Source organism: Heptranchias perlo, chromosome 27 (assembly GCF_035084215.1).
Source record: "Heptranchias perlo isolate sHepPer1 chromosome 27, sHepPer1.hap1, whole genome shotgun sequence".
In the NCBI taxonomy this organism is placed as follows: Eukaryota; Metazoa; Chordata; class Chondrichthyes; order Hexanchiformes; family Hexanchidae; genus Heptranchias; species Heptranchias perlo.
The window spans coordinates 32,989,258-33,060,853 of record NC_090351.1 but is presented as its reverse complement, the minus strand read 5'-3'; the positions used below and the strand labels follow the sequence as shown (position 1 = coordinate 33,060,853).

The window sequence follows — 71,596 nt, the reverse complement described above, 5'->3', positions numbered from 1 at the left end:
GTCAGCTCCGTGCGAACAGCTCTCCTCATTCTGGAATATGATTCAAGTGGCAAATTTACTTGTTTTACTAAAGTGTAATTGGCAAATTACATTGAACAAATGTTGGCCTCTCTGTTATGGACAGATGCCCTAGATCTGTTTCCACCATTAATTTGGAAATAGTGTCAAGGGGAGCGGACAGAGTTGCAAAAAGGAAAATGAGCTCAGCCTTGTGCACTTAACTTTGTGTGTGTGCGTGTTTTCATATCTGTGTTTGCTATGCAGTGGTAATATCCATGAAGAGGTTTTGTTAAACTAGCTTTAAAGACAAATGGACTATCAGGGCAACACACCCCATTACGCATGTGGGAAGTGTCATTAGGGCGAGTCTTTATTTACATTGTGAGCACACCCACTCACCCCGGATGGAGCTGCGATGATTAGACATTAAAACTATATCATTGAGAAATACTTTGTCCCTGGAGCTTCTCCCTGCTAGGACTTTATTTTTTTTAAAGAAACCTTTTTATTTGCCCTAACGTTTCTGCTTGCAAGGCTCCTGTGTCGAGCTCTACATCCATTTGCTGCAGCGTTACTTGAGGGGGAAGCAAGAGAGGCACAAGGATCCTCTGACCATGTATCCATGCCAAAATTTCTAAATCAGTGCTTAGAGCCTCTTTAGTTAGAGAAGGGCATTCAGGCTGGTTTTTTCAATCTCTACCGAGTATTAACAAATGAGTCTTTATGTAATGCATTCCTCCAACCCCGTATTTCATTCTTTGACTTACCCTTCAATTTAAAGAGAATTGGATATATACTTGAAAAATAAAAATTTGCAGGGCTATGTGGATAGAGCAGGGGAGTGGGACTAATTGGATAACTCTTTCAAAGAGCTGGCACAGGCACGATGGACTGAATGGCCTCCTTCCGTACTGTATGATTCTACAATTCTGCTGTTGGGAAACAAATTGTACAAAGTTGCCAGCTTTTCATGACATCCCATAACAGGATCTGGAGCTCAGCAACAACAACAACTTGCATTTATATAGTGCCTTTAACATAGCAAAACGTCCCAAGGCACTTCACAGGAGCGTTATCAGACAAAATTTGACAATGAGCCACATAAAGAGTTATTAAGGCAGGAAGAGGTGGGTTTTAAAAGGAGGAGAGGCAGAAAGGTTTAGGGAGGGAATTCCAGAGCTTAGGGTGTAGACAGCTGAAGGCACGGCCGCCAATGGAGGGAGAAGCTACAGTATAAACCCCTATCCTAACACTCAGTGGCACAATATGGTGGATCACAAATGCAATGCACCATCTCATCTCCTTACATTGGGGTTGTTTAGTTTCAATAAGAAAGTGAATGATATGTCTGTGACATTGATCATGAGTTCCAATAGTTCTCTGTCAGGCTGTTGAGTGAAGGGCTTCACTTTTTGGTTTGAGTAGGGGTAAAATCCTGGAGATATCTTTTAGCCAAGTCTGCCCTACCTCCCAACCAAGGAAGAAGGTGGGGTGAAATTGGTCTTTGACGATAGCACAAAGCAGGCAGCCCATTTCACAGCCCGTCTGATTTGTGCTATTGCAGAACACCAATCTCACCCCCCAGTGCATCTAGAAAGGAACTGGGGAAATCAGGTCTATAAACAAAATCAAATAAAACTGATATAATCTTGCACCTACTGCAGATGTACAGTGTTTGATTTTGATGTCAATGCCCATATATTGGGAGTTTACATAGTATTTTTACAGTGTAGAAACAGGCCATTCGGCCCAACAGCTCTATGCTGGTGTTTATGCTCCATATGAGCCTCCTCTCACCTTACTTCATCCCACCCAATCAGCATATAGAATTTATCTGATCGGGAAATATTGAAAACAGTAAAAAGCAATAAAAATGCCTTTCTTTCTTACCAAGCTCCAATCTTGTTTGACTTTAGTCCAAGATAAATACATTTCAACTCATCTGTCCAAAGAGAAAAACCTACAGCTCCCCCCCTCCACTGGCCCACATCGCGGCCTCCAACAGGCTCCAGACTGACACTCAGGTTTTTAATTGCACAATCCATAAGTCCATTTCCAGTATTGATTTCTCTTCGTGTAAAGAAATTCTTCCTGACATCAGTCCTCTGTTCCTTATAACCAATTTGAACCTGCGTTCCCTTCTACCACTCACTACTCTCACAGCTTACGTTGAAGTAATGCTCCACATCTACCTTTTCTACACTGTTTAGTATCTGACATATGTTTCAGCAAAGCCCCCGCTCTGCAACCTGGTTGGATAATAGTAATGGATTGGAAATGCAGTTGAAAGGTTATGCGGTATTCCATTAAAATAGGTTGGGTCACAAATGGGGGGTGGTGGATTTATTAATGAAAGATGATATGACTGTGATTGAGAGGGAGGATATTGGTCGGCAGGAAGAAGCTGAAATGCAGCTGGAGCCTGGAGTTAGTCCAGGAGTGCTCCTTGGCACATATTATAGGCCTCTGGGGCAACAGGTAGAGCAGGGCAGGGAATTTTGTAAACACATCAGAAGAACTGAGTAGCATTGTTATCATGGGAGTTTTTTTTGAACAATCCTTCTGTTAAGTGGTCTGCTACGGGACTGTCAAGTTTGCTCCTGATAATTGACTCCATCATTTTACCCGTTATTAAGTAGGCTTAATGGAATCTCCCCCTCCCCCTCACCACCACCTACCCCTCACCTTGCTCCCTCTGGACACACTTGAGGGAGTTGACATTGAAAAGATTAAACATTATGCACAGTGTAGCTCTGTGAACTTATAAAGACATTTCCTGATTGTAAAAACGTATTAAAGTAATTCCTCACCATGATATCCTCCAGTCTGCAGCTTATATTGTTTATGGCTTCCTCATTGATAAATAAGAGAGCCTGACTGAACAGCAAGGTAGTGTTCAGACTTGCTGTGTGGCAGGATAGTAGAATGTGCGTTCTCCTTGAACCCCTCGAGGCGAGTTCCTAATCTCAACTGAGCCAACTGCTGGGGGGGTTGAATTGGAGGGGGAGGGAAATACTTCTCCAAAGGTCAAATCACAACCTGCACTGAGGTCATCATATATCATCCAGTGGTTGCAGAACTGGGGGAGGGGCGGATACTACCCCAACTAGGAGAAGATTTTAAAAGAGAAGAAAAATGTACTTTTTTTAATAAAAGACGAAGCCAGATAAAATAATCCATCACCTGTCAGTATAACAGTGTTTTTTGTGCAGCTTCCAGACAGTCTTTGAGCAGCGTCTGGTGCAGTCAGAATTTTGGCTTGGGCAATGATTTAGATTGGTTCTGAACTTGAGGAGAATGGGCAGATGTACTATTCCAAATGCTGAAGATAGAACCTTAGAAACTGTACAAACGTAGGAAACGGCAAAACCCAGTCCGACTGTGGAGAGAAGATTCCAGGGCCTCACAAGCTGAAGGACGCAATCAATTCAACACTTACATCATATAATGTATGTATACACGAACGTACCAAATTGACGGGCAGGAAAAGACCAGCTGATCCATCGAGCCTGCCCCACAGAACCATGAGGCCTGGAGCCTCACGACTAGGCGTACACACCCACCTGCTCACATACCCACCAGCCCACAGACCCACCATCGGTCATGCAATCTCCTGGGAGAGGCATAAAAAGCAGAAAGAAAACCCAAGGCCAATCATAGAATCACACAACATAGGAGGCCTTTCGGCCCATGGTGTCTGTGCCGGCTCTTTGAAAGATCTATCCAATTTTTCAATCAGGGAAAAATAAATCTGGGAGTATATGTAGATCCTTGGACCTCTTTTTGTTGTTTGATAATCAGTTCAGATTACTGACACCTTAAGTGGACCCAGAAGTTTATTTTATTTTAAATGACACTACAATCAGTGTATTTTGAGGCTGTGGTCCAATGCATTCGTTTACCATACATATTAATAAATGGCACCTACATGGGGAAGGCAGTTTTATTGGTTATAACACACAGGTGGTTGACCTGAAAACCCAAGAAAATAAAAATCAGCTATAAAAATCTTTGAAAAAGATCTGCACATGAGCCATTGATTGATTCTGTAGGTTGTCTTCTGGTCTGGCCTTTTACAATGTTCTCTGTTTTCCCCTGTCCATCACTGAAAACAATCGTTTTTAAGTTGTTCCCCTCGTAGGGAAAAAAAATGGTGAAACTGGGGTCGGGAGGGGCAGGGAGAAGAGGATTTTTTTTTGCCAAGTTGTAAATACAAAGAGTATTAATACCTGTTTGTACAAGTCCATTTGCCTTGCATTCTGGCAAATGGTTTCAGGACGACAAAACATCCTGGTTGGTTGAGTGAGAGAGACAGATTAAAAAGAGATTTACAGGTAAATGGAATCTGATACCAATAACAGGATGTTTATGTCAATGTGCTTTGAATAAAACAAATCAGAAGGAGGTCCTCTATTCTTTTACACAGTTTTTGTGTTCATAGGCAGCCCACTAAGTGGCTTTGGCCTGCAGTAACAGGTGTGTTCTGGTGTTTCCATTATCAGATTAGACATGTCTTGTTTCATTTCATAGAGTACAAGTGTCTCATCTTGTATTCATTAACCATTTTTCTTGAAGTATTTTTCCCTCATGCTGGGGAATGGTTCCAGGACTGCCAAGAAACCTCTAGTACTTTACACGGGCAGCCAATCTTCATTTTTGAGTCTGGCAAGTGCTTGTTACCAGGCTATTCGACCACAGCGAGCATCACAACCAAACTCAAACCTGTCTTCATGTGATGCTTACACGTGCCGATTTTCCAACAGGATTCAGTGGTTAGTGATCAGGCGCAGGAATGCTGATAGATTTCCTCTCCTCGCTCAGGGATACTGAGAATACACGTAGTGTCCCATCCCCTCCCCAGTTGAGATCTGTTAACTCAGCATAAATCATGGATTGAACCTTCCAGATCTTTTATGGGCCAGTACAACCTGACATACAGCATCTCCCTACATTACAACAGTGACTGCACCTCAAAAGTACTTCATTGCCTGTGAAATGTTTTAGGAGTGAGCCTCTGGAATACATTGCTGGCTGGTGTGGTGGGTACCGACTCTCTGTATGCCTTCAAGAGGGAGCTGGATCGGTTTGTGACTGGGGCGGAGAGACTGATTTTGATTGCCTTAGGGGGCCGGAGTGGAATTTTCCAGAGTATTTTTTTCCCTTTTTGGCCCTGGGTTTTTTCTCTTTTTTTTGCCTTTCCCAGGAGATTACATGGCTATTGTTGGGTGGGGGGATGCAGGGAAGTGTTTGGTCATGATGCACTGGCCATCATGGTGTGGGGCCGGCTTGATGGACCAGCTGGCCTTTTCCTGCCCATCAATTAAAAAAAAGGACATCCTGAGGTTGCGAAAGGTCTCTAAGTGCAAATTCTTCCTTTACCCGCGGAACCATCAGGGAAATCTCCATTAACAGATTGCTGTTGAGTCAAAAATTAGATTGTATTGTTTTACAAAAATCAATGGCTTTGAAGTGCAGCCGATTTGTGCGCAGCAAAGTCCCACCAACAGCAAATGGGGATGGAATTTCCAAGGGAGTGCTCCTGCTTGTCCATTGTAACATGGATCGAAAAGCCACGGAAATGCCAGAAAAAAAAAAGGTATGGTGGACGAGCAGGAGAGCCCCTGCAGACATTCACCCCCAATCTGTTTTTTGGTGATCCGGATTGAGGGAAGAATGTTGGCCAAGGCACCGCCAACAAGGAGAGAACAAATACAAATATCAAGCAACCCGCTTGATTGGCACCCCATCCACCACCCTAAACATTGATGTGGAGATGCTGGTGATGGACTGGGATGGACAAATGTACAGAGTCGTACAACACCAGGTTATAGTCCAATAGCTGTACATTTGTCCACCCTAAACATTCACTCCCTTCACCACCACAGGATGCACTGTAGCAACTCGCCAAGGCTTCTTCGACAGCACCTCCCAAACCCGTGACCCTCCACCACCAAGGAGGACAAGAGCAGCAGGCACATGGGAACAACACCACCTGCACGTTCCCCTCCAAGTCTCACACCATCCCGACTTGGAAATATATCGCCGTTCCTTCATCGTCGCTGGGTCAAAATCCTGGAACTCCTTTCCTAACAGCACTGTGGGAGAACCTTCACCACACGGACTGCAGCGATTCAAGAAGGCGGCTCACCACCACCTTCTCAAGGGCAATTAGGGATGGGCAATAAATGCCAGCCTCGCCAGCGATGCCCACATCCCATGAACGAATTAAAAAAAACAAGCTGAATCTGTTGTTCAGAAACAGAGCTTTGTTCATCAAATTAACAAAGACTTTGGATATCAATTTGAAGCTGTTCCTACAAAGGGTAATTAACCCATTATGGACCTTCTCAGTCTATTTGTGTATATGGGTATTTTGTGCTTCATATTACTATTCATTTGCAAATAAAAATATTAGTTACTTTAATCTGTTAACTTCTGATCTGTCTGCTAATAACCACCATGTCAGAGAGTTTGGACTTTAAATCCAGTAAAAAGTGGAGTTGTTTTAGTGAACAGATACCGCCACTGCAAGAATTAGTATAGGAAAGGTACAGCTTTCATATCATAGGAGACATGGTTTGCTTATAGGAACTACAAGCTTTCCACCACTGGGGTTTTCCTCGTGTCATGTCGGTGTCTGTTCTAGACTAATTGATAGAGGTTGAGTGCTATGATTAGTCAACAACTCCATTATCGTTGTATCACGTGACAACCAGGATGGTAAAAGGCAAACTAGATGGACCTTGGTCTTCTTTGTCTCGCAATTCCTATGTTCCTAACTAATGTTATACCATTGTTACATAAGATAGTTACATAAAAATCCAAAATTGTAATTACATTCCCCTCTAGAATTGATCTTTGTACATGTTAGTCTAACTCCCACAACACTGTGTAGGAGGAGTCAAGACCAAGTGTGGTCATCAGGTGAAACGGAGTTAGAGGGCGCGGGATAATTGGGCCAGGGCACACGGACCTAATTGAGTCCTCATTTTAAAGTCACACATGCTGTTCTTATTTTTATGTAATAATTTATAGCTAAATAGTAAAACTTACAATGACTTAGGAAGCAATCTAGAGTTGCTTAGAATTCAAGAGTTTCTCTGCAGTACAGCCAGACATGTGTAACGGAGGCACTACAGGGCCATCACTGGTTGGAGGGTGTAATTACAGCATGGCAAGTTTTCATAGGCACGTTCCATTATAAATCTGGACATAGGAATGTATGAAGGAAAGGATCTAAATCAGGAAGTAAGATTTTGTAGACAGGAAGTGCAGACAGATGTAAGATTTTTAACATATTATAGACGTAATGACAAATATCTTATTGTTACTTGGCTTGGGTGGGGGGGGGGGGACATTGGGGGCATAAGCATTGTCATTACAAGAGGTCTGTACTAAGACAATTCCATTGTATGTGTGAAGATCCTCCATCATGATACACAGGGCTGGTTAAATAAGCTGTGGACTGAGTACCAGTTTTAGTCTCTAAACCAGTGATGCCATGTCACCGATCTGATAACGAGTCCATCAAACACCTGGGCTTGGTGCAACCTGAAGCATACCATTGCTTCTTTGGGAGGGATTGGAGCTGACTCATTGGCCTAAATTTTAACTCTGAGCCAGGAAGACGGCAGGGGTGGGGTGGGGTGGGACATTCCTGACGGGAAAACCCGGAAGTACGGGTTAAAACCGGAAATGGGCGGGGTTTAGATTTTTAAAATTTTTTACCGACCCTCCCCCCACCAATCCACCCGTTTTTCAGAGTTAAAATCATGCCCATTGTGACTGTTCTGCATATCAGGTAGCTGCTCAGGTCATTGGCTTAACCTAGTAAAGTATAACAAAAGACTTGCTATCAATGTAAAACAATTAAATAAATCGGTGAGAGCACCTGACCAAAATCACTTGACTGAGTCAGTCAGATAATGTGCGCAATACATAAACTAGGCATCAATAGCTTCCTTCAGTACATGTCAAGATGGAATATCGTAAATCTTGCTGGAGGGTTGTTGGAGAAAGGGAATGCTTTACCACAAAGAATGAGTGAGAACAAGGACATTGCATTTTTTTTTAAAAAGGAAAAATGGATAAATATTTGAAGCAGAGGAAGATACAGGGCTACGGGGGAGATGGGGGAGATGGGGGACAGTGGGATGAGTTTTGGATGGTCCAAGCAAAGAACTGGTACAGACACGATTGGCCAAGTGATCTCCTTTTGTAAAATTCTATGGTTCTAAGTCCGTTTACTGCAATGCATTAAGTTACAAGACATCAGATCCAGGTTTCCAGCCAGATTGTACTTTAGGTTTTCAGCTGTCACTCCTTTCCGTAGGAAAAGAAAGTGAATGAAGCAAAAGAAAGTATTTCTTTATTGCCTCTCCTGGAAACAGGAGAGGGGAGGAGGAAAGAAACAGCTGGAAGAGTTTGTGGCTGCCCATTTACATTATTTGCTTTATAAGGTCTTCACCTGGAACTTCTGCCGTTCGACATTTCTCTTAATACTTTTCTCAATTCCTCCCCTACCCTGTGACACGTGTCATTCTCAACTGAAAGAATGAAGCCGACCTGCTTCTAGGTCCTTCCGTTGTAAACCGCTAGGAGTTGTGCGGAACATGCCATTGTTATTCGCTCCCAGCCTGATTTTATGTGCGGCCAGGGGACACGGGCAGGGGGAGGCATCGGGCAGGTGCTGTGCACTTCCCTGTAGTGACAGAGCTTAAATCAACTGTTCTTGTGCACTTCCTCACTGCCATTGGCAGAAGGGGGTTGATTTGAGTTAGCTGCCCAGCTGCCATTTTGGCTGGGGATGGTTTGCGCAAGGAGAAAGAAGAGAAATACAATTTTTAAAAAGGCAGTGTCTGGGATGGTGTGACTCCACTGGTATACTGGTTTGGTTCCTTTATGCTGTTAATTTCTCAATCTCAGCTATGCTGCTCTGAGGAGATCAAGGAGGTAAACAATTGGGGTTCATGTTTGGAGAGAGAGAGAAGGCATTGAAGGATATGTGCGAAAGCAAGTAGGTGGGGTCAATCTATGAAAAAGACACATGTTTATTGGGCCTAATGGTCTTTTTCTGTGTCTAAAAATTCTCCCAGATCTTTCCCCATAAGGATGGAAGGGACACAGCAATAAGACTTAACCTAAACATCCTCTAGCTGCATTGCCTGACACGAGAGCCTTCCTGCTCTCAGCTGCTATTGGTGCACGGTCCAAGAAAACCAGGGAAATAGAGAGAGCGTTACCCTCAAACGAAAGAGAAATTCAACTGTGTGTTGCAGCATTGTTGGCCATTAAGTGTATGTTTCAAAGACTGTGGAAAATCATTTATAAACGGATGAGGTGTGTATTGCATGAAACAAAACATACGCCTCTATTTATAGCAAGACGTGAATACAAGTGACTTCCATCAATATATGTCAGTGTTATATTGTTGGAGTACTGCCCAGAACTTTGTGAGACAGCTGCTAAAGACAAGAGCCTTTTGTGAATTGTGATTTTGAATAGTGGTAATATTGTCCATGTTATTATTACACTTTCTACAAGGAGGCATAAGGAGCAGCAAAGTGGAGATGGGACTGTAAACTCTTGTGGGGCAAAGAGAAAGAAAAAAAATGCCATTTTATTGGCAAGGCCACTGACTGAAGATTCATAATTGGTTTACATCAGAAATTGTTGGCTTGCAAGCCATTCTCAATGACAATTTCCCTTTAAAAATATAGAAAAAGGTGACCTCACTGCTTCACATCCCTTCACAGCGGCCTTGGTTTCTCTTATTATCACAAGGTTGTTTGCTACTTCTTGAAAAGCCATTATCGCATAAGCATCAAAAGCAAAAAAATATATATAAGCCTAGAAATTAAATGGCACTGCGTCCGTTTTTTCTGGCGCTAAAGGGCGCCTCAGCCTCCAATATGGCGGGTAGGAAGAGCACGCTTATTGCGAGCAGGAACGTGCGCCGCCCGCCATATGAGTGAGGCAAAAAAATAGGTGTCCAGGGCCTGTGCCTGAAACAGGCATTGGGTCCTTTGCATATTCAAATAAGGGGCCCCGACGCCTGTTTGAAGCCCCCTCTGCAACATTAGGATGCCCTGAACACAGCTGGAACTGGGCCAGGGCTGGGTTCAGGAAAACCAGGTCTACTTGCGGCCTAACTAGCGGCTTTTAAAGGGCCGTTTCCGCGGGGACCCAGCGCCAGCCTCCTGCTGCCTGAATTCCCGCTCGCCGGCCAGACACCAATTCCTGCCGGGATCAGCCAGGAATCCGAGCCTGGATATTTAAATGAGGCCCAGGTGTTAAAATCTCTCTGGGCCTTGACATGCGAGTTTGTCGATCGCCCAGGACCCCTCGCTCGCGCCGACCCTGTCCCGATTTACAACTGAGGCCTGAGTGTCAGTCGGCTATTTGGTCACAGGGGATGTCACAGCCAAACAGCTGCTATTCCTCACCTGATGACTCCTGCTGCACACTATCGGTGGTAGGGTTGCCAACACTGGTTGGATGGATGGATTCTTGGAGGTTTCAGCCCATGACCTGCCACCCCGTCCAGTCAAATAGCCTTTTTCCCCCCATCTCCAATATTTTTATAACTAATAAATGAAAGAATATGAAAAGAAAACACCATTTAAAAAAAAATGCCTCTGATTTTTCTCCTGGATTCCTTGCAGCAGTGTCTAAAAGATTAATCTTTCATTCCTGGAGACTCCAGGACAATCCTGGAGGGTTGGCGACCCTACCCACAGGTGCTGAAGCCCACTGTATTTCCCACATTGCTATCCCAGCTAAGGTGAGCTAACTCATCATCAGATCGGGAATCAAAGCTCCCTGACCTGCGTGACTCAATTCCACACTAGTCTGTCTACTTACTACCTGAGCCTTTTGGAGGAACACAAAAGATCTTTCCAAGACCCCCTGGTACCTGAAGGAAAAAAATGATTTCCTCGGCGTTCAGAAATCTCACTGTTGCCGAGCCAATGCGATTGCAGCCTTCGTGGCTATTAATGTCTCATGGAAATTTTAAACCAACATGTGGCATCGCCCTCACATTCCTGACTGGACTAGGTTTCTACACTTGCCAAGTTATTACGTAGTGTTCAACTCAGCCTGTGACGATTATAGTTTTGTATTTTTACATACAAGAGGAAGAAATATTTTTCATCATACAACAGTTACAAGTGACTTCAGCCCAGCAGCAACTGAATGCAGGTACTACTGTGATCCTATCTACTCACAATTTTCCCTCTTCTGAAGAGGTAGAGTTCCGCTGATACCTCACCAGAGACCGGAGAGTGAAGTTGGGAGGCTTTTCGACGGGCCGTCACAGCCAACCTAATCTTGCCTTCCTCTGATGTCCACTTGTGCAAACTTTCCAGCAGCTGACACTGGATGGTGAACAGGGGAGGGAACACTAGCCAATTTCCTCCCTACCCACCCAAGGGAACTGAAGCCAAATCCGATGCCTTTGCTGCTCCCTCCCTCACCCCGCCCCACCCTTACCACCACCAACCTCCTGGTCAACTGATGGTGCAGAGCAGGAATTGAACCTGGGGTCTTTCCGGTCTGAAACTAGGGCCAATTATTAATGAAAGGGAAAAAAAGCATTTCATCTGAGATGCCAAACAGTCTGAAATTCTCTGAACACTTACCAGTGTCTCAGTGATGCCTGCTCGCTGTATCCGAAAGACCCTAGTCAGGGGCAACACGGCAACAGATATTTTGTGTAGAATTTTCCTTGCAGTTACCTCACGAACTACCACCCAGTGACATCATGAATGGAGGCGGGGCACTGCTCACAGCCCTCTGTCTCCATTCATGATGTCATTGCAGAGGGGAATTGTACAATGTCTGTTTACTGCAGCCTCAAAGCTAACAGCTTTAAAGCATAAAAAGATTAGGAGTCAAGTGGGGTTTCAATTTGTTACAGAGTTCCCTTCCAGCGCACAACATGGAGAAGCATCCGCAGAGGGATTTTACGGAGATATGCACAAGATACTTGGCAGAATAAGAAAGACTTGCATTTATATAGCGCCATTCGTGACCTCAAGACTTCAGCAGAGCCCTTTACCGCCAATGAAGTACATTTCTTTTGAAGTGTAGCCACTGTTATAATGCAGGAAACGCAGCAGCCAATTTGCGCACAGCAAGGTCCCACAAACAGCAATGTGATAACGACCAGATAATCTGTTTTCGAGTGTTGGTTGAAGGATAAATATTGGCCAGGACACCGGGGAGAACTCCCCTGTTCTTCTTCAAATAGTACCACGGGAACTTTCCGTCCACCTGAGGGGATAGTCAGGACCTCGGTTTAACGTTTCATCCGAAAGACGGCACCTCAGACAGCGCAGTGCTCCCTCCGCACTGAACTGGCGTGTCGTCCTAGATTTGGGATCTGAACCCACAACTCAGAGGCGAGAGAGCCATCACCGAGCCACGGCTGAACAGAGAAAGTAAACCAAAAACAATGCTTTCAGTTACATCCGAACAGCAGGACAAGAGGGCACAGGGTTAGACTTGTGAAGGGCAAAATTATGAACATACGAAATTGACGGGCAGGAAAAGGCCAGTTGGTCTATCAAGCCTGCCCCACCCCATGATGGCTGGAGCATCAGGACTAAACACTTCCTCCCTCCCTCGCCTTGCAGCCTTGTAATCTCCTGGGAAAGGTTAAAAAAAAAGGCAGGCCCAATAAGGGAAAAAGTACCCTGGAAAATTCGTCTCCGACCCTCTCAGGCGATCACCAGGAAGTATTTATTTACACAGAAGGTGATCACAGCCAGATTGGGTTGCCAGGAAGAAGACACTGGACTCATTTAAGAAACATCAAGGTACTGTAACGCAAAAGTAGTAGTTTACACCCGAGTAGATGATCCATCTTGGCCTCCTCCCGATATCCCCACCATCACAGAAGCCAGTCTTCAGCCAATTCGATTCACTCCACGTGATATCAAGAAACGGCTGAGTGCACTGGATACAGCAAAGGCTATGGACCCTGACAACATCCCGGCTGTAGTGCTGAAGGCTTGTGCTCCAGAACTAACCGCGCCTCTAGCCAAACCGTTCCAGTACAGCTACAACACTGGCATCTACCCGACAATGTGGAAAATTGCCCAGGTATGTCCTGTCCACAAAAAGCAGGACAAATCCAATCCGGCCAATTACCGCCCCATCAGTCTACTCTCAATCATCAGCTAAGTGACGGAAGGTGTCATCGACAGTTCTATCAAGCAGCACTTACTCACCAATTACCTGCTCACCGATGCTCAGTTTGGGTTCCGCCAGGATCACTCGGCTCCAGACCTCATTACAGCCTTGGTCCAAACATGGACAAAAGAGCTGAATTCCAGAGGTGAGATGAGAGTGACTGCCCTTGTCATCAAGGCAGCATTTGACCGAGTGTGGCATCAAGGAGCCCTAGTAAAATTGAAGTCAATGGGAATCAGGGGGAAAACTCTCCAGTGGCTGGAGTCATACCCAGCACAAAGGAAGATGGTAGTGGTTGTTGGAGGCCAATCATCTCAGCCCCAGGACATTGCTGCAGGAGTTCCTCAGGGCAGTGTCCTAGGCCCAACCATCTTCAGCTGCTTCATCTATGACCTTCCCTCCATCGTAAGGTCAGAAATGGGGATGTTCGCTGATGATTGCACAGTGTTCAGTACCATTCGCAACCCCTCAGATAATGAAGCAGTCCGAGCCCGCATGCAGCAAGACCTGGACAACATCCAGGCTTGGGCTGATAAGTGGCAAGTAACATTTGCGCCAGGCAAGTGCCAGGCAATGACCATCTCCAACAAGAGAGAGTTGAACCACCTCCCCATGACATTCAATGGCATTACCATCACCAAATCCCCCACCATCAACATCCTGGGGGTCACCATTGACCAGAAACTTAACTGGACCAGCCATATAAATACTATGGCTACAACAGCAGATCAGAAGCTGGGTATTCTGTGGCGAGTCACTCACCTCCTGATTCCCCAAAGCCTTTCCACCATCTACAAGGCACAAGTCAGGAGTGTGATGGAATACTCTCCACTTGCCTGGATGAGTGCAGCTCCAACAACACTCAAGAAGCTTGACACCATCCAGGACAAAGCAGCCCGCTTGATTGGCACCCTATCCACCACCCTAAACATTCACTCCCTTCATCACTGGTGCACTGTGGCTGCAGTGTGCACCATCCACAGGATGCACTGCAACAACTCGCCAAGGCTTCTTCGACAGCGCCTCCCAAACCCGCGACCTCTACCACCTAGAAGGACAAGAGCAGCAGGCACATGGGAACAACACCACCTGCACATTCCCCTCCAAGTCACACGTCGTCCCGACTTCAACATAGAAACATAGAAAATAGGAGCAAGAGTAGGCCATTCAGCCCTTTGGGCCTGCTCCGCCATTCAAAATGATCATGGCTGATCATCTAACTCAGTACCCTGTTCCCACTTTTTCCCCATATCCTTTGATCCCTTTAGCATTAAGACTTGGAAATATATTGCCATTCCTTCATCGTCGCTGGGTCAAAATTCTGGAACTCCCTTCCTAACAGCACTGAGGGAGAACCGTCACCACACGGACTGCAGCGGTTCAAGGCGGCGTCTCACCACCACCTTCTCAAGGGCAACTCGGGATGGGCAATAAATGCCGGCCTCGCCAGCGATGCCCAAATCCCATGAACGAATAAAAAAAAACCTGAGAGGGCAAACGGGGCCTCGGTTTAATATCTCATCTGAAATACGGCATTTCCAACAATGCAGCACACCCACAGTGCTGCACTGAATTTTCAACTTGGTTTATGTGCTCAAATCCTGGAGTGGGGCTTTAACCCACGACCTTCTGACTGAACAAGTACCAGGCTGACTGAACAAAGTGAAAAGACCTTCTGGTGGTCTGACCCTGTTAGAAGCAGCGAGTAGCACGTCTAGGACTGAAAAGGTGTTCATGAGTCAAACTCTCCAGCCTCTTCAGGTATCAGCTGCACCTTATAAATCTCAGTCGAAGTTACTGAATGCTTCGAGAGTGTAAAAACAGAAAACTGAGAACTGCGGCGCCATTGGCCCTCATTTGCATACATTGAAATGAGGGCCCTTGGAACCCGTCAGGCGAATCGCAGCGAGGGCCAAAAGCGCGAGGGAACTCGTGGGAAGCGCTTGAAACGGGCGGAAATGGCTTCCAGCCGCGAAAACTGTTCTTGTCCTATTTATATAAATGGTGAGGAAATTGACCCCCCCCCCACCCCACTTATCTCCTGACTTTTCCAGAAAACCAAAACTAATGAGATTTCCTTTTTAATTTTCCCCGCATTTTTGCCCCTCATGCTCTGAACAGGCACTCTCTCCAGCAGAGGTCACTGGATAATTTTCCCCACACCCCTCCTTTCCTGAACATGCTGGGGCATGGCTCCAGTGATATCGGGAGCCCTCCGGTAATGCGCCCAAGGGGACATTCTTCGAGGTACCATCAGGTCCCGCCCTTCCACCACAGAAACATGCACCCACACGAAAACTTCGAAAACAGATAATTTACCAAAAGAGACCTGTGTACAGCTGTATAAAAGGAACATCACACAGCTCCCAAGGTAGCACCATGCTTATGCAACTCACTGACTCAAATTCTCAAAGACTGCCGATCAATATGAAAACCACAAAGGCTCTTATGGAGTAAATACGATACTGGACACACACTGTGAATCTACAGGGGATTTTTTTTTTCCATTGGTGTTAAATCTTTGTAACAAATGTTTTTTGTTTGCCCTTCCTCTGAACATTAATTTTCTTTGTTATCCCACGATCCGACAAACTGCCCACTGGGCCACCGTGGGAGGAGCATTGAGCATTTTTCTGCTATATCCCAAAGGATTTGTCTATAATACTTCTCAAACTGTTAGCTACCATTTCATTTCTAATAAGAACACAAGAATTTTTAGGAACAGAAAAAAGCCTTTCAGCCAACGTGCTCATCCCTTTTTCACAGATCAACTCCACTTATCTATCCTCTCACCATATCCTTTGTTTGTCCAGAAACACATCTAATTGCCTTTTGAACGCATTTACATTAAATACGTCAATGTTCATCCTCGGTAACTTATTTCATGACTCCATTTGGATGAAGATGTTACACCTGACTTCCTTTTCCTACTTCTATCTCCCTAACTTTTGACTTGAGTGCCTTGACCATTAGGGTGAGGCACCAGAGGGCCAGCAGTGTACTGCACCCTTCTTCCACACAATGAATTCATTACAACTCAGACAAAAAACAATGCAGCTGGCAACTGCAGTATACGTGGTCCTCATGAGTGTCCCTTTTTTTTTAGAAAGTCTCAATTATGGCATCGGCCAAGATTTCCGGAAGCAGCTAGCTAGCTTAGTATAGCTCAGTTGAAAGTCAAACCTTTCAGCAACCCGTTACTTTACTAAAATACCAGGCAGCTGCACAATATATTCCACCCATTCATCATGGTTGTGGCTGCAGAATTTGGCCAAGCTAGTTCAGCAAAGTGCCTGCCTTCCACCTGCATTTCACTTTTGTTCAGTGATATTTGCTCAAGTCACTTCAAAGGATTTTCAGTTCTTGTTGTTTGCAAGTATTGCATGGTCGAAGAAGGCTTCAGGTAAACTGAGAGAGTGATCATCACCATTAATCTGTCAGTTATTTGAGGCTTAGGACAACGCAGTTTTGTCCAGGGACAAACTGCTTATAGAGTTTTGACTATCTACGAGTCAAGGCCACTTAACAAGACAAGACTACTGCTGTTATGGAGGATAAACAACAACATGGTTGGGCCAAATGGCCTGTTTTCAATGTAATTCTACATAAGTTCACTAATGCTAATTCTAAACCAGGATACAAATGAATACAGGGACAGTGTATATAGGTGCAGTGTATGGAACTTTCTCCTTTCAATCTTTTCTCATTCACTCTTCAACCCTGGTGACATTCTACACCATGGGCCTTTGCCCTTCACCTGGGTTTCTCAGTAACTAAGCTTTGCATCCAATGCGGACCAATGGCTGTAAGAGACCAAACTGAGCAACAGCGCAAACTGGCCATAAAGATAGCTAGTATAGAAAAATAGAAATAACCCTGGTAGTACTTATTAGGATCTTTCCTACAGTTGGAGTTAAGATACAAGAGTATCTTGGAAACAGAGAGTAGTGGTAAATGTTTTTTTTCAGACTGGGGGGAGGTGTACAGTGGTGTTCCCCAGGGGTCGGTGATGGGACCATTACTTTTCTTGATATATATTAATGACTTGGACTTGGGTGTACAGGGCACAATTTCAAAATTTGCAGATGACACAAAACTTGGAAGGGTCATGAACAGTGAGGAGGCTAGTGATCGATTTCAAAAGGATATAGACACGCTAGTGGCATGGGCGGACACGTGGCAGATAAAATTTAACGCAGAAAAATGCGAAGTGATACATTTCGGTAGGAAGAACGAGGAGAGGCAATATAACTAGAGGACACAACTCTAAAAGGGGTACAGGAACAGAGAGACCTGGGGGTATATGTACACAAATTGTTGAAGGTGGCAGGGCAGGTTGAGAAAGCGGTTAAAAAAGCATAAAGGATCCTGGGCTTTATAAATAGAGGCATAGAGTACAAAAGTTTGGAAGTCACGATGAACCTTTATAAAACACTGGTTCGGCCATAACTGGAGTACTGTGTCTAGTTCTTGGCACTGCATTTTAGGAAAGATGTGAAGGCTTTAGAGAGGGTGCAGAAGAGATTTACTTGAATGATTCCAGGGATGAGGGTCTTTAGTTACATGGATAGACTGGAGAAGCTGGGGTTGTTCTCCTTGGAACAGAGATAGTTGCGAGGAGTTTTGATAGAGGTATTCAAAATCATGAAGGGTCTAGATAGAGTAGAGAGAGAGAAACTGTTCCCACAGATGGAAGGGTCAAGGACCAGAGGACATAGATTTAAGGTGATTGGCAAAAGATCCAAAGGTGACATGAGGAAAAACTTATTTACACAGCGAGTGGTTAGGATCTGGAATGCACTGCCTGAGGGGGTGGTGGAGGCAGATTCAATCATGGCCTTCAAAAGGGAACTGGATAAGTACTTGAAAGGAAAACATTTTCAGGGGTACAGTGATAGGGCGGGGGAGTGGGACTAGCTATATTGCTCTTGCACAGAGCCAGCGCAGACTCGATGGGCCGAAAGGCCTCCTTCCGTGCTGTAACCTTTCTATGATTCTAAGTGCTAGCCTATGCTGGAAGTGTTCATCGCTGAGACTGGATTAAAAAAAAGTAGACAATTAATTAAATTCATCAGCTTGAAAAGCACTCCAAATCAGATTTCCCAATTTTATCAGTTGGAGAAAGTGATAAGTGGAGGTTTGATGCTGTTTTCTCCTGCACCTGCTCTTCTGAAGGCATTCATTATATTTTTGGTTGTGTTCTATGAGGGACAGCCATTCCCCAGTATCTAAACCAACCGAGCTTAGACAATCAGTGTTGGTGACCTGTTCAACCACAACACGCATCATGGCCAAAACAAATCCTGTGCTCACCTGACCCTCACAAACACACAGGGGAAAAACCAGAATACATTGTCACTACTGCTCAACTCAGGTCAGCTAAATGAATAATTGGCAAAAAAGGCCAGAGGGGAGATGAGGAGAATCCTTTTTACTTGACGAGCTGTTATGATCTGGAATGCACTGCCTTATAGGGTGGTGGAAGCATATTCAATAGTAACTTTCAAATGGGAATTGGATAAATATTTGAAAAGGAAAAATTTGCAGGGCTATGGAGAAAGAACAGGGGGAGTGGGACTAATTGGTAGCTCTTTCAGAGAGCCAGCACAGGCAGGATGGGCCGAATGACCTCTTTCTGTGCTGTATGATTCTATAAATTGGAGCTTGTGATTTTCCTTCTCTGCATGACCCAGTTCCACATCAGGCAGTGCCTTTAGTACTGAGCCAGCGGAACGCGTGGCTTGATAGTTCACATCAAGGAATGGAAGGGGTGGGTTTCCCCGGACTGCTGTTATGCAAAATGCTTTGGTAGAGGACTGGGAACAGGACACTTTAAAAATGGTTCGAGAGGGATCCGTATATTTTTAGACAGAGAACTGACAAATAGGAAAAGGGTGGTGGTGATGACTAAATGTAAAATAAGGTTGCATGATGTTAGCACTTAAAAGTTTAGGTAATCAAGAACAGAGCCACTTGAATGCACAATCCTCCTAAAGTGATTCTGGGTTTTAAGAAAACAGGATGCATGCTTCACACACACAAAACAAAATCTGTTTCTGATTCTAGTGTTTGTGGCTGTTCAAATTGCTGATGAACTACATCAGTTGCTAAATCAGCTTTCTCCACTGTAACAAGGAGACAGCTCATAACACAAGGGGAAGGTGGGTGGGGATAATCTGGGCTCCATTCACAATCTTAGTCTGCTGCATTTTGAACTAATCTAAGCCCACCCAACTCAGAGCGCAAATCAAATTGGTTAAACCGCTAAGTTCTCATTGATGGTAAAATGAAAATTCAGCTCAGCTCTTTGTTTGTACCCACCCCATCTTTTTTTTTTATATTAAAACAATTTCCTTCAATTTATCAATAGAATGCATTCCAAATTATATTCATTATCCATTAAATGAAATTATGCGACTCATTACCAATTAATGCTTATCAAAAGATAAAGATGGATATTGTCAAATATTATACTACTGTTGAAGAGTGTTCTGGCTATCTGTACGGACTACTAGTCACAAAGCCATTGTATTCAAATTAATTTCAAGAGTCATTGCACAGGAGGAGGCCATTTGGCCCATCATGCCTGTGCCAACTCTTTGAAAGAGCGATCCAATTAGTCCCACCCCTCCGCTCTTTCCCCATGGCCCTGCAAATTTTTCCTTTTCAAGTGTATATCCAATTCTCTTTTGAAATTTACTATTGAATCTGCTTCCTCCATCCTTTCAAGCAGTGCATTCCAGATCATCATAACTCTCTGTGTAAATAAATGTCTCCTCATTCCCCCTTAGGTTATTTTGCTAATTATCTTAAATCTATGCTTTTTAATTCTATCCCTCTAGAAATGAACCGCAGTGTTTGATTTGCCTTTTTAATGGCCTTATTGACCTGCGTCGCTACTTTTAGTGATTTGTGTATCTGCACCCCCAGATCCCTCTGCTTCTCTATCACATTTAGCCTCATTATCCAAGCAGTATGTGGCCTCCTTATTCTTCCTACCAAAATGTACCACCTCACACTTGTCTATATTGAAATCCATTTGCCAATTCCACACGCGTTCTGCAAGTTTATTCACCCCCGCGCTTGATTTGCCTTTTTTATGGCCTTATTAACCTAAATGTTATTGTATGAACAGTTAACATGCTTACATCAAATTGTTCATTTTGTTATCTTAATGGAGACATTTATCAGGGAGTAATTTGACATAAACATAATAAGCATTCGTACAGTAACATCATTCACAGTCATTCCCAGGCGATAGCATTCACACAGCAAGGATCCGTTAGGCACAATTTACGTCAAACATTTTTTTTCCCCCACTGGTACTTCCCCAATTAAATGCTATGATAATAAGTATTTCACATTTGCCCATTAAATATTCTTTGTATACTTTTTAACCACCGGAATCATTTTATAACCAATTAAGTGGATTCTTCATCTACACAGGGAGCTTTTAAAGTATTTTATGACTCTTTCCCTTCCTCCCACCCCCCCCTCCCCAACCTGTTCACCATCAATGGCTTAGTGGCAAATGCATTATATCATGTAATACCAAACTATACAGACCAGAAGACCCCAGGTTTGATTCCCAGTCTGTGCTCAGTTAGCTGACCCCACCTGGTGCTACAATTCATCTTATGCCCCCAGGGTGGCAAGTGGAAAATTATTTCAAGGTTCCCATTTCCCATAAAAACTATACAAAGAATATTTAATAGGTAAATGTGAAATACTTATTATCATGCCATTTATTTGAGGAAGTATCAGTGGGAAAAAAATGTTTGACGTAAATTGTGCCCGATGGATCCTTGCTGTGTGATCGCTATTGCCTGGAAATAACTGAGTAATGTTACTGTATGAGTGTTTAATGGGACTCCCTTCTTGAAAGTATATACATGCAGCGGTGGAATGAGGATGGCGTTGGGCCCAACTGTGGATACTGAAGGATTGTTGGCAGCCATGGAACTCTATAGAGCCTTTCAGGAGAGTGAGGAGGAAGATGGGCAAAATATAAAAAGTATTTGGAACTCTTCACTACCATTTCATGAAGAATGGGACTCGAGTGGTAATTAGGTATTTATTTTAAATATGAGAAGTGAGTATGTTAATTCATATATATTCGATCGCTCCTTTCATGATTTGACACCTTTCATCAGCCCTGCTCGTTGAACTGATGCTCATTTTTTTATAATCTCACTGGATCCTATTTGCCAACGATATATCTTGGTGTGGAAACACACTGATAGTAAACATACTTCTGGAGCCCTGAACTGCTAAAAAGCAAACATCACTCACTCCATAGAAAAGCCTCCTAGAGAATTTTTATTTAAACCAGATGTTGTTGATGCAAGTCAATGGTTTGCTAGTTATAGCAAACCTCATTTCAGTGGCAATGACTTCCCATTGAATATTATCATATTTAAAGTATGTGTGCATTTGCAGTGAGCACTCAAAAAAGTGGAAACTTGTGCAATCGTTTTATCACAAACACACTATCCTCGTGCAACAAACAGAATGATAAAGATCATCCAGGAGATGGACAGTGCTAACATTCTATACTATAGACTCAATGGGGGTAATTGTGACTTTGGGCGATAGTGTAAAATGGGCGATATCGGATCAGACTTCATTGGAAATGAAAATGGGGAGAGATGTATCGCGAGCGGCTGATCCCCGATCACCGGTTCTACACTACGGCCCAAAGTCAGGATTACTCCTATTGAGTTTCAAAACGCCAGTCTCTAATTAGATATGTAGGCAGGATGACCAGTGCAGATCTCAGCCAGGTCATCAGGAGCATGGTGAACCAGATAGAGAGGAGAAAGGGGAGGGAAGAATAACAACTGGAAGCCAACCAACATACACAGCTCCAGCACCTTCTAGTGGCTCAATTAGAAGTGATATTGGCAGCACCTGTGAAGGTAGGTCCTGTGTGCCCACATTTGTGGATGAGCGGAGTTTGTGGATTAAAACAAGATAAATGACATACAAATGATGCAAACTTCAAGTTAAATATCTCAGTGATTCATTAGGTTCCTCTTTAACTATCCCAATGGATGGAGCATAGATACAACCTGGTTTAGGGATGATGTCAGGAAGCACTTCTTCACCAAACAATGATTAATACCTAGAATGGTCTTCTGGGCAGGGCAGTGGAGGCAAAAGCTTTGGAGTCATTCAAGAGGCAGTTAAGCGCTGTGAGGGGGAAGTCGTAAGCAAGCGTCTATGGAAGGATGAGCTAGATGGGCCAAATGGCCTCCCTCACCTGTACTAAACCTTGTGATCATTGTGACCATGGGGTTGTTTTGAAGTTTTCAAGTCATTTTCAGCTTGTCTTTATTCTAGTTTTCCAGGGTTCCTTCCGTCTGGAGGGCAGTGCCAGTTGCTGGGGTGCAGTTCCACAGGCATGGCAGGCATTTGCTGGGGTACAGAAATTAAACCTGTAACCTACTGTCCACATGGCTGTTACTACCCCGGTCAGTGAATTTACACACTCAGCCATTAGGAGAAATCATAGCAGAATGTTTTGAATCAAATTATTTTGGACACCAGTCATGGTTCACCGTTATTTTGGAATTTCAAATCAATGCCATGTTGAAGGTCTCGGTCCAGGCATATAACCAATTAAAGGGTTAAACAGATGTGTCCAATGCCTTCTATGTAATGCTATTATAAATGATTAGCATTTCTCCTTATTTATTTCTATTTACAAGTCATGAGGCCATGAACACTACCAAATAATTTTAATGAAACTGCTATATTAAAACGATTGTTAAGATTTTGATGTCTCCCCTTCCAGCCCATTGCCCCCAACTGGCAAGGGAAAACATTTCAAGCCCAAAGCCATTTATTTCTTCATTACTGGCACAAATCCCTTTCCAGTTTGATGGCACGGGACTTACTTGAAGTTGGGCGGACGTGGCAAGGGCGTTTTTGCTACCATTCCCCTACCTCAAGCCCTCTGTTACTCTCTGCTTCTCCCACAGGCGCTTCGTGTGAGCTCGCCACCTTGTGGTCTTGTTGAGACGTGCTAAAGCCAATCCAACTGTATTCAAGACAAAAGAAAGATTTGCATTTATATAGAGCCTTTCATGACCGCAGGATGTCCCAAAGCGTTTTATAGCCAATTAAGTACTTTTTGAAGCGTAGTCACTGTTGTAAATGCAGGAAACACGGCAGCCAATTTGCGCACAGCAAGGTCCCACAGACAGCAATGTGGTAACGATCAGATAATTTGTTTTACTGATGTTGGTTGAGGGATGAATATTGGCCAAGAAACCGGGGAGAGCTCCCTTGCTCTTGTTCGAAATAGTGCCATGGGATCTTTTACATCCATATGAAAGGGCAGACGGGACCTCGGTTTAACGTCTCATCCAAAAGACGGCATCTGCGACAGTGCAGCACTCCCTCAGTAATGCACTAGAATGTCAGCCTAGATTATGTCAAGTCTCTGGAGTGGGACTTCAACCCACGACCTACTGACTCAGAGGAGAGTGCGCTACTAACTGAGCCATGACTGACGCGGGCGGGGTGTATAATGGGCGGACGATCTACTATCGCCCGTTTTGCGCGCCCCACGAAGTTGAATTTCACGTCCATAGTTCGCAAAATGCCAGTGTTCAAAGTAACATTTTCTGCATGTAGCAGTCCGCTGTGTACAATTCTTAGTGCAATTTTTAAATCCAATTTGACGCTACGTATAGTAAAAGAAGTTTAAAAAACAAATCATGAGGCTGCATCAACTGCTGCTCAGCAGCTCCACTGTATGGTATTACGCTGCATCACAGACTTTAAGAAATATCCTGGGCTGTAGCACTGCACAAACAGCAATATGTGGACTTTATAATAAATGGGTGACAGTTTTATTTTTGATCAAAGACTCTTGAGCCTAGATTTTTACTGATTACTATCATTTTAACAACATTCTTGCTACAAAATATCTTCAATCGAAGCATACAGTATAAATATGGTCAGTGATAGGGACTGATGATTTACTGGGACAAAGTGAGTTAAGCCTGTATAACTCATTCATGCTTGTGTGTTGCTCATGAGTAGCTGGGCCACAAATCATTCACTGCTCCCTGTTCAGAATACAATTTGTTCTTGGTCGGCACTGACTCAGACGACCATATATTACACAGACCTGGAGGACTGCTGGTCTGATCCCCCACCACCAAAACAATCGGACACTCATTTTCCGGGCTCACTTACGAAAAATGGCCCACTTTGGTTGAAGTTCTGACAAGAGTCAATGAAACCAATGATTCAAAGAAAGAGATACTTTAAGGGGAGAATACTGAGTTGGAGGAAAACTTACTTTCGTCGTCTCGAGAACAGAGATTTTGCCGCAGTCTTCACTGTGCAAAGTGTTTGGTATAACTGACCTATTAGTCTGGTAATAAAGAACAAGCCTTTTGTTTTTGACTAGATTTCCAGCAAAAGGTACTTTCCTGTCTGGATCAGGTGACTGAAAGCTGTTAATGATCTCTTCGTAGCAGTTAATCTGAAGTAAGTGGTAAAACTGCACCTTGAATCTTGTTTTTATTGGGTAAAAAGTAGGTGGAATAATAGCACATAGTGAATGCGGGGCTTCTGTTACATGTATAAGATGTAAGTTTGGTAGCTAGTATCAGGGGATTCGTTTACAGGCAAAGACTGGATAAAACTTAGGCTTCAAAGGAAGAGACTAATGGGACCCTTTTAGAGGTATAGAACCCAAAAGACAGTTTAGGAATGGTAAACCTGGAATAATACTTCAAATCATACCACAGCCAGAGGACAAAGGCATGCATAACTTCACCTTAGAAAACAGCAACTGTAAACAACGTTAGGAAGTTCTTTGTACACAAAATGAACACTTGGAATGAACTTCTGGGCAGTATAGTGCAGATAACATTCCTGGAATCATTTAAGGAACAGCTAGGAGCTGTCACAGGGTAGGATTGTGGAATCTTTCTGGATAGTTGAGTGAAGGTGGGCCAAATGGCTTCCTCGTCTGTACCTATTCTGCAAACCTGAGGTTTTTCTTTGACTTCAATAATAATATTAAATATGAATGTGCTGCTTTCCATGTTTCTACATTTAGAAATGTCAGCCTTGGCTTGGTGGTAGCACTCTCGCCTCTGAGTCAGAAGGTTGTGGGTTCAAGCCCCAGTCCAGAGACTTGAGCACAATCTAAGCTGACACTCCAGTGCAGTACTGAGGGAGTGCTGCACTGTCGGAGATGCTGTCTTTCGGATGAGATGTTAAACCAAGTCTACCGTCTCAGGTGGATGTAAAAAATACCATGGCACTATTTGAAGAAGAGCAGGGGAGTCCTCTAAGAATGCTGAGCAACATTTATCCCTCACCCAACATCACTTAAAAAAAAGATAGATTGATCAGTTATCTCATTGCTGATTGTGGGACCTTGCTGTGCACAAATTGTCTGCCGCGTTTCCCTACATTATGACATTGATGAGGTAGTATGCAGCAGCTGCATCGTAACTGCGATGGGTGCAAATTGAAATTTAAAAAGTTGTCAAGCGGTCCAACAGACCATCTGGGAACTTTTAAAATCTTAACTTCTAACCTTTTTAATGTTAAAGAACCACCAACATTCCATTAACACTTTGCTATCATTAAAATGTAATTGACATTGAGATATTAGTGAGTGCATCTTAACTTTCACTGACTGTAGATTGAGGCAGGGCTGGCAGTATAACTTGCTCGTCAGTTCTTTGTTCCTCTAAAGCAGGTATCAATCTCAAACTGGTACCTGTAGTATAATTGCATCTTTAAATATGATTTAATTAGTGATTGAGGGAGTATAAGTGGAATTTTTTAGAAAAAGGTACAGTAACTCCGAGCCAGACAATAAAAGTCTGCCAATTACTTCACACAAGCACTGCAAAACTTTACTGCTGAGATTGAATTAAAAATATGGAATTGTGCTCGGTACTAGATATTGCAGGAGTGTTCTCTACTTATAGCACATAAGCAGTTTAACTTCATTCAATTTTACATTAAGGGTAAACACTGTAATTAAAAACATGTTTTAAAAGGCCAGCTTTTTATCCCCCAAAGACATACTATACCAATTGAAACAGATTGTCATTAACCAGATGCTCACTGAGTAAATAATAGATTTTTTGTTTGGCAATAATAATGGTTGATTTAAAACACATTACGTACAGGATGCAGGATCTTGTGTTGTTGATCATTACAAGTTATTACCATTGTTCTTTCAGCAGAGTGAAAAATCAAGAGTTCATAACCGCCACTAGTACAAGGGTCACGAAGGCCTTTTAGACAAATGACCCATCCCAGTGCGATATTGCCATGGCAATCCAGTGAGAAATTCTGTAGCCATGGATATGCTGGTGATGCTTGATATTTCACAAATGTAATTTGGTTTTATAGTAAAGTACAAGGTACTACAAATAACTAACTGGAAAATAAAAAGTGTCCACATCACATGCTGTTTCACTTAAATACATCCTGCAGTATAGTAACTGCTGCACATTCAGGCTGTCAGCATTCTCGCAAACTGGTGCCATAAACAAAACAAAACTTTTAAAATGCACATGTAAGATATACTGTAATCATACCTCAAACTATATATATTCTTTCAAATAAGCTAGCCTATCTTCTGTGATGCTGCTCATGAGTAATCTAGGGTTGAGCAATTTAACCAAGATAGAGCCGTGTTTAATATGGTCTGTCCTTTTACAACAACTACTTGCATTTATAGAACGCCTTCAACATTGTGAAGCATCCCAAAGTGCTTCACAGGAGCTAATCAGGCAAAAAACTGACGCCAAGCCAAAGGATGAGATGTTAGGACAGGTTACCAAAAGCTTGGTCAAAGAGGTAAGTTTTAAGGAGGGTCTTAAAAGGAGGAAAGTGAGGCAGGGGGGGTTTAGGGAGGGAATTCCAAAGCTTAGGTCTTAGATGGCTGAAGGCACGGCCACCAATGGCAGGGTAAAGACCACTGCTCTGGGGAGGCGGTCCAATTGGTCTCTATTAGAGGCTTATTGCTGAAAGAAATTTCAGTAGGTTGGCAGCTGATTATAACTACTTGGCCTTGTGGAGAGCTAAGTTATCAAGATCAGAAAAACCTACAAGCTCACTTTGTTTCATTTTTTAAAAAAAACTTTGAAATGTGACATCTGAAGTGTGCAGACACATTTTGGGCACAAGACTTAGGTGGTATATTCACACGCCACAAGTTCACATCCTGTTCCAGGGAATCTCACTCTGCTTCATTCTGGTGACAGGACAGGCCCTAACTCTGGATTCAGGCTGCATTTACATGAAGAGACTGGTTTGGTTTGCCCCACACCCAACCCTGGCCAGGAACAGCACATCTAAAGTATGCCACACCTGTCAAAATCCAGGCGCGCCAGAATTTCCTGTCCCAGGCCATTAACATGGCCCAGGGGCGATCCTCCGGCTAGGCCTAGCGCTGGAAAACAGGGCAAACCGAAACGCTGCTGCAGTGCTGAGAGCTGCCCCTCAGGGCCAGGAAAATCTGCTCTCGCCTCTGTGAAAGCACTTACTGGTTTTCAGCACAGAAACAGGCCTTTTGGCCCAACTGGTCTATGCTGGTGTTTATACTCCACACAAGCCTCCTCCCACTCTAATTTTACAATTCAATACAGACTAATTGTGTAATATAATTGGCAGCATCTGCCATAGAGTGCCAATTAGAGTTGCGGGCCTATTGAACTGTTCTGGTAAAAGCTGGCTAGATATTTAATTCAGTTAAAGAATGTTCTGGTTAATTACAGTTGCGTGGTTTGTTATTTAATTGGCCACCTGGAAAAACTCACAGGGGTATAATTGTTTATGGGATGCATGTAATAGTTGTGATAATTGAGACTAACAATTGCTACCCTGGTCTAAGACAGCCTACTGTAGTTAATTCATTGAGGCAAGTGGAGCAGCAGAGTGTTGCTGGAACTTTTGAAAACCGTAATGGTGGTCTTGCTGAACCAGCCCCGTAAAATATAATGACTTCATCCCTTCTCCCCGTTTCTACTTAAGCCTCCTTGTGGAATACCCTACCCAAGAACAGTCCTGCTCCCAAGCCTGAATGTCTCACTTGTATCTTCCCCCAATTTATAAAATAAATTTGGCTTTTTAAAAAAAAAATGGACTTAGTTGCACTCTCACTTTCATGTTGAATACGAGTTTCATTTACAGCTTTCAAAAGGCGCAGGGCGTGGTGTATTAAGTTCACAGTGTGCCGTGAATGATTTTATGCCAGGGTACAAACAGAAAATGGCTTTATTTTGATCAGGCTGTTTATAGAAAGAATTATAGAACACAAAAACCAATGCAAAATGAAGATGTATTAGCTCCAGGATAATGCAGTATTGAACGGAAAGAAAAGTACTGAGGAAGACTGTTAAAAAATACAGGAAGACATTGATAAATTTGCAGAATGTGTGCGTAATTGGCAAATGAATTTCAATATTTGGATAAGTTAGAGGTGGTACATTTTAGTAGGAAGAATAAGGAGGCCATGTACTCTTTGGGAAATAAGAATCTAAATGGGGGTAGAGGAGCAGAGGGATCTGGGAGTGCAGATACACAAATCACTAAAAGTAGCAACACAGGTTAATAAGACCATAAAAAAAGCAAACCAAGCACTGGGATTCATTTCTAGAGGGATAGAATTGAAAAGCAGAGAGGTTATGTTAAACTTGTATAGAACCTTGGTTAGACCACACTTGGAGTACGGTGAACAGCTCTGGTCTCCACATTATGAAAAAGATAGAGGCACTGGAGAAGGTGCAAAAAAGATTTACTAGGATGATACCAGAACTGAGAGGTTATACCTATCAGGAAAGGTTAAGCAGGCTGGGGCTCTTTTCTCTAGAAAAAAGACTGAGGGGTGACCTGATAGAGGTCTTTAAGATTATGAAAGGGTTTGATAGGGTAGACATAGAGAAGACGTTTCCACTTGCAAGGGAGACCAGAACTAGGGGCCATAAATAAAAGGTAGTCACTAATAAATCCAATAGGGAATTCAGGAGAAACTTCTTTATCCAGAGAGTGGTTAGAACGTGGAACTCGCTACCACAAGGAGTAGTTGAGGCGACTAGCATGGATGTATTTAAGGGGAGGCTAGATAAACACGAGAGAAAGGAATAGAAGGATATGTTGATAGGGTTAGATGAAGAGGGGTGGGAGGAGGCTTGTGTGGAGCATGAACAGCGGCATGGACCTGTTGGGCCGAACGGCCTGTTTCTGTGCTGTACATTCTATGTAAGTGCAATGATTCAGGACCAATACGTGGTACTGTGCAGCGACAAAGAAATGAAGATTTACAGCCATGACCACCTACACCACCAAGCTATTGATTTCAACTGTGCTACTGTGGGGCAACACATTGAGCTGAGGGCAGGAACTTTCCAATGGAGCAAATATCAGACATTGCCATCTCCACTCAATGTTATTCTGTTTCGAACAGCGTAGATAGAGACCGAGCAACGGGTCTCTGAAATTACCAGAAGTGAGTGGAGGAAAGAACTTATGCAAAAGGGAGGATTTAAAAAAAAATGGGATATGTTCATTTGATTTAAAAAAGTGTACCCTACATTATTCTGTACTCAAAGGTGACCTGCAATCTCAGTGAGTCTCCAAAGATCTCATCACTCTTAATATCTATGGAGGAGAAAGGTTATTAATTAATTAGTGTCCAAAATTGAGCTTTGGTCCAAGTAGGTAATTTCAGGTAAACTATAATACTAAAGTGATAATACTCACATAATTACCCAATTTATTTTGAGGGGCCAAGAAAATACATATCCTTATTTATTTAGCTAGTTGGTGATAAAACCTACCCCAGATGAAAAGCACAATATTATTACTACTTTGAGTGCAGATTTTTGTAAATTGGAGAGACTTTGAAGACAAATAGCTAAACCACAGAAAGCACTACAATGACATACTATATAAATTATAACTTTATTCCTAGATGCACACATCAACACGAGCAATTACTAGATATGGACGATGTAAAATGAGCTATCCTCATCCAATTTGTCAATAAACTAGCAGTAAAATTACAAAATCCCACAAATAGTTTGTTTATTTCCCATGGGGAGGTAAGAAAATATTGTATTTTTTGAGTGACTATATAAGCTATCACTCAAATTCATCTTCAGATTGGCAGGAGCGAGGAAGCATTTTAAAACACATTTTAATTTGCCCTGGTTATTTAGGATGCTATACTCTTATACCCGAGGACACAGCACATGTATTGCAGGTACTCCAACGGGCAGGGGTTGCAATGAGAAAGGAATTGGGAAATTATAATTAATTCAGTATCAATATTCGGGAGACATTATCAAAAACTCAACCATGTGATATGGAAGACATAGAGGGAATATATTGGAATTCATTAAGGCAGTAACTAAATCAGTAGTTAGTAGAAACTCAATGGATACAACCAACCTGAATTCCCACATGACATTTGACGAATGTTCTGCACCAGCTGCTTTTAAAACAGACAAGACACATGAATTTCACGTTACCGTTAACTGGGTTGAAAATGATCTTGGCAGTAGAATACAGGAAGTGATGCGTACTGGAGAAAAACTCGGTCTTTGGGGGCCAATGAAGTTTCCTTGAGCTCTGCTCCTGGTCCTCGACATTATTAAGTGATATGAAGAGTGCTTTTTCTGACATTAATGTACTTGGTCAATTTAAGGGAAAGTGATAGCCTCCAATAGGCAGCTGTAAAGTTACTAACCTGAGAAGTAGCAGATGCAATATGTAAAAACGTACACAACTGGTGAATTCCCCAGTGGCAATTATGGCAAAGAATGTTGCCGCAATTAACCACTTGTTATTTAACGTAAAGTATCAAGTCCTGGAATGCATCCAAATTGAATTACGAACCAAAACAGGTTACTTTGAAATTAGCTCTCGTTGGAGAAAAGATATTTAAGAAATGATTCATGTCTTTTAAACATGGACAATGTGTGAAGTAGTTTAACTTCAGTCCTAAACACCAGTACAAAACTCGACAAATTTGAGTGCTCCCTCCTCAACACCTTGAATTCCAGACAGGTGGAACGGATTCTCATCAAATGGGTTAAATGTTATGTACATCAACTCCTTTAAAATGAACTAGGCGCTGAACCGTTATGGAAGGTTAGAGCAGTCCATTGGGAGCAGCCAACTCAGCTATTTCTCCAGCCTCACTTTAAGTTCTTAATGTAAAGGTATCTACACCAAGCAGCTGTGTAACCTTTTTGAAAGTGCAGGATTTTACTGTTGCCAAGAAAATCACAACATTAAGCGTCTACTTCCATTCGAGTCTGAGAGAAGTTTTAAAAGCTGAAATTTCCTTTCCATTTTCAGAAGTATTTCCATTGTAATAATTCTATAGCGACCACACTGGGGCAGATTAATAGGTGGGAGGATAATAAAATGACTAGGATTAAATAGGGAGAAGCACGACTGTTCCAGATGTAGTTAGTTCAAGAATCCACTTGAATACTCATACCACTTACAAAAGCACATCGGAGGCTAAAATTACAACTGAAAGCTCATCATATAGTCTTTCTTGCATGCACTTTGACTCGCCTGTATTTCTCCGATAGCTTCTTGGATGTTGAATTTGTTGTTTTTCCATTTACCCTCAATTGATTATGCTCATTTACTCCATTTCTCAATGTTTCTTGACTTCCATCTCTATTTACGTGTGTTATAAAGGCAACTGCAGCAGTGCTAGTAAATATTTCACTAAATAACTTGGGTCAAGCAGTTTTTCAGCTTTGGCATATCAAATACATAAGTCACCAAGGCCCACTTGTAAGTAACACAAGTGCGCTTTTTCCTATTGTCTATTTCTTAGTTACCCTTTAAAAAAAAACACTACTTCCAGCTCCACCTGTTCCAATGACCAGTTCCTAACTTATACCAAACTAAGTAACATCCCTTTGTTAAAAAAACGGGCCATAATTTGCTGTGGCAGGGCATTTAACGGCATCTGTCGTTAGTTACTCATGCCCTTGCACATTTAGGCTTTTACATTTTTTGCGTGGCAAGTTCCTACAACTTGTGTGGGAGGTGATTAACAGAGCAGCGAGGGAGACAGGGCATCTGGGACCCGTGTGAACAGGGCAACCAACTGTGTATCTCCTTAACCAGATTGAAGGATTGTGAAATTAACAGCGCAATGACTGAGAAGGAAGTGTAAATTAGAGTGGGTGAATTCAATGTCACATCAGATACAGAAAGAAAAATAGAGGGAGAGAAAAGAGACAAAAAGGAATAGTTGTTACATTTTTTTTCACGTTTTTAAAATCTCTAACCATTAAAACCCGAAAGAATGAGACTCCACACTTGCAATAGTTAATTTTCAGTGCCAGAGAGGTTAACTGGCAGTAATTAACACTTATCATAATAGATAGACTGAAATGGACAAGACTTAATTTTCTGTGGCGAGTTTAGTTCGTAGCTGTCGTGCAAATATGCCAACTTCACGCCATTCAATACATTTCAATGGTGAGGCAAGCGGTGAGATGCCATTTTCATGAAGCTAATGGCGGAGCATCTTTTGGATTTGAGTTTAACTGCCTGAAGTTGCTGTTCCATTCACGCGTAAAGGCGAACACCATTAGCCTCACTGTTATTTCGACAGCAAATGATGACCCGATAACTTTTGAGGTGGCAGATGCTAACTTTAGCAAGTTGAAACCCTACTCACCAAGTGACAAACTTTACATTTCCCAGCAACAAGCATAAACATTGCCATTTTACTAACACATACTTCAACAAAATAGAATTAAAAACAGGAAGGGAGAAAAACCCTTTTATAAAGCAGATTTTTAACAAAAACAATGCAAAAGAGATGAATGCACAAAAATGAACCCCATCACCACAACGATCTCATCTTCAAAGACACAAGTCCAATATGCTGAGTACATTGAGATTTATAAAACACAAAATAAAAACAGACAAGGCTACACATACAGAAATTAGCACTAAAATGCAAACATGTGTTCCATTTTAACCCTTTGAGCGAAAAACCCCCCAGTTTTAGCACATTTGTGAGCACCTGGGCGTGTAAGCCATAAAAAAGTATGGAACTCCTAAATGACTGTAAAATACAAAATGCTGTCATTCTTCTAGAATACTTAACAGGTGATTATATCCATGGATAGTAAAGTGTCCATATTTCTATGTGGTGATTATTTCTCCCTCCATCATCGACTTACATGACAAACCAGTACAAAGAAACAGGTTGCTTAGGATTTCATGTTAATTAAGGCAGGAAAGCAGTTGACAATACTTTCCTCACTAAAATCATATTCAAACATGCGCATATTACACAACACTGTTAGCAAGTGGAAGCCAGCTACATTATAGACCCAATCCCTCTATTGTATATAAACAAAACCATTCCTGGAGCTATTCAAACAGATAGTGACTTCAATAAATCACTGGTTGTTTTCAGATTACGTAAAGTAATGGCTTTGCACGCAGACATGTAACACAACAAATGTTAAGGATGAGAACAGATTGTTTGGCTCATTTCTTGTGAAAATAGGACATCTGAATAGTTAAAAGCCTGTTCATGGTGATGTTGAGCTGAAAATGAAACCATCTCTTAGCAGAAAGCCCTATTGAACAAAACTGTATGGGTATTAATTTAATTATAGATGTATTCACATCTCCAATAACAATGTTTTCATTAACCTTCAGCCAATTAACTGGCATCAGCTACATTTCATTCAGCAATTTTTACTCAAATGTGCAGCATCACTTTTTTTTTAAAAGCCGACAATTTAACTGATTGACATTTTGTCCTGATCCATTTTCTTTCAAGTGTTACATATAAATGTATTGCCGTTACCTACTTAGCAGGTCAAATCCCACTTTAAACAGGTTTTGCTCCTCTCAATACACGCATGTTAACAGCTGATTGTTTACAATCAGTACAACACACAAACTAAACAGTGAACGGCTGCCACACGTAAGATACACAGTTCTGTGGAGAATAGTTTTCTTAAAGCTGTAAGTTCCAAAGCATCTAAAACTGCAAGACCACAGAATTCTCTTTATAGGGATATTCCCTTTATCCAAACGTTCCCAGTGAGGAAATATCAGTATGGTACATGCAGAGATCTATTAGTAGCAACATATTTTGGATCTATTCCAGATCGAAAAAGTCTGAAACCCTCTAGCACATTTTCACATGGTGGATCGAATCATCTGTGCCATTGTTTCTCAAGAATGAATCCGCTTTGCAGAAGTTCTCAATATTTTTTTTAATTTTTATAAAGTTACCTAGAATTCAACCATTTATTTAGGAAAAACACAACCGGCCCTCATTACAATGGATTGCAGCATTTACTTTTTTCTTTTAAGAAAGACTATTGCTTTTGTCTGAACTATATAAGTCACCCAGCCAATAATGGACTGATTGTAGCACTGGCTCAAGGGCCATTTCTTCCACCACTTCACGAAAAGAAAATGTCAGCCATTCCTATAAAGCAGCAATGTTTCAATTCAGAAATACACAGGGTATATTACTCCCCTGTAATTTCAGTGAAATTAGACCCAGTATTATTTGTATTAGATTGTATATCAGCATTTCAGCTGAAATCATGTAAAAACTAAAACCCACAGAAGAAACTTGTGAAAATTGAACAAAACCACCCTCTCTCTATATTTTATATATGCAATAAAATACTTCTTCAGAATGTAATATAAAGATACATGTCTTGGTATTCAGATGATACCAACACCCCCCTTCACAAGTGAAGTACTCATTGTTGAGGACATCTGAATCTCAGTACACATTCAGGCCTATGGCCTATGGGGCTCTAGTAAGCAAATGGTCAATCTTTGGAGCAGGCTCTCTAGGGAGACGGCGGAAGCAGAAAGTATTGATTCATTCAAATGCAATTAAATAGGTTTCTTTCAGAAAATAATATTTTGGGATACAGTGTACGAGTAATTTGAGACATGACATGGCAAGTATAGCATGCTCGGGAGGAACAGGTGACTTTGGACCTGTACTTCCCAAAGCTTTCCGCCGATGCTATCCTCTCCTGTTATGTCTGGGTCCGCTATAGATATTGATTGCTAGGATTAGTCAACAACTCCATTATTGTATTGTGTGACTACCAGGATGGTCGACTGTGAACTAGATGAATCGTGGTCTTTTTTCGTCTAGCAGTTCCTATTTAAAGGGTTAAGTCAATAACACTTCTAAATTACGGCAGTTTGAAATTGCCCATGCCGTCCGCACTTTTTACAAAGTGTACAGCCAATTGTTTTCAACATGCTTAAAAACTACTGCATCACACAGGTGAACTGTACATAAACTTTAACTTGGGTTTATTTTGTCGTGAGCCCATTGCTCCAGAAATGCAGAGCTATGAATCACCCAAAAGCCTGTGATTTCAACAAATCTTACATTGTACTTCCACTCCACTCCGATATTGATTTTTAATTAATGGCAAAACTGAATCTTTGATAATCCATTGTAACGATATGAAGAAGAGCATGAATATGTGTGCTGCGGGGGGGGGGGGGGGGCGGAGAGAAGAGCAGGAGTATGTTGGCGAGACCAAATAAACAGGAGTAGCTGACTAAGGTATTGGATATCCAAATTTAACCCATTTTTTGGCATTTTTCCACAGGCAAGAAATTATAATGAAACACAGCTGAATTCAACCATAGGCATTTGCTATTTTCCTTTTTATCTTGCTGATATGAATGCAAATTTTCAAGTGTCTCAAAATGCCCCAAGGGATTACCAGTTTTGTTGTTTATATCAGTACAGTTCTGGTCCATTGTCATATGCAAGTAAATGGTTAGTATATTTTAAAACCGAGGCACAATAATCATCAATGCAAAAAAAGGGAAATACCCCCAAGGAGTGCTAGTGGAACTGATCTGAAGTTCACTTTTAAAGAGGTAAAAGTTCTTTTCCTGGGAGGACACGATATAGATATTGCATGGTTTCATTTACATTATAGGAATGTTAAGTATTTCCTTCACATTAGCTTCATCCAGATCATTAAAGGGATTAAATTATATTTACAGACTCCTCCAAGTCAACATATAATTGTGATTTTTTTTAAGTTTAAAAAAATTTTTACAACAAATATTCCACAAGAACATTTCAGATCAGAAGTACATTCAATATACTGGGCAATGATACATTTTTCCTAATAACTCTACTTTTGGCAAGATGCAACTTTTTAGTTGCTCACAATCTACTGCAAACAACAATGTTTTACCGTATATCTTATGAGTAGAGATGGGCTCAGTCGATTAGATGATACAATACCGTATTCATCTAAACTACAATAGATATCTTAAAAATTTATGAAAGTTGAGGTAATGAAATATTGACTGACCACTGTACGGTAAACTGGGTTAGAATATGACTTTTTAAAAAATGGGGATAATTACACAGTCAAAGCTAATTATAACAATTCCCCAGCTAACATATGTATTTTAATCTCTCCACAAAGTACTCCACAGGAGCACATCCCTTGCTGAAAAAAATCATGATCTCTGAAATGGAAACTGGGGGGGGGGGGGGGGTGAATATTTTCCAACATGTACTATGTAACAGAAAGCACCCAACAGCATTCCGGGGATGATACACGTCTAAAAATCAGTGATCATCAGACATTCTTTCTAATAAGTCTTAACGTGCACAAAGATTTTTATAAGCTGTTGCAAAAAGCTACACTTAGGTGCACTGCTCTGAACGCATCGTTATTTAAAAAACGCTCCTCTCTCCCACACCTTTAATTAATCCTTTTCACAGCCTCCAAAATAATTGCTCGAAGAAACCATTTTACACCAGCAGACATTTAATGTTCTGTAGCGAAAATAAAAACAAAAGAAATTGAAAGCCCATGTGAACTGGATGTTAACATCGTAAGAATTGGCTGTACAAGTTCTTTTTTTTGTAACTTACAAAGATATGGCTGCTTTGACAAAATGCTGATACAGAAACAATTGCGCAGTTTTTCAGGATTCGATCACATTCATTTTTAAACATTTCAATCTGCAAAAAAAAAAATACAATTCAGTTCACAAGATCAGACCTGATGACTCGGTGATTTTTGGTGGTGTGCAGCTTTTTTTTTTCTGGCTTTCTTTGTTTTTCAATATCGTACCTCTAAAGTATTGAAGGTAGAACTAGCAATGACAGTTTTGTGATAGCTTTTGAGGATTATAGCATCCCACATCACTCATTTACTAGGAACAGCTTGACCGTACCATTTCAGATACAATCAGTTGCAATGCAACATTTCCCATGTGTGAAACGGTTTGATTTGAACTACAAAATATCGTGCCCTTATAGATTCCAGTATTTTTTTTAAAAAAAAATCTAGGCTAACCCAAAAAGTTGAGATATCTTACAAATACAATACTCAGTTTTTAAAAAAAAACTTAACTTACAACACTAAAATAGTTGAAAGAGTGGACCAAATAAATCTTACATAAAACAGAAAATGCTGTATATACACAAATGCTGCCTGACTTGCTGAGGAGAAAGAAAGAGTTAACATTTCAGGTCAATGACCCTTTGTCAAAACTGCAAATTGAAGATTAAACAGTTTTTAAGCAAGTACAGAGCCAGGGAAAGAAAGAACAAAAGGCAAGGTCTCTGACGGGGTGGAGGGCAGGAGTGATTAAATGATAAAAGGGATGATGGTACAAGGCAAGGAGAGTGGTAATGGGACAGGTAAAGAAACAAAAGATGGTTCTAGAGAAGCTGTAAATGGCAACATTAGAACCATTACCAGCACCTGCTCTGAAAAAATAGCAGTGGTTATGATCTGAAGTTATTGAAATCAATGTTGAGTACAGAAAGTATACATTGATTTCGAGCTCCTCTAGACCCATCTTTTGTTTCTTTACTTGTCCCATTACCACCATCCCTTGTGTCATTTAATCACTCCAGCCCGCCACCCTGTCATAGACCTTCCTTTTTGTTCTTTCCTCCCCTCGCTCTGTACTTGCTTAAAAACTGTTTGATCTTCAACTTCTTCCAGTTCTGATGAAGGGTCAGTGACCTGAAACCTTAACACTCTTTCTTTCTCCACAGATGCTGCCTGACTTGCTGACTATTTCCAGCATTTTCTGTTTTTATTTCAGAGTTCCAGCATCTGCAGTATTTTGCTTTTGAAATAAATCTTACATTTGGACTGAAAAAGCAGTAGACTGGGAACTATTCATTTGTGACCACTTGATATTTACTCATGCTAGAAGAATTCAACAGGGGATCATATTTTCAATTAAAATGGATGGAATCATTTTAAGACGACGTCAATTTTATCTACTTAATCGACTCATGATTTGCATGTGAAAGACTACAATGCTATTGAGACAAATTCCGGGAACGGTTTAGATAATGTACTGGGAGACAGATGGTAATCAGTTAGCATTGTTGTAAATGGCAAATGCTTTTCCTTAAAAGACACCAGAAACACTTTCATTTACTTTGTTAAGGCTACGATTCAAAATGGTCATAAGTGAAATCTACACATATGTTTAATGAAGTTACAACTCAACGTTTAGGTCATTTGGCTACGTGTATTTACAGCACCTAAATTTTACACGGCTGAGACAGTTAAGCTGATGTTATATATATTCAGGAGTCTTTGATCTTGTCGTCATTTAAAAAAACAATTTTGCTTAACATTTCACAGACAAAGGAATCCACAGGATGGATTCATTTAACAGATGTTACAATGGAGACAAAGAAAATGATGTGCAGATTTTTTTTGCTAGTATGTAAAGATGAATGAATCTTTTGTTATATAAACTGTACTTTTGCATTGCAAGTTTGCATCGGGTTTGTCCTTTTTGCACATACTGACTAGATGCTGTAATGGGAAGACAGTAGGGTTAGCTTTCAGGAAGGATGAGATCAAATAGGCTGAAGGGTTTGCCTTCATCTGAACATATCGTGTGTGTATTTTTTTGCTGATAAACTATTATAGTGTTTGTCGTCAGGTTTTTCATAACTTCACTTGAAACTGACATTACAAAAAAAATGATTTGACAAAAATTCTAGCAATTCATGCTAGGTTTGCAGTTCCTAATTTTGAAAAGATCAAAGCAACTCCCATAAAATACCAAGCCAAATTTAAATGATTTGATTCTGTTAATAGCGTCTGCAGGACACAAAAAGGGACAATCTCTTCAAAAAAAACACACAAGTCGTGTGTCTAAACCTTGTGAACCGAGCTGTCAGTGAAGTCATATTCTAACTCTACTTATATAAAAAAATATCCCCTTGTATTGTTCAGTCATCCCCAGAATTAACTTCTTCCTCTTCCTCCTCCTCCTCTTCATCCTCCTCCTCTTCGTCTTCTGGTTCTTCTTCCTCATTTGTTTCTGGTGGAGGACTCTTCTCCTTCTTTGACTCTTTAGCAGGGCTTTCAGGTGGTTGCCCCTTAGAAGGTGGCGATGCCTTTGTGGCAGCAACCCGCCCCTTTCCTTTGCCTTTTACCGGACTAGGAGTTGCAGGGGTGACTTCAAAAGAAAGGTACATGAATCAGTAACTGTATTAAAACTTACTTCAGAATTTCACTATGTCAAATCATCTTATGTTACAAAAAAGGACTTTCAAAAACAATTCAAGATTCAAATACACACTTAAGTAAGATTAGCTGATTTTTCATACGAGTACAATTAAGTGGTCAGTCAACACATGGTGGCAGAGAATGTTAATAGCTGAGTTTGCATCGATGATTCCACACATGTCAAACTCAAACTTAACTGGGACATAGTCAGCGGAAGAGGACAAAAATTTGGCAAAAAGAAAAACTAAGGCAGAGTCACCTGTGCACCAACTAATTTGCAACTGCAAAGCAGCACTGCCATAAGCCCATTAGCAGGCTTCTTGGTTGAGTAATGGGCTAAGACAGTGTTTTGCATTAAACATTTACTGGGGGGCACGGAAAGGAGAGGAAGGGAGAAATCTGAACTGGAGCCAAAAAACTGCTCCCAAAAAAACCTCACTGGCACAGATGAAAATTTCAATGTTTAACCCTTTCACAAACAACAGAAAATTCTGAGGGTCTTAAAAAGTCAAAGGAATTAAATATTTAAGTATAAGATTACAACTCTTGAATACTGCATAAAAACTGTTAGAAATCCAGTTAAGTATAAAAAAAGCTTCTGAAAGGTTCGGACTAGTGAGACACTCCATTAGATACAGTAAGCAGCATGCTGGGCACTGAAAGATCATACATCAGCATTCTGAGCCTTCCTAGCTTTGGAAAACATTAGAAATTAAAACATCCACACATGATTGAATAAGCAGTCAAATGAAAGAAACACTTGGGAAAAAAATTGGTACTAAACTGCTGATACAGATCATCACATTGCAGTAGAGACCAAAGCATATAATAGGAAGCTCCATGTGTGCCAGGTCAGATAGAAGCACGAGGTAGGGAGGGAGGTTTATAACTGAATGTTGAATTACATCCAACAACGAAAGATAATCATATCTGCAGTTAAGTAATTAAAAATCTTCCTCATTTGTTAAACCTCCAAATAGAAATGAATGAAGACCAAACATTATAGAAAACAGAGGCATCAAGCGCGATGATATAAGGCCAGCTCGGAGCACGGCAATGCAAAGGCATTGGCTTGAGCCATCAAATGTCTCTGGTTGCAGCTAGATAGAATGGCATAAGCTTTGAACAAAATGGTACTTCCTTTCTGGGGGGGGGGGGGGAAGGAAGCATGCAATTGAAGTAAATATTGCAGCAGACTTCCTAAGACACATTAAACTCAAATTTTCAGTATAAACTTTAGATAGGCCAATTTTAAGTCCCCCACCCAAGTAAAAAATAATGTCCGCCCAAACCCAATGCTGCAATGGCCATCTGCAACCCACAATGAGCTATGAGATGATCGCTTAGCTTGAAGATAAGCTTATTCGTGCTGTGTTAACAGGAGATGTGCCTCCAGAACAAGACCTTGTAACAACAGGAGTGACGGAGGACTACATTATCAACACGGTTTTGTGATAAAAATTTAAAAAGGAACAGTGTCCCTGTTGCTTTCCATACAACTTGAATGGCAGCCCAATTATTTGTATTTGGAAGTTGAAAATGGAAAAGGAAAAGCCAATTGCATCATTTTTCAGAAACCTACATGTATAAAAACAACATAATTAAAATGCCACTAAGCTTTGCTAAAATCCAATGTTTTGTTCATTTCTTTTAAACTGTATAAATACACCTAGCTAAGCCGAGTAATACAGCTGGTCAAATGTTGAAAGGAACCAAGAATTAGGCCACAGGAAATTTGCTAATATTTGGAGGAAGTTCATTTAAAGCGGTTCAAAGATGACAATGTCTCAAATACTGAGGTGCTTCATCAATTCTTGGTCGTGTAACAGCATAGTTGAACATTATTTGGTACAACTATTTTTCCAAAGAAACCTAGCATCAAGACTTAAATTCTGTTGAAATCTGGAGAAGTATTACCAAGTAACATTTTATTATTAATAAATAGATAAGACTACTGCAAATCCACCCCAAATTCCAATCCAGCAGAACTGAGGGAAGAGAAAGGAAAAAGGTTTCTTGCATGTGACAACTGTGTTTATTTTGAAGCTTTGTTATGTGAATTCCTAGTTCATAAAAGCTTCGAACCTTTAAACACGCTTGAGCACACACCTGTGTAATATACAATCACATCAGAAATTGTCTCAGAATTTTTTCTCCTGTCCCGAATTTAGTTTTTGTAGCTTAACATCCTTTTTTATTTTTCAGAATGGGTAGTTTGGGAAGGTGTGCTAATGCTTGGGGAGGGGGAAGGGAAAGAGTGCAAATTGATGAAAAGTCCCCAGACTGCAGAAATGAAAAATGATAGCAAATGTAAATAAGAGCAGCAAAATAACTTTTTCCAGCAGAGCTGTCTGGCAAAAGAGTATTTTTAATCCCTGAGAATTATTTCAATTGTAACCATTCACAAACAAGCACCAATGCCCAAGCACATCTGAATTAACTTCCTACCACCTTCTTTGTTGCAACCTTTTACATCTCTCGCTGATCAATTTAATTGATACTTTGGTCAATCAATGCTCTTTTTAAACTTTCCTCCAAGCTCCAAATACACCATCTTACATGTGCAGAAATGAAAACTCATCGCAGTTTCCTACCCCAACTCATTTTTCCCTCAGAAACTAAAAACGGTGGAACTTTATGCCTCCCCCAGTCTTTCCTTCTTTCTCTTACCTTCATGATTTTAAAAGTCAAGCTTATAATCACCGAAGTACTTGATTTACTAGGCCTTCTCTTTTCCACCCAGTGGTGAACTACAGTATGGTCCTTTGCCTTTAACCTTGGTTTATCAAACAAATAACTTGAGATAGTCCCTTACATGGTAATCATTCCATGGTAACAGTGACATGCAGCTTACCTGTAGCACTAAGCCTGGGTTTGGGTGTCTTCTTTTCTTTTTTTTCAGGTACTGTTTTAGTCTTCCTTCCCTTTTTGCTTTTCTTCAAAGAGCTCTCATAGTCGCTGTCATCGTCATCTTCTACATAAAAGTCTGCATCACTTCCAGAATCCCCTTCTATAATAATTTTGAACAATTGTGAAATTCAGCCATACAACCATTGCGCATTTCATGTTAGTCCCAGTAAACATTACTCAGGATGCTTTAAACAACAGGGCTGTACTTTTAACTACGCTATTAATTTAGGATTTTAAAAACATTAAAAAATTTTGCACTCCTTCATAAACTAAACACCAACATGAAATTTGTGCTAGTGCTTATTAAGCGCGCACACACAGCGAGGGAAGATATTTTACATGGTGGAGCAGTTACTGGACTGAAACCAACAAATTGTGAATTCAAAGCCCACCATGGCAAGTCATGAAACTGAATTAATCTAGTAATGTATTGACCATCACCAGAAAAATTGACTAAAAAACTGAGACTATCTACAAGCACAACTAATGTCTTTCAGGGAAGGGAACCTGCCACCCCTACGTGGTCTGGCCTACACTTGATTCCGGTCCATGCTATGTGCTTGGTTCTTAATGCCCTCATGGCATTTAGGAATGGGCAACAAATGCAGCCTTGCCAGTATTACCCCACAACACAAGAGCAAATAAAGAAGGTGCCTCAGCTGAGAAGCTTCTACTGATTAAAACATTTTAAAATTTTAATTTCATAACATCTGGTACAAAATGTAGCTAAAAGATGTCCTTCCATTTACCACTGAATCAGTGAACTGGTTGCTTTCAAACATTAATTTAGGGCAAATAAGAACGTTGGCTCTCTAACAATAGAGACGTAACCGGACACCCTGGGCTTTTTAAACTTTTACACATTTCAAAGCTCTCTCAAGAAACTTCAACTGGGGAAGGTATTCACTCATCCATCAATCCAAACAAAATTTGTTAGCTGAAGCCCTGAGAATTGGGAGGGAGGGAAGAAGTAGTTCTCCTCGGATAAGGTGTCTCCTCCCCCTGAAAGCTCTTTCAGCGAAGGACAGACTCAATATTGATGCTCTGGTTACTGAAGAGGCACGGGTCTCTAATCCAGCATAAAACTGCCTCATGACTAAACCAGCGCTCGCTGTCATTAGAAGTATGGAGTAAATGCTGAAGGAGTTGGTGAGAATCAGAGAAAATAGACATCTCTGCATCCTTGTGAATTGGTATAGACTGTTATTAGTGCATTTAATGAAGTGCAGTCCTGTGATCAACTTTATTGATTCTATCTGATTCAGAGTGTTTCACAGAAGGAATGGATTCAGTAGCCTCACTAGTGTACAGCCCACATGGATTGTAAAATGGTTATCAGTGTGGCCATATAAGGTCTTTGTATCCATAGTTCGGGAGAAAGAGAGTTAATTCTCAAATCAGCAACAAACCTCTTAAGCTCTTGTTCCATCAATATTTTAATAAAATTGAGGGTATAGTAATAACAGCTGAACATGCAAAAACATATCAAAAAAGGATAGAACAGGGTACTTTTTAAATGGTAAAAAGTTAAAAACAGTGGATGTCCAAAGGGACCTAGGGGTTCAGGTACATAGATCACTGAAGTGTCACGAACAGGTGCAGAAAATAATCAATAAGGCTAATGGAATGCTGGCCTTTATATCGAGAGGATTAGAGTACAAGGGGGCAGAAGTTATGCTGCAGCTATACAAAACCCTGGTTAGACTGCACCTGGGGTACTGTGAGCAGTTCTGGGCATCACACCTTCGGAAGGACATATTGGCCTTGGAAGGAGTGCAGCGTAGGTTTACTAGAATGATACCCGGACTTCAAGGGTTAAGTTACGAGGAGAGATTACACAAATTGGGGTTGTATTCTCTAGAGTTTCGAAGGTTAAGGGGTGATCTGATCGAAGTTTATAAGATATTAAGGGGAACGGATGGGGTGGATAAAGAGAAACTATTTCCGCTGGTTGGGGATTTTAGGAGTCGGGGGCACAGTCTAAAAATTAGAGCCAGACCATTCAGGAGGGAGAGTAGAAAATATTTCTACACACAAAGGGTGGTAGAAGTTTGGAACTCTCTTCCGCAAACGGCAATTGATACTAGCTCAATTGCTAAATTTAAATCTGAGATAAATAGCTTTTTGGCAATCAAAGGTATTAAGGGATATGGGCCAAAGGCAGGTATATGGAGCTCGATCACAGATCAGCCATGATCTTATCAAATGGCGGAGCAGGCACGAGGGGCTGAATGGCCTACTCCTGTTCCTATGCATCTCACACAACCACATCAAACAAAAATGCCTAAAGAAGCATCCCTCAAAAATGCTTTTAAAACAATCAGTGCATGCTGCTTGATGAATTGCTCCGTGAAATTGAATGTCGACACACACTCAAACGCATGTACAACTCAAATCATTTTTATGGCTTCAACTCGTGTGTTATAAACTGGGTGGATTTTAACATAGAATGTTACAGCATAGAAACTGGGCCAAATGGCCCATTGAGTCGGCAATGGTACTTTTCTTTGAACCACCTACTCTAATCATCTCCTGCTTGCTCCCCAATGGCCTTTACTTTTCCTCTTTTATAAACAGTCTATAGATATTTGCTTCAACAGCATTTTGTGAATTCTAACCATCTTCTGTGTAAATAATTTTTTTCTAATCATCCTTTAAAATTCTTTTGATTATCTTACATTTGTGTCTTCCCATCAGGGGCTCGTTGATCAGTGAAAACGATTACTATTTACCTCATCATAACTGTTTATAATCTTAAAGACGTCCATCAGATTACCCCTTAACATTCTCAGCCCTGATGAAAAAAGCTCTTCCTCAAGTGTCCCTTCCGAACTATAACCCCTCATTCCTCGTAACATCCTAGTAAATCTATAGTGCAACTTTTCTATGGCTTTTATATCCTTCATATAATGCGGTGCCCAAAACATACTTAACTAAAATAAATGTTTTGCTACTCAACCTGAAGGTTTTCATGCAGTCAAGAGGAGGTAAACAAATTGACAGTGATCAGATTCCACAACAGGACATGTGCTTTCGATCAGGTACACTCTTCTCAGGCAGGAATCTCAGCTGCCACTGAGCAAATTATAGATTATAGTAATCTAAGCAACAAATGGGCTAGAGGTCGACTTTCCATAAATGCTTGTAAACAACATACTGGCCTGTTTTATCGTCCTTAACTTTTGCCTTCAGAATCAGTGGAGTCCAGATCAAGCATATTTAGCAAAATATACATGACATGATTTTCCAATACTAACCAGCCAGATTTATAAAGAAAGGATAAATGGCCACATTTATTTTTGCCACTCCCAGCTGTATCCCCTGAACTGCTTAAACTGCAACAAATGAAGCTATTTGGACTGCAGGTAAAAGGAGTACCCATATGCTCCCTTTTTAGTATCCAGCAATAAATCTGCACCCTTCTTAAATCGGGCCACCTGGGGATCTCCTGTCCTTTAATCATCTATCTACACAGGAACAGAAACAAATGAATACTTGAAATTATCCTGCAATTTACTTTTCGTGATGTCCACCAAATTTAAAACAAAAATTGTCTCATCAGCTTACCATGAGAAACAAAACACATTATGACAAAATAAAACACATAGTTTGATGAACATTTTAAGAAAAATGATATTAACATAATACTGTATGCTCACAAAAAAGCAGCTAAAATTACTTAAAACACCTGTTAACGCAAGCCCTAAATAAGCGCACATTGTACCTTCCAATCATAGAAAGGTTACAACATGGAAATAGGCCATTCGGCCCATCGAGTCCGCGCCAGCTCTATGCAAGAGCAATCCAGATAGTCCCACTCCCCCACCCTATCCCCGTTGCCCTGCAAATGCTTTTTACTTTCAAGTACTTAACCAGTTCCCTTTTGAAGGCCATGATTGAATCTGCCTCCACCACCCCCTCCAGCAGTGCATTCTGGATCCAAACCACTCGCTGTGTTAAAAAGCTTTTCCTCATGTCACCTTTGGTTCTTTTGCCAATCACCTTAAATCTACGTCCTCTGGTTCTTGACCCTTCCGTCAATTGTAACAGTTTCTCTCTATCTACTCTGTCTCGACCCTTCATTTTGAATACCTCTATCAAATCTCCTCGCAACTGTCTCTTTTCCAAGGAGAACAACCCCAGCTTCTCCAGTTTATCCATGTAACTAAAGTCCCTCATCCCTGGAATCATTTTGATAAATCTCTTCTGCCACCTCTCTAAGGCCTTCACATCTTTCCTAAAGTGCGGTGCCCAGAACTGGACACGATACTCCAGTTGTGGCCGAACCAGTGTTTTATAAAGGTTCATCATGACTTCCATACTTTTGTACTCTATGCCTCTATTTATGAAACCTAGGATCCCGTATGCTTTTTTAATCGCTTTCTCAACCTGCCCTGCCAGCTTCAATGACTTGAGCACATATGCCCCCAGATCTCTCTGTTCCTGTACCCTTTTAGAGTTGTGCCCTCTAGTTTATATTGCCTCTCCTCATTCTTCCTACTGAAATACTTCGCATTTTTCAGCATTAAATTTCATCAGCCACGTGTCCACCCATGCCACCAGCCTGTCTATATCCTCTCGAAGTCTACCACTTTCCACCACCCTTCCAAGTTTTGTGTCATCTGCAAACTTTGAAATTGTGCCCTGTACACCCAAGTCCAAGTCATTAATATATATCAAGAAAAGCAGTGGTCCCAGCACCGACCCCTGGGGAACACCACTGTACACCTCCCTCCAGTCCGAAAAACAACCGTTCAACGTAAGCTGTGCTGCTTAGAGTCTCAGACACCCAACATAAAATGTCACCGCTATGAGTTCAATGGCTTAGATCCATGTAATAGGTCTGCCATGAAGTTTTTCGTTAGCTGGCGTGTGATACCGTACCCAGTCATTGGGGAATATATAGCAAGCAGAAAATATTGCACATTTGCATTTGGCTTCATTAGACTGACTATATCTATGATGTACAATTTATTAAAATCATTCTTGCCTTTAAAAGAAATATTAACTGTGGGTTCCAAATTACCATCCACATATAAAATGATAGTGAGATCTAATCATTTTAATGAGGTCACTTACAGTATAACACGGAAGTAAGCTAGAGGCCCAGTAATTTAATGAAATTTATCGTTTACCCCATTCCACCCAGTCTCCTTCCCTTCTATTGCAAGTTATAATCCTATAGGCACCAATAGTACTCCCTCATCCAAATATCCGCTCGTCATGTGACTAGATGGTCAATGACAAAAGTTTTTCAACTTATTGAAGGAACCACAGCTGAGCTCAGTTCTACCCTCATCTGATGTCTACACACTGGCTAATTGTTCCTCTAAGCACCAATTGTAGCCACCCGACTGCTACCCTAGCTACAGTCAGCTAACTCAACAGAGACCAGGGACTTCTAGGTTTGACAGACACAGTACCACCCTTCATAGTATAACTACTTATTTAACCACTATTACAATCTTACCATTCAACCACCAGAGGTCACTATTACAATCTTACCATGCACACAAATGCTATAGAAGCCCTCTAAAAGGCACGAATCATATCACTCACTTTCCTGAACAGCCTCTTCATCTTCTTCATGCTCTTCTTCACTCCCTCCATCATCCAACAGGATTTCTCTCTGTTTGCTTGCAGCTTTAGAAGCAGCTTGTCTTTTCTGACGACCATCTTTGTGGCCTTTTTCATCTTCACTGTCATCATCCCCTGCTAAACGATGCAAATAGACACAGGATTTAATTTTAAAATCACTGAAATCCACAGTGCTTACACTGGAAGACATTATAGACACTTGCGATGGTTAGTGTGTTGACGCCGTTCTGAAGTCAAGACGGTAATCTAATTCAAACGTCGTAGGGGTGGTTGATGTCGGAAATGGAAAATAATTATACCAATTCAATCGGGAGTGCTACTCTGAAGTTGGGTCACATTAGTAGGGCAGAGTAAAAGGAACGTTCCTCGGCAGTTAGCTACGTTCTACACGACCTCTGGCATTGGCACAGCAGACAACCTTCACTCAAGACAGGCAAACAGTGATTATTTTCTTGTACCGTGTAAACCCATGGTACATACCACATGGTGATTTCTCCACCCCCACCACTTTTCTCCCCTCTTCAAAGCAAACTCTTGCAGGGATCCGGCTCCAGAAGCACTTGCCCAAGTGGCCATTCTTCAGGAGAAGATGCACAGTGAGTACCAGCAGGCTATTCAGCCACTGGAGCATCACAGCTGATCCTGATCTTTTCCTTGCCTGTATTTTCTAACAGCTTATCAGGGCCATAATACAAGGTTGCGGAGGCCAACTACAGCACATCCACCACCGCAGCTGAGATCACAAGCATCGGGGAGTTTATATTTTGTGCTTTTCTTATGTGCCCACTGGGCATTACCACAATCCTTTTGGTGGTAGTGACTAATTACTTGAAGCCATAATTTTTAGCATCATTGGCACTATAATATGAAGACGTCATCAGCAGTGTAATTATGAAGCAGTGAAACTGGTCAAAGTGCAAGCAATACATTTACAAATCCAATATGATCAGCATCTCAAGCAGCTGTATCTATCACAATGCACTGGTGGTTATGATATGGATTAACTGCAAACAAAGAGTGATTTTAAATGAGTATTGTTTTTGTGGGCAAAGATAAATAACATCAACTGGAACAGATTAATCACATTTTCATTTACATGATTGTTATAATTAGTGATATTGATCATATCCGTACTATCCATTTGTCAATCATGGTAATGTTCTAAACTTGCTTTCACAAAAAAAGCAGGCACTGAAAACTGAGGGTCCACAGTACATTGGGAAAATAACAATAATGATCTCATTGCCCAGAGTAATGACGTTCTAAAAAAATACTTCATACCATAAACAGCCTTTCCAGACAAATTAACAAGAACCGCTCAAAGGAACCAGTGCATTGAGCTGCTCTAGGCTCCAGAAAGTCACTATTCTTTATAATCTCTCAAAACATTCTCAAGTACATTATTTATTCATGTTTCACCATTTATTTTTCAGAAGAGTTAAAATCAAAAGTAGCATTAAAAGGAAGATTTTACAGCTGTTCACTCAAAAAGGCATATTTCTGCACCCCCCCCCCCAACCGAGGTAAATGGTTTTGATAAACAACTTTTATTATACAGAGCACTCCTCGAAAGTCATATCCAGATCCTAGCACCAATTCACTCATCTTTGTAGGTTTGCCCAATTTCAATTTGGAATTTTTCCTACTCAAAACTACACACAAAACTTCCAGAAATAAACAAGTGTTTTGTTGCCAGGTGGTATCATATTGATGGGTAGAGGGAATCTATGAACTCTGTTGATTTAAGATCTTCAATTCCACAAAAAATTTGATTTCAAGAAAATCACACATCATGTTGAAGGTCCTAGCTTCCTAGGTAGTTTAGAAAGGCATGGCAAACCACACCAGAAATTACCTGGCAACAAAATGCTGATCTCTGGAAACCAGCTAAAGGAAAACGTCAGGGTACAGCTGCCTCCTCAGTAAAGGCCACCTAAGTCAGACAACCAAAAGCAAGGAGGAAGGATATAAAGGGAATCTACGCACAGAAGCATTATGTTTCAAAACTTAACTACAGAAGCATCAAAGACGTAGAGGGCCAGCCATCACAGTGAACAAAAAAAATCTTTACGTGTTGAAACAATTACTAATTCATCTCATGTGCCACTGCTCATAGATAGTTCAGGATATGGAGCATGGTCACGGTGTTCAGTTGCTACGGTGAAGTGGTGCTTAACCCAACTTGTTCCTTTAATGCCAGTGCTCAGAAGTGTTCAAAGTAAGCACATAATGAGGTCAATTAGAGGTTATTTGCTGAATTGAGTTTTAGATCCGCAGCTGCTTATTAATCCCTGCGCCCTCTCCTCCCCGTCTTGGGGGAAGCCATGTAATGAAGGTCAGAAGAAATGCCTAGCTTGCTGCAGTTGTGATTTGCTGCTGTTTTATGGAGTTGATGTTGGAGCCAGTCAGTCAGGCACAAGTGTGATGGAGTGTGCTAAGACCCAAGGACAGACAAAAAATGAGTTATTTTCCAAACAAATATTTTGGGATTACAGCATCGTGGGATGTTATGCTGCAATTCCATTTTAACTCTAAGAACGAACAAACAGACAGAAAACCTGAGTATTTGTGAAATAACAGAGGTCTTCTAATTAGCAATGTACTTCAGCAATGGGACTCATTATATATCTACAGATTACATTTTGGAAGTAAAAATAGAAGAAATGTACTGTAAAATAGTAAGATTTTAAATGAAGCAGAGGAACCTTGGTGTGCAGATATACAGGTCATTAAAAAGGTAACAGCACAAGTAGATAAGGCCATAAAAAGGCAAACAGAATTACGATGATGTTTTTGCTTGTCGGCATTAACTAAAGGGCACGAATTTAAAATAATCATAAAAATGTTGAGCGGTTAGAACAACTTTCATTACAGAGAGGATGGCTTGAATGTTGAATTCTCTGCCTCAAACCAGTGCTGAAGCAGAGTCCATAAGTTCTCTTTAAAGTGAATGAAATGTTTCTCGAAAAAGAGGAATATTAAAGTTTACAGGGAACCAGCAACACAGTGAGATTAGACTCGGGGGCGCACATGCAGGAAAATATCATTGCAGACACGAGGGCCAAATCTTGTGCTGTAACGTTGTCAGAAGGGTAACACATAACTCAAACCATGAATGAAAATATCCCCCCACAAAGGGATATATACAAAGAAAACATTTTAATAAAAAGCCAACAGAAAACATTCCCCTTACAGCTGCGCTTACTGGCCACCAGTAGCAACAGGGCAGCGACAAGAGCTGGATCCATCAGCAACACCACGGGCATGCATAAAGAAACCTGGACGGATTTCGATCGCCTAGGGGGTCGGAGAGGAATTTTACAGCGTATATTTTCCCTTATTCGTCCTGGGATTTTCTCTTTTTTTGTCTCTTCCAGGAGATTACATGTTTGGTGGGTGGGTGGGTGGGTGGGGGGGGGGGGGAAAGAAGAGTGAGGGGATTGTCTAGTCATAATGCTCCAGCCATCACTGTGAGAGAGGCAGGCTTGATGGACCAGTTGGTCCGTTCCTGCCTATCAATTTTGATTCTTCGTACAGGTGATTCTGTTCCATTCCGAAAATGAACCCCATTATTATCCTTCAAATCACGGGTACATTTTGTTTGAGCTGCCAGTCACCTTATAATCCCAGACAGAGCAAAGTGCACAAAAACATGGGAGAAAATGAGACCCCCCTCCCGCCCCCCCCCCCCCCCAACTCCACCTCTATATATTAAAAGTAACAGTGGCTGAAATATGTATCAAGGAAGCAACATCTCAGGTGTTCAGAGAGACTTGGATGTCCTCGTACAAGAAACACTAAAAGTTAGTATGCAGGTACAGCAGGCAATTAGGAAAGCAAATGGCATGTTGGCCTTTATTGCAAGGGGGTTGGAGTTGTCTTACTACAGTTGTACAGGGCTTTAATGAGACCTCACCTGGAGTACTGCATAGTTTTGGTATCCTTATTTAAGGAAGGATATACTTGCCTTAGAGGCAGTGCAATGAAATTCACTAGATTAATTCCTGGGATGAGAGGGTTGTCCCATGAAGAGAGGTTGAGTAGAATAGGCCTATACTCTCTGGAGTTCAGAAGAATGAGAGGTGATCTCATTGAAACATACAAGATTATGAGGGGGCTTGACAGGGTTGAGGCTGAGAGATTGTTTTCCCTGGCTGGAGAGTCTAGAACTAGGGGGCATAGTCGCAAGATAAGGAGTCAGCCATTCAAGACAGAGATGAGGAGGAATTTCTTCAGGCAGAGAGTTGTGAATCTTTGGAATTCTCTACCCCAGAGGGCTAAGGATGCTGAGTCGTTGAATATATTCAAGGCTGAGATAGATAGATTTTATGACTCTAGAGGAATCAAGGGATATGGGTGGGAAAGTAGAGTTGAGGTCGAAGATCAGCCATGATCTGACTGAATGGTGGAGCAGGCTCGAGGGACTGTATGGCCTACTCATGCTCCTATTTCTTATGGGTCTGATGGCAACAAACTGTATTAGGTTTGCTCAGTTAATGGGACCACCCAACTTCTTGATGTGTTACAACCCTGTAACACATACTAGCCTGTACCCTGTTTATGATAAACATAAATATCACTATCACTGATAGCACAAAACTGTCTAGTGGCATGTAAATACTTATTAAAAACTGAGCTGAAGAAAAAGTAAGAGATGCACGATACAGCAAAAGCAATTATGTGAAGAAAACTGGTTTAAGAACAAGTGAAATTGCCAAAATTGTCAAAAAGTTATAAAGAATGGATGGGAGAAGCACTTTTAATAGAAGGATTATGTGGGGGAAAAAAAGCATTCACATGGAGGACATTTGTATTGTTTCATTATTTTTTTCTCTCCAACAGGCAAATCATTTCCAGCCTCCATCCTCTGATAAAGCTGCTCAACTATCAAGTGATCAGTGATTGTTTCTTCCCAAGATAATGTACAGGGAATCTCTCTGGTCCTTGATGCTAACCAGGAAGCATCTAAATTCAATAAAACATAGTGGGCATAACATCAAACTTATAATTATGCCCCACAAATCAAGAGTTTCCCTCCCAACATTATGTATGCAGGAGCGCATTATATGACTTGCTTCCCAACTGGTGAGGCGACTAATAGCACACACTCTAATACCGGAGGGAAAAAACAGGTTCAATCTCCTTTATTTAAAGTTTCAGATTTCAATCATGTTGGGAGATACCCAGCACAGTACATACTGTCCTAGGGATACTCTTGTGCACCACCTAGCTACTATTTTACATCAGCATTCATGGAAGCCTAGTAATGGGTCACCCATCTGCCCCTCAGCCACAGCTGACCATGAAGATCAGGAAACAATCTTTTCCTTAAAAACTGTAGCCGGAGCAGCAGTGAGGGCATGGCAGCTAGCTGCACAACCCCTGGGTTATGGAAAGGAAATTCTGCCAGGCCCTTGCTCAACGTTCTACGTCAACCCCTACTGAGGGTGCAGGTGAAGACAGCCGTGATGTCCCCACAGTCAGGCACCATGCCAGCATTCATCAAGACTCGTGTCTGAATAAAATATCACTTGTGCATGACTGCTACCTGTGGAATGTACCCCAGTGAGGACATTAACAACTTCAGTAAGACAAATAAAATGGGAGGAAAAAAAGCTAAGCAATACAGACCAGAAAGCTCTCAGATTCAATTCCCAATCTGTGCGAAGTTAGCTAATCTTATCTGGGGCAACAGTAGCGTGCTACAAATGGCATCAATACCCAGGAAAGGGGGGGGGGGGGGGAGAAGACCAGGGTTCCTACCCAATCACTAACCAGTGAGCCCTGCTGGAAGTGCACATTTGGATGTTGGCCGAAGATAGGAGGAAAGGCCTGAATGAGTGGAGCCATAACTTGTAAAATGTCAATGCTTTGAGAAGGGGAGGGGTGAAAAGGCAATTGGCAGAAACTGGGGGCAGAAGGAAAAAAAGGACACAAAGAAGTGAAAATCCAAATTTAAAAAAAATTGAGTTTCTAAAGCTGATGGTGTGCACAATATGCCCAGTGTACACAATATGCCCATAATGAAAAGTAAATATAAAAACACTAAATACAAGAGATAGGAATGAGGACGTCCATTCTAGCTTATCTAGAAAGCTGCAGTTCTCACACCCCCAATCATATCATCTGTTTCTTAAATGTATTCATGATTTTTATCTCCCCCATCTATCCAGAAGTCCCCAAGTGTTGGCCACTGTGTGCAAAGAATTGCATGATGTTAGTCCTAAAGTTCCCATTCGCTAGTTTGATCCCATGCTCCCACTGTTTAATTTAATTTGAAGTAATGTTCTGGGTTTACCTTTTCCATACCCTTCACTGTCATACAAAACGCTGAAATTCTATCACCTCCTGTGAAGGCTGAAAATCCCAATTTTGTTCTAGTCTTTCCTCATAACTCAGTCCCCTGATGCCAAGACTCAGTCTGGTGATTCTTCTCTGCACTGCCTCCAGTGCCTGAATGTCTCCCCATGTGTCTTGGTGACCAGAACTAGACAGTGTTGAAGGTCTGACCATAGAACTGTACAGTTTAAACATGTATATCTGCTGTGGCATTGATCAAGGGCAAAATCAGAAAGTGTATTTACTATTATTTTATGTATTGTACAATAAGCCTGCTATTCTATTTCTATATTCTATGAATATTGAACAAGTCCCTCCCAATTCATATAGAAAACATTTTTGAAGGTTTTTAAAAAAATATACCGTAGCCCAAGAAAGCAAGGACTATGACTACTGCTGGCCAAATAAGTCTGCTCACAACAGAACATCAAGGCTTCTGGATTCACTCTTCAAACCAGTTGTAAACAAAAACCACAAGAGAACTAACTTGGGATGCCCTCCATTATTTTGCCCCAAGTGATGAAAAGAATTTTTTTTGGAAGTTTCTATGTGCTTGTGACAGCAATCAATTAAAAAAAAGCAGGATCACAGGCATCAAATCTGCAGGCATTGCTAACAAGGTAGCAGTGTGCGGTACCAGGACATATGAATAGTGACAGATTCTTACAGACCGTTGGCCATTTCTAGCCAGATGAAGACTCAAATTGAAACTTTAAAAAACCACACACACACATATAGATAAAAATTTGAATTAATGCTAGGATCTAGTTACTGGTTGATAAATACTACTCTGATAATGTCCCAGGTATCAATCTTTTTCAACAGTTACAGAAATAAAAACACAAAATTAAAACTCAGTTCTTAAGTACTCCTTCACATGGTTTTCACGAAGAAAAGCAGATACTCCAGCTTAACCACCTCTGCTTCCTAGCACTGGGTTTATTTTCACACTTATCAGCAGTCAGCCAAAATGAATGTTTCTGCAGTTTTTGAACAATGTATTATTACAACTGCTCATAAATCAAGTCTGAAAATAAACTGAACAAATGGAGCCCAGTGTTAGGCTGTGAATGCACTTCAGGAAGATTCCAGGTTTGATTCTTTGTCTGCGGTGAGTTAATTAATCTCAACCAATAGGAGCACAATAACAGTCTTGGGTCTCCATAGTTTAGGAAGAGCGGGGGTGGGCGGAAAGAAATGAAATCAGTGAGGGGCTCCTGCCCCAATCACTATCCATTAACCATTACTGGAGAGTGCACGTGGACATTGGCTGATGACAGCATCAGGCTCGACTCTAACGTCCTTCACGACCAAACAGTCTGCAATACAAGTGCCTGAGCTTAGCTTAGACACAACAAATGAATTCTCAGCTAACGTATCAGTACCTGTAGAACCGTACCCAGCATAAGTCACCACCTTCAGAATAGGAAGGCAAGAAAGGAGATAAAGTTGAGGGCATGGCAGCAAGAGGTTGTGGGGGGGGGGGGGGGGGCGGGGGGGTGGGTGCGGGGAGGAGGAAAGAGAAGAACACTATAAAATTGGAAGTAGATACATACCTGGGACACATCTACAGATAAGTACTTACGATTCAGGAGTACTTACTATAATTACCTTCTTTAAAATAGAAGTTGTTTGGAGACTGGATTTATCCTTTAAGCAGCAATTCCAGGAACCCAGAAAGAAGAAAAAAATGCTGCGTTGCCAAAAATTATTATACACACACAAAGTTATGAGTATGAATGATTTTTGTCATTTGACTAACTTCTTTGAAAACATTACATTTAAATGCAATTATACTTGGGTACCTGTCCTGAAGGACACCCACATGGCTAGCTTTTAATTGCCACCTGCAGAAAATTGATTATATTCCTACCCAACGGTTACAAAACATTGTCTGAAGCAGCAATGTAAAATAAGGCCGATGATGCAGTATAGCTCTGGTATGGATTTTTCATAAACCACCAACAGTAAGCTGAAACGACAGCCTGCGACCTGCCCCCAATTACAGCCAACTGTTCCCCTGCATGTCTTCATCATTGTTCAATTACTGTGGACTATTACAGTTTTGAATAGGAACTCTGTGCAGCAGTGCAAATCGGTAGCATCAATGTGCACAATTACGGAACACACACTGGATCCCTGCTTAATTATCAAACTTAGCACTTAAAGAACATAAGTGCGGGCAAACGAAAAAGAGTCTCGTCACTAGATTGTTCTTAAACACCCCTACCAGCTAAAAGTGGCACTGGCAAAGACAATGGGAGCTCCACCCTCACAGTTACAGGTGTACGGCCATAAAAAGTCAGAATTAAGAGTATCTATCCATTTGATAGTCCTTATGATAGCTTAATGTAAATTATCTCCTTATACTCGCACTATCTTTTATAGTGGAATTGTTCCTTCTCTTCCTCCTCCGCCCACCTGATAGCTCTAGAAGGAGATTTATCTTATGGTGTTAGACTGAGTCAGAGACCAAGGAAGTCCCAGGTTAGATCAGTGGGACATGCTGAGTTAATGATCATCGGCCACGTCAACATATGGGCGCCGCAATAGCCCTCAGTATGGGAAAGGGATGAGGGATAGCTGCCAGAAGTTTTCCGCTCCATGACTGCCCAGACTGCACGTGCATGAGTGCAGGGCAAAGACGATGTTAAGCTTTGCTGTGGTGGACTCACGCAGGCTCCTGGCTCATGCATGAAGAATGGAATGGCTAACTGGGCAAAGGTGAAGAGAATCATAGAATCGTTACAGCACAGAAGGAGGTCATTCAGCCCATCAAGCCTGTGCCAGCTCTTTGTAAGAGCAATGCAGTTAGTCCCATTCCCCCGTAGCCCTGCAAATATTTTCCCTCAAGTATTTATCCAATTCCTTTTTGAAAGCCATGAATGAATCTGCTTCCACCATCCTTTCAGGCAGCGCATTCCAGATCATAACTACTCGCTGCATAAAAAAAGTTTTTCCTCATGTCGCCTTTGGTTCTTTTGCCAATCACCTTAAATCTATGACCTCTGGTTCTTGACCCTTCCATCAATGGCAACAGTTTCTCTTTATTTACTTTATCTAAACCAGTCATGATTTTGAACACTTCCAGCAAATCTCCTCTCAACCTTCTCTGCTCCAAGGAGAACAACCTCAGCTTCTTCAGTCTATCCATGTAATTGAAGTCCCTCATCCCTGGAAACATTCTAGTAAATCTTTTCTGCACCCTCTCTAAGGCCTTCACATTCTTCCTAAAGTGCAGTGCCCAGAATTGGGCACAATACTCCAGTTGTGGCCAAACCAGTGTTTTATAAAGGTTCAACATAACTTCCTTGCTTTTGTACTCTTACGCCTCTATTTGTAAAGCCCAGGATCCCGTATGCTTTTTTAACCACTTTCTCAACCTGTCCTGCCACCTTCAAGCAAAATTAAAAAGATAGTGAAACTGTAGTTCTGAGACTAGAGTTTTTAAACTGCCCAGATGTCTTGATTTTTAGGGTTAAACCATTGAGCCTTAGAAACCACATAGATCCCAGCTGTGATCCTTCAATCTGCGTGGAGTTTGTTGATTTTGGCTAGCAGGACAATTGGCTTCAGCATCCTTTGATCTAGGCACAGGAATAAAATCAGAGAGGGTTCCTGCTCCTGATAACTATCCAGTAAGTCTCTATTGGAAGGTGCATGTCAGGTGAGGGCAGGATTAAGGTTAACTACAGTCAGGGTAAAGCTTTTACAACAGACAATTCTGGGCTAAGCCTTCTATTAATTAACCTTGCTCTAAATAGAAGATTTTATTTTTGTATAATAAGCTGTTGCCTGTACAGTATAAATAAATCATACTATCAATTCAGACACCATGGAAAGTGACCTGCCATAAAAACTTTTGCATGCCTGCTTAGCCCAATCTGAACTTCACAAGAACCATAACTGGCAGGCATTCAACGACACAACCCACTGCAGCCCTTTCCCCAGATTTTTGAGATATCCTTTTCGCTTTCGACTTTAGTTCCTCCCTCCTTTCTTGGTAGTGCTCAAATCACCGTCATCAATATCAATCTCTATCACAACCCATTTCCTCCTCATCTTATAACACAAGATATAACTTACCTTCAGCTACTTTCCTGGGCTTTTTGGGTGTTCTTTTCTCTTTCTTCTCTGCTTTAGTCTTTTTTCCTTTTTTGCCCTTTTTCTTGGAAGCCTCATATTCACTGTCACCATGGTCCAAGTCTTCCTCACTTCCCATGTCCTCATCTGGAAGTAAATTACAGAATATTCTTACAAAAGCAAAATGGACTGATGATCATTTCAGGAACTACACCCACAGAAGGTTCATGACAGCCAGGCATAGAATACTATATCAGGTAATCTAAAACTGAAACTGAGACAATGTCTCAGCCTAGTTGCTAAATAGAGCACAAATCAATGGTGATTATTAGTTTTGCAGTGGTAGGTGGAGGGAAGGGAGAAGGTAAAAAGTAAAGGCACAGCGAAGATTGACAGAACACATTCTGCCCTGCAGCGACGCCTCTGTCGAAGTTCACAGGCCAAAACAATCCACTAATAGCTGAGCACGACGGCAGGAACAATTCATTTCTAAACTAACCAAGCTAGAACCATCAATCTGGGCAAGTGGCCTACGTCTGTACATCAACCAATATTCTTCCTCCTCTTGACCACCAGGAGGCGTGATACCACTCCACGATGATACCGCCATTCCATCCCCACCCTTGCTGCAGCCTCTGCCCTGTGCTGCTGATCTGGAATCAAGCAGAGTAGGGAAAATAAAACCTTGCATCTCTTCACTCTGTATTAGTGTTCCAAGATGCACCACAGCCATTTTGTCGATTTCAAAAATCAGGTTAAATCACTCAGCCTGTACAAGCCGCAAGACCCACCCACTAGACTTGAAAATAGTACGAGAAACACAGAAAAACAACAGCATGCAGAGACACAATCACCCACAAACATAAATCGCATATATACGTAAAAAGGAATAAAAACAAGATTAAAAAGGGGGGAAAAAATGTAACCACTAGCACAGAAAACTGCTAGTCGTGTGCTATTTTGCGACCATTTAACATTTATAATTCACTTCCATGATTTCCCAATGATCTTCAAACAAAAAAATCTTGTAGCAAATCCCTGTAAGTTGTACTGTGCTTGAATTTCAAGTAAAGAGAGGCACGAGAGTTCAGATCTAGTCTGTGGCTACAAAACAGCAGTCACCTAGCATAAACTTACCACTATGTTTTGGCTCAAAACATCTTTTGTAAAAATTATACACTCAAGATTTCAGATTGAAGTGTTTCCCCATTGCTAAACTTCTACAGACTAGAAATTACTACCTGCGAGAATTCTGTATTGAAATGAGGTAAGCGGCTGACAGTCAGGAAACTGCAATCAACAATTTGAGAGCTAGATGAAAAAGTCACATCTCATTTTATCTCTCCTATTGCCAGCTTCTTTAATTTAATTTTAAATGGTTTATTTTTCTTTGAGTTCCTTAGGTTTTGCTGTTAAAAACCACCAGCTGAGAATGACAGACCTCCTTAGTTTGACATTAATGTTGTTCCTTTGATTGGATGGTAGGATAGTAGAGTGTTCAAAGGCTTCCTTTTCCCTACAAAAGTCCCATCACCAGCTGATCAGATTCATTATAACAACATGTAGGCATATTAACCTCCAGGAGTAATCAAAACCTACAAATGCAGAGCTATGAGACAACTACACTTACATTAGGTTGCTTCCTTCGGTCTGACCTTTAACCTGTACCATACAGTTTAATGTAAACCCACCAGGTGAATGGGATGTCTCCTTCTTGGACAATGCAATGGCAGCCTTCAGGTCCTTCTCATACAACTTGTCGTCCGATTCCTCACTGCCAAATAAATGAGAATACATGCCAATACAAAAGATTTCTTGCATACATACACTACACAATTAGATATAAATACCTGCAGCTTTTCTCAATTTTGACAATGGTGCATCACATCAACAAAACAAATCCCTGGTTCTGGTAATGAACCCATGATGAATGGGGTTTCAAACTGCCAATGCCTAATTGCTACGAGTTCATGAAATCCACCTATTCAACTTGAAAATAGTCTCTTGTGTGGCCATTAAGGTCAACGGTGAACAGCTAAGAGGCCAGCCAAAATACTGATACCGTCATCTTGCTTTCTGGAGTTGAATTTAAGCTTGTGACTCATATCAGAGTCAATATGTTTACTAACAGCACTGCTGCCCAACACGAAGAAACCACAAACCATGGCATGCCACTTTCTATACCTGAAAAAAATCTGACCTGGAGTCAGAAATTAAAGGCAGAGTCTTCTACACCAAGCTAAGAACCCACACGATGCGATCCTTCTGAAATCTATAAAAAAAACTTACAAGATAATTCTTTAAAACCAAAACATGGAAATTGTAGGAGTTTCCATAAATGTTACCTTTCATCGCGTGCATTTTTTGCAGACTTTCGTTTATTTTTTCCTTCCCTGGGAGATGCTCGTGCTCTCTTAGCTGGAGGGGGTGAATCTCTTCCATAAGCTTCATCTGCAAGCAGAGATTCTGGTTAATATTGCTATTTTCCCAATTCCTTACACCAACTATGACAAACAGAATGATGTAGTTTACCAGGCTGGGGGAGAAGGAGAAAATTCTATTATTCAAGACCATGAGACAACACTTGTGGGAGAGTCCAAAACTATGGGTCATAAATAGAAGATAGTCACTAATAAATCCATAAAGAATTCAGCAGAAACTTCTTTAGCCAGAAAGTGGTTAGAATGTAGAACTCGCTATCACATGGAGTAGTTGTGGCGAATAAAATAGATGCATTTAAGGGGAAGCTAGATGAAGTACACGAGGGAGAAAGGAATAGAAGGATATGCAGATACGGTGAGATGAAGCTCGTGTGGAGCATAAAACACCGGCATAGACCAGTTGGGCCAAATGGCCTGTTTCTCTGCTGTAAATTCTATGTAATACCCAAAGACTGCTGGCCAGTGCAAAACAACTGGGGTTCAGATCCAATTAGTTCCTACCCAAAACATTTTATGAATATGCCACAGAAGCAAATACAGTAAAAATGATACATGGATAGAAACGATGCATTCAGAAAGCAAACCTGTTCAGGCGGCAACAACAAACCGCCATAATGAGATTGCTTGTTGCATCGCTGGTTTTACTTTTCATAGTCACTCGCTATTCTGACAGCATCCCTGTGTTTTTTTTAATTTTTAAAAATAAGTACCTAATGGTGCATGGAGATGGGAACTGCTACAGATCAATATTAGCAGCTCAGTCTTACAGAACCTACTAGTTACACAGAGTTCCAGAAATAGTTAAGAATTACCAGAAAAGCAAACAAACAAAGGGATTGAGTGTAAGAGGGGGTCAGATATGAAGATAAATTAATTTGATGCAGGACATTAACAAGTGGGAAGAGAGAGCAACTGGGAATAGAGTTGCAGTCAGTTGACAGGCTAACGAAAATGGGTTGAATCAAATACATGATTGCATTACTGTAAACCACTCACGTGAGCAAGTTAAACCACAATCAGTAGAACCCCACAATCACACCAAGGATTTTTATTTTGTGACTGTGCTGTCATTAAACAACACTGTTCACAAGCAAGGATTAACAATTACATCCTAATCAGTGCAGTAGTCCCAACAGGTACAATGCACTTAATACCTGTGAGGATAAGGAAAAAGACTGTGGGAAGGACAGCCAGAATGCTGACCAAGGCACCCTGGAGCAGGAGGCTGTCCAAGGGAAGGAAGTGCAGAGTACATAGGAGGTAATTATAGGAGATTCAATAATTAGAGGGATAGATACGATTCTTTGCAGTCAGGATCGAGAGTCCCGAAGCGTGTGTTGCCCATCCAGCGCCAGGGTAAGGGACATCTCGAAACGGCTGGAAAAGAATCTGGAAAGAGAGGGGGAGGGTCCAGTTGTTGTGATCCACGTCGGAACCAACATAGGAAAGAATGGAGAGGAGGTCCTGCTAAGGGATTATCAGGAGTTAGGAGCTAAATTGAAAAGCAGGACCTCCAGGGTAGTAATCTCTGGACTATTACCTGAGCCATGTGCGAATTGGCATAGGGACAAACAGATCAGGAAAGTAAACACGTGGCTGAACGATTGGTGTGGGGAAAAGGGGTTCCTTTTCATGGGACACTGGCACCAGGAAGGAGCTGTACTAGGACAGGAAGGAGCTGTACCATTGGGACAGGCTGCACCTGAACCTGGCTGGGGCTATGTCCTAGCAGAAAGGATAAATAGGGTGGTTAGTAAGACTTTGAACCGATAAACTGTTTGGGGGGGGGGGGGGGGCGGAAAGAGCTCAGACAAAAATATTAGTGAAAAAAGATAAAACATGATAAGAAAAGGGGGCCAGAGAAAAGTCCAGACCAGAGTCAAGAAACCATAAATACTCCAGCTCCGGGAAACAACAAAATAACTGAAATAAACACAGCGGGAGTGATAAATAAGAAAAATGACAAGGTAAAAAGTGTAAAAGTAAAAGGAACAACTACTAAAGACGATTTAAACTGCATGTACAGCAATGTACACAGTGCTCGAAATAAAACAGAGGAATTGAAGGCAATAATTCGAAGCAAGGAACCAGGTGTAGTAGGAATAACAAACATGGTTACATAAGGAACAGGACTGGCAATTAAATATTACAAGTTATAACTTAATCATAAAAGATAGGGAAGGAAGGAGGGAGGGGGTTGGAGTAGATGTACTAATTAGGGATAACAATGGCAGTAGAAAAAAGGGACACAATTAACAGAAGGATAGAAACAGAATTGACATGGATTGAAATGAAAGATACGGGATCGATCACGTTAATAGAGGAAAGAGGTAGGGAAAGAAATATGTAACTAAATATGTGAAATGAGTGACAGGCGTGGAATAATAATCATGGGAGATTTTAACTACCCCCAAATAAACTGGCAAGAAGAGGTAGGTAAAGGGGTGCAGGGAATGGGATTTTTTTTTTTTACTATGTGCGCAGGACTCATTTCTTACCCAGCATATAAGAAGCCCAAGAGAGGAAGCACTGCTGGATCCAGTAATGGCAAATCAACCAGAACAGATAAGAGAAGCGTAGGGGAACATCTAAGCAATAGCAATCACAACATAAGGTTCAAGATAAAGATTGAGAAGGGCATAAGAAAGACAAAGACCAAAGTAATAAATTGGAAAGAAAGCTGATTTTGAGGGGATGAGAATAGAACTAGGAAAAATAAACTGGAAAATTTACTGACAAACGAAGAACACACACACCAGTGGGAAACATTTAAAACAATGATCAATGGAGTCCAGGAGAAATGTATCCCACTAAAAAGAACAAACTAGCCAGTAATGACACACCATGGATGAATAAAGAAATAAGGGCAAAATTGAAACTAAAGAAAAAGGCATGCACACTAAGTACATAGACAACAAAGGAGAGGATGACGAAAGGGAATACAAAAAGGTTGGAAAAGAAGTCAAAAAAACAATTAGGAAGGCAAAAATACCCACAAAATTAAATTATCAAGGATTATCAAAAAAAAATCAAGTATTCTACAGACACATAAATAACAAAAGAAAAATCAGGATAGGGATTGGGCCACTAATGGATACCCACAATAAATTCACAAGCAATGACAGCGAAGTAGCAGAAATATTAAATAATTACTTCGCTTCAGTATTTACCAGGGAGACAAACATGGTGGGTATGACATTAGGAGAGATCAAAAAAGATCAAGACATTTAAGATAGAAAGGGGGGAGATAATTGATAAACTAATCAAACTTAGAGAGGATAAAACCCCTGGTCTGGATGGATTGCATCGATGCATATTAAAAATTAGGGAAGAGATAGCAGGTGCACTATTATATGTGTATAAAAATTCATTAGAAAAGGGAATAGTGCCAGAGGATTGGCGGACAGCTAATGCGATCCCTAGATTTAAAAAGGGAGAAAGAACATGTCCAGGGAACTATAGGCCAATTAGCTTAACGCCGGTGAAAGGAAAGATAATGGAATTCCTACTCAAAAGATATAATAAAGAAACATCTAGAAACCAAAAATATAATAAAGAATAGTCAGCACGGATTTCAAAAGGGAAGGTCAAACTTATTGAATTCTTTGAAGAAGTAACAAAGTATAGACATGGGCAGTGCAGTAGATGTAATATATTTGAATTTTCAAAAGGCCTTCGCTAAGGTACCGCATAGTAGACTCATGACTACTGTCAGAACAGGTGGAGTCAGGGGACAGGTAGCAGAATGGATAGCAAGCTGACTACAAAACAGAAAACAGGAGTAGCAGTTAAAGATAGTTACTCAAACTGGCAAAAAGGTAGGAAGTGGTGTGCCACAAGGATCGGTGCTGGGACGACTGTTGTCGACCATATAGACCAAAGAGTTGGACTCGGGAATCGGAAGTACAATCTGAAAATTTGTGGACGACACCAAATTGGGGGGCATAGTTAACACAAAGGAGGAATGTGACAAAATACAGAAAGACATTAATGTTATTTGAAGAATGGGTGTGCAATTAGCAAATTAATTTCAATATAGCTAAGTGTGAGGTGGTACATTTTGGTAGGAATAATAAGGCCACATACTCCTTGGAAAATAAGAGTCCAAACATGGCAGAGCAGCAGAGGAATTTTGGGTTAGAGGTACACAAATCACTAAAAGTAGCGACACAGATTAATAAGCCCATATAAAAAGCAAACCAAGTACTCGGGTTCATTTCCAGAGGGATAGAATTGAAAAGCAGAGAAGTTAAGCTAAACTTGTACAGAACCTTGGTTATACCACATCTAGAGAACTGCAAACAGTTCTGGTCTCCACACTATAAAAAGGATATAGAGGCACTGGAGAAGGTGCAAAGAAGATTTACTAGAATGATACCAGAAATGAGAGGTTATACCTATCAGGAAAGATTGAGTAGGCTGGGGCTCTTTTCTCCAGAAAAAAGACTGAGGGGTGACCTGATAGAGACCTTAAGATTATGAAAGGGTTTGATAGAGTAGACATAGAGAAGACATTTCCACTTGCAGGGGAGACCAGAACTAGGGGCCATAAATAAGGTCGTCACTAATAAATCCAATAGGGAATTCAGGAGAAACCTCTTTACCCAGAGAGTAGCAAGAACATGGAACTCGCTACCACGAGGAGTAGTTTAGGCGACTAGCATAGATGCAATTAAGGAGAAGCTAGATAAACACATGGGAGAAGGGAATGGGAGGACATGTTATTAGGGTTAGATGAAGAAGGGTGGGAGGAGGCGCAGGTGGAGTATAAAGAAATGGCATGGACCTGTTGGGCCGAATGACCTGTTTCTAAGCTGCAGATTCTGACCAATTTCCGCTTTTTACCTCTCCACTCGAAGGCATTGATTCCAGTTAGGGTATGATTCAAGCAGGTAGAAAAGTCCCTTGTAACCTCACTAAGTTATCACACTTGATGTACAAGTCAGGACAATAAGTACTGGCAGGCTATTCAACCACAAGAGGATCTCCTAACCAAACATGATCCTGTCCTTGCACGACACCCACATATATACACTACCAACAAGGTAACTGGATAGCAGTCAGAATGAAGGATCCTGACCAATTTTTCCCTCCTAGCTCATGGACTGGAAGTCAACTGTTACTGTCAGCACAATCCGGTCGAGATCAGCTAACATGGTAAAAACCAGGAATCCAACCAGAAAACCTCTTAGCCTATGTGGTTCAATGAGTAAACACATCATGTACTAAGCCACTAGTGCAGCTCAAATTAGAAATCAATGCATAATACAAGATAACACAAAGTAGTTCAGATGTGAAAACCCGTCGAAGTCCCAAGATGTATTACTGCCTTGAATCAAAACACTCACACCAGATGAAAAGACTTACCAGAAGAAATTTAGATGCTTACACCAATCGAGCTGGACAGTAATAAAGTAGATCAAAATAAGCATGCATATGTTTGATCTGAACAGAAGTTTATATAAATACACAATCTCAGAGCTCCGCTAGTAAAATATTAAATTGATTGAAGAAAATGACAAATAGGGTAGGCAATATCCCATACAGATACTTTTTTGCCAGTGCTATTTTGAAAGCAGTTCATCATTAATCTTCATTCCACTTAGTTGCTTTTACTGCCATTGATGGAAAGCCCAGTCAAACACAACACTCACATAACTATAAGGTAAAGATTGCTTTAAAAAAGACATTTGGAACGATCACAACTGCTATTGGCCCAGAAGACCACCAAATAAAAAAAAATCACACGGTCATATGATTACTACTGGCCAACACAATATTCATTTAAAAAAAAAACTTAAGCATGTAGGTGAATATTACAAGGATCTATGGTAGTACTCTTACATATGTCAGAATGTTGTGGGTTAAAGCCTAGTGACTTGAGTGTTTAACCTAGTCTGACACTTTAATGTGAGGGAGTGCTGCATTGTCACAGGTGCAATCTTTCAGATGAAATGGTACACTGCCTGTTCGGGTGTTATGTAATTAAAAACCCATGGCACTATTCAAGAAGGGCAGGGGAGTTCGCCTGATATCTTGGCCAACATTTATTCCTCAACCAATACCACTAAAAATAGATTTGCTAATTTATCTCATTGCTGTTTGTGGGACCTTGCTGTGTGCAAATTGGCTACTGTGTTTTACTACATTACAACAGTAATTACGCCAAGTACTTTGGGGCATCCAGAGGACGAGAGGCATTATATAAATGCAAGTTATTTCTTTACCAATAAAATCACATTTACAGTAATTCACATGGGAATTGTAAGCTACAGAATTTTAGTTTGCTCTTCCAGATTGTCAAGCAACGCATGTATGTAAGAGGTAAGCACCAATGAACAAGTCAGCCAGACAAACTAACTTCTTGCCACATCAAACATTTTGTGCAGAAATTTGCTTTTAAAAACCTATTACTCCAATTACCCAAATTACTCCATTACTATAAAAAGATCAGCTTCACACAGAGATGCAAAATCAACTTAACATTGGACATATTTGCATTCTTTGACCCTCAAGCTCCTCTGGGCAATTTCAGTTACAAATTTTCCTTAAAGAAAATTGAACAGAAAAACGCCCCTCGCAGAAGTTATGTTCACTGGCTAATGTGGAGCTCAGCCATACAAACCAAGATGCTCTTGAGTTCTACTACCAGTCTCTATGGTTATTTACAGCAGGGGGAAGGGGTAGTAAGAGCACCATTTATTTGCCTGTGTCAATGGGCTGGGGGAGGGGCAGAAAAAAGAGGGGGAAAAGAAAACAAAAGTTTCCTGCACACAATCCTGTCCTGGAAAATACATACATGGATATCAAATGAAAACAGGACTGTGCTTGGCTGTGACACTCCCTATTGAGTAGACTGCACCATGAAAACATATTATAATATGAATCAGCACCCTCAGGAAATTAGGGGCGAAAATGCTTTTTTGAATTCACAAGACAAGCTACTTAAAATTACCTGATTTCATGCATAGTACATACCATCAGAGTCTTCAAACTGTGAGTAGTCAATGACCTTCCTATTCCTGAGAAAAATAATGGAAAACATTAGTTACTGCAAGTCCACTTACTACCGAAATGGTTAGAATTGTGGAGGAATGTTAAGATTAAAGTTACATTTTTGAAACATTAATAATTGCACAAACTGCCACCAATAGAAACAGACAATAACACTAGATTTATGCAAGATCCAATTCTGGTAGGCTCATACTTCCTAGCTCTCTAATGCGTAATGGTGTTGCATAGGAACAGGTCAATGCCCTTCTCACATGGGGGCGGCAGGAATTGGTATTGGAGATGAGAAGAAGAGTAAACGTGAAAAGGAAACTGCTGACAGTTTAAATTCAAAATTCTTTGGTCAACCTCTTGTTTTGCATGTTGAATTATAACAATTCTACACAAGAACATAAGAAATAGGAATAGGAGTAAGCCATATGGCCCCTCGAGCCTGCTCCGCCATTCAATAAGATCACAGAAAGATAACATGCAGGTGCAGCAAGCAATAAGGAAGGCAAATGGTATGTTAGCCATCTTCGACTTCAACTCAAATTTCCTGCCTTAACCCCATATCCCTCCATTTCCTTAGTGTCCAAAAATCTGTCGATCTCAATCTTGAATATACTCAACGACTGAACATCCACAGCCTTCTGAGGTAGAGAATTCTAAAGATTCATAACCCTTTGAATGAAGAAATTTCTCATCTTGGTCCTAAATGTCCGACCCCTTCTCTTAAAACTATGACCCCTAGCTCTAGACTCTCCAGCTAGGGAAAAACAGCCTCTTAGCATCTACCCTGTCCAGTCCTCTAAGAATTTTATACATTTCAATGAGATCACCTCTCATTCTTCTAAACTCAAGAATATAGGCCCATTCCACTCAACCTCTCCTCATAGGACAATCCTCTCACCCCAGGAATCAATCCAGTGAACCTTTGTTGCTTCCCCACCTAAGTATATCCTTCCTTAGGTAAGACTACCAAAATTGTACACAGTACTCCAGGTGTGGTCTCACCAGAGCCCTACGTAAATTGCAGCAAAACCTCTTTACTCATACTCCAACCCCCTTGCAATAAAGGCTAACATACTATTTGCCTTCCTAATTGCTTGCTGTACCTGCATGTTATCTTTCTGTGATTCGTGTACAAGGACACCCAATCCCTCCGACTACCAACATTTCTTAGTCTCGCACCTTTTAAAAAATATTCTGCTTTTCTATTCATCCTACCAAAGTGGATAATTTCACATTTCCCCACATTATATTTCGTCTGCCACCTTCCTGCCCGCTCACGTAACCTATATCCCTATGTCTATATCCCATTGCAGCCTCTCTGCGTCCTCCTCACAGCTTACTTTCCCCACCTAGCTTTGTATCGTTAGCAAACTTGGATACATGACACTCGGTCCCCTCATCTAAGTCATTGATATATATTGTAAACAGCTGAAGCCCAAGCACTGATCCTTGCGGCACCCCACTAGTGACATCCTGCCAACTCGAAAATGACCCGTTTATTCCTACTCTGTTTTCTGCCCGTTAACCAATCCTCAATCCATGCTAATATATTACTCCCAATCCCATGAGCCCTAATCTTGTGTGGCACCTTATCGAATGCCTTTTGAAAATCTAAATATACTACATCCACTGGTTCCTCCATAGCTATACTACTAGTTACATCCTCAAAAATTCTAATAGCCACTTGTCAAGCTAGCCACTTGGAATGCCCAAAAGTATGACCTAAAAAGATTATCCTGACAAAAATTAAAACATTACTGCCAGATTACTAAAAGTAACATTGATAACTTTTTCTCTCAAAATGAGCTATTCTGAACCCTGCATCTGGAACTATGGTTGTACATCTCCCCTAACAGCCTCTGCTCATTTCCAATCAGACAAGACTACAGGTACAAATTTAATTTACTTTAGTCAGAACAAAAGTCTGCCATAATTACACATCCTCAGGAACCTTGTTAAGTGTACCAGTGATTTCCATCACTTGACTTAAAAGACTTAAGTTTCCTATTTACTTCACAAGAGATCCAGAACAGCCGCCTCTGGAATGCAGTCACAGCATGAGCCCATTTGTTCCTCCAACTTCCCAGAAACCACATGTGTTTTACAGGACACAATTCAAAATGGAGACGTAGATACTGATTTTGCTTAATCTTGCATGCAAGAAACTCCCAGTTAAGAGTTAAAAATCCCACAAATGTTATTTAAAATATATGCATATATATTGTATTTGTATATTACTACGATCCACATCAAATTGGAAGAAAACATCTAAAGTGTTATCATGGTATCAATTCCCTTAATGAATATAAAAGCGATTAAACTCAAATGATATGATCAAACAATTTTATTTGGATTACATTAGATCTGGCTGTTTGATCAACTGGGAGCAGAAAAACCCTGTACTATACAATTAGGGTTTAGATTGTGGGAGGAGTAGTTTATGATTTTAATCCAGGGATGAAAAATGAACGCTGTAATAATGTCTGCACATTGCCTGAAACTGCAAGCGGAAAAAAAAACACTTGGGGAGATTGCCACAGCACACAAAACGCAGACGCTATGGGGTGGGTGGGGGGACACTTTGTGCCATTTTTGCAGCGCAGTCCCGCTTTAAGAAGACAATATCTGCGCGAAATTAAAAAAAAAATCGCAATGCATCTCCACTGAATAGACATCAATTTAAATGTACTACATACGAACCTGACAGGTCTCGACATCTCTTCGGCGGGAACGAAAGGTTTTTTTTTCTCCCCAAAGAATAAAACCAGAGAAAATTTTCTCCCCCGTTTTCTTTTTATCCCCCCTCTCTCTCTCTCTCTCCCCCTCACTTCCTCTCGTTTCCCCCTCCCCAGAAAAAATAATAATAATTTAAAAACAAAACAAAAAATTTGCAAAAAAAAAGGGTAGTAGGCCTTAGGCTTCGGCGCACGCAAAGGCTAAAACGGACTAGAACCAACTGCAACCCCCCCCCTCTTTCTTTCTTTTTTTTAAAAAACCATATAAAATAAAAAAAAAACGAAGCGAAAGGGGGGGAAAAATCCACGTTTATAAGCCACGGGTTCGAACGTGGTTTTTTTGTTTAAAAAATAAAGAGAAATTTGACTGAATTCCCTCAGTAATGGGAATGGGCACTGGAGATAAAAGAGCAAAATACTTCCAGGGCAACCTAACTTGCTCGCCTCCAGGTCCCGCCCCGCCCCTTTTACCCGCTCATTGGGCGGCCGGGCACCAGCTCCCTTTTAATTGGCGCGTTTGAAAAATAACCGGCCCGCTGATTGGCCCGCAACCCCTGTCCATCTCCCGGGCCCCCTACGCAGCGCAGCAAGTTCGGTTGTGCCTACGTCGCGCAATAATTAAAAAAAAAATAAACGCGACATTTCGAATCAGCAGATTCCTCGCGCCCGTGTGTGTGTGTGTGTGTATATGTTTTGGAAAAGGGACATGTAATATCCAACGGCC

The 71,596-nt window shown here is 41.2% G+C and overlaps 1 protein-coding gene across 1 annotated transcript; it reads right to left on the bottom strand.

Annotated features, from left to right (window-relative positions):
- Window positions 1–38,814: 38,814 nt before the first annotated feature.
- On the bottom strand, window positions 38,815–70,946 carry nucks1a (nuclear casein kinase and cyclin-dependent kinase substrate 1a). Its single transcript, XM_068007599.1, has 8 exons — window positions 70,838–70,946; window positions 68,111–68,154; window positions 61,037–61,142; window positions 60,383–60,465; window positions 58,695–58,838; window positions 48,231–48,386; window positions 42,616–42,771; window positions 38,815–39,711 (listed from the first exon to the last, which is right to left on the bottom strand). The coding sequence occupies exons 1-8, from the start codon at window positions 70,852–70,854 to the stop codon at window positions 39,482–39,484; spliced, it is 936 nt and encodes a 311-aa protein (XP_067863700.1). The 5' UTR covers window positions 70,855–70,946; the 3' UTR covers window positions 38,815–39,481.
- Between the last annotated feature and the right edge of the window lie 650 nt (window positions 70,947–71,596).

Coding starts and splice junctions, on each gene's coding strand:
- nucks1a (XM_068007599.1), bottom strand. Junction 58,839..60,382: donor GGAGACATCCCATTCACCTG/GTGGGTTTACAT, acceptor ATTTACTTCCAG/ATGAGGACATGGGAAGTGAG. Junction 48,387..58,694: donor GCCCAGGAAAGTAGCTGAAG/GTAAGTTATATC, acceptor TGCATCGTTTAG/CAGGGGATGATGACAGTGAA.